The 60,948-nt window shown below is 37.7% G+C and overlaps 1 protein-coding gene and 1 pseudogene across 1 annotated transcript; both read left to right on the plus strand.

The window, feature by feature from the left end:
- Window positions 1–3,895: 3,895 nt before the first annotated feature.
- Window positions 3,896–4,831, plus strand: LOC114082143 (olfactory receptor 2B11-like). The gene has a single exon (XM_027923528.3). The coding sequence runs from the start codon at window positions 3,896–3,898 to the stop codon at window positions 4,829–4,831; it is 936 nt and encodes a 311-aa protein (XP_027779329.3).
- A 32,230-nt stretch (window positions 4,832–37,061) lies between these two features.
- LOC139706169 (olfactory receptor 2B11-like) lies at window positions 37,062–59,718 on the plus strand (annotated as a pseudogene).
- Window positions 59,719–60,948: the final 1,230 nt, after the last annotated feature.

A 60,948-nucleotide genomic window follows, 5' to 3' on the forward strand; every position in this document is an offset into this window, starting at 1 on the left:
ATAGTTTGCACATCAAATGATTGCCATTTCACCTACTTGTAAAACCTTTAATGTTTTGAAGTTTTTTTCGTATTATTTGTTTCCTACTCATTAAAAAACCTTTTTATTGATGCAACACATTGTTGAATGCCTTTATTCTTATGACTAGAAATAATTGAATCTAATGTGACATATTCTGAGATTTAATGGAGTAAAATATTCAAAGATGCCTGGTATCAATTCTCCATAATCATTTAGTCCGATTGGCTCTGGTCTTGTAGTATACTATTTGTTTTATTTGTTATTATCTATATTATTTAAAATCAAAGTCTAGTGTGATGGGAAATTGAATGAGTTTATTGCAAATACATCTAACAAGAGATTTGCTCCTCACCTCAGTTCAGTAGATAACTAATTGTTCATAAGAAACAGTCCCACAGGGATCTCTGTCCCCAGGAACTCTTTCTACTAACTCATATGAGATAAGGAAACATGAATATAGTGTCCCAGGGACCTCAGAAACAGCATATAAATAGAACTCCCACAAAACATTCTGGGTATTTTCTAATATTTTTTTCCTAACAGATTCTTTTCCTTTTTGGACCTGTATCAGCTAAAAACAAACAGTTCTGAAACTCATATGTAAAGATGCAACCATGGACTGTAGTTTTAAAAATTCAAGTGTGTTCCTTTACAAATTTGTTTTTATTAAAAAATATTTTTGAACATAAGGTGAGAAAAAAGACATTTGCTTTTAAAGGTTCATGAATTCTTTGGAAAGTTTGGGCTGTGGGTAGATTTTCGGGCCTCATGGTGCCTATGCATGTATGAAGCAGAGAGAACTTAATTTCAGGAAGCTTTTTGTAAACCTTGGAAATATCTTGTTCAGTAGCTCTAGGAACAAAAAGATTGCTCTTTTTAATTAATTTTTTCTCAATGTGTCATTTAAAGCATTAAAATAATTTAAAATTTCATAGAGTATTTCTGACAGATATTGCTTGAATGATATATGAAGCTTTCATTCACTCATGAAACTATAAAAATGTATCATTTAAAAATGTTTGGTCAATAGTCATATTAACTTCTTGTGTTTCAGGGATATTGGTTTCAGATGAAAATGACATTGATTTCTTTGTGTCATCCTTTTTTCACTGTAAAGCTAAAAAGTCTTATAAGAACAGATAAAATACTATGTGTTATGAAAATGAAGAATGTGAATAAGCAACACTAGAAAAAATGTGAGGAAAGATACAAAGAAGAGGTCAACAGGAACAGACTGGCAATTTATTAACATGATTTTTAACATTTTTATATAAACGGATTCCTATGTAATGAGATAGGAATGGAAAATCACTAGAAGCAGAAGAACAAAACAGCAGATGGGATTCCAAGAGATAAAATAATGAAATATGAGCATGAATATGAAAAGATGAGATCCAAGAGTATAATTACAGAGCTTTTAGTACATGTCAGAGTAAATCAAATAGACTAATCACATCTTCACTGATATATTGAGGGAAATAGCCAGAGAAATGAAGGGCTCAGGGGTAATCTCCATTCACAGATAAAGCTACATTTAAGGTGAATTATAAGAACAAAATTCTAAATAATACAGATATCTTAAAAATTGAAATTAAACTGGAGGGATTATTTGTCTTAATTGTTATAAGTAATTAATTGTGGAAGGAATCCTGGAGGATAAAACCTAAAATAAATTAAAGGTTGGTAAGAATATGAAACTATAAAATGTAGGGTTAGAGAGGTAGCTCAGTGGTAGAATGCTTGTCTAAGATCCACAAGGCCCTGGGTTTGATCCTAAACACAACAAAAACAAAGAGCTATTGCTTGAAAGATGTAAAATGTGAAAATAAGTATTCCCAACAAATAGGCAATATGGTATTCAATGAATTCTGACCATGCTTATTTCATTTTATGCCTACAACATAGGATTTTCACCTGAAAAAGAACTTGGACCAAGATTGTTTCAAAATTAGTTGTGTTCATATAACATCTACCATAAGTCAAGCTCAAATAAAATATAGAGGCCACAAAACGTTCAATAAATATTTCTAGAATACACGTTTTCTTTGAAATCTTAAAAGTTCATATTTAGAGTCTCTATATTTCACTACCTCATTTAAGGTATTAATTGCTTTTTGAACTTTAGAAGCTTCTAGTTATTAGCACACAATAGAAATCAATAACTAACAACATCCTGAAATATGGGCACCATAATATTTTTGTTATGTGGTTTGGAGGTATGTACTAGATGATTTAAGAAGTGTGTTTATTGGAGTGTTTGGCACACAGGGTGCATTAAAGTTTAGTTGCGATTATTGCTTTAATATTTTTGTTACACACTTCAGAATCAGGATACTCTATAATCAAAAGTCAATGTTTACACAATAGCTCTGAGTAGTTATGTGTGAATCCACTCAGGATAGCTTTGAGGATTTAATAAAATAGAGAATATAAAAATTGTGCCTTCTAATCTTAAGCATGTAATCTGATAAACTTTAATCACTACTTGACTGGCAGAATAACTGAAATTTTGTCATATCAACGCTGTCTCAACTCTCCATATGAGCAGTCTCCATTTTACAAAGATTAGGGATTTTATGGACTATATTTCACCACTGACGAAAAAGAAAAATATAAATTTTAAAACCTACTTTACTTCATTTTCCTTTCTCAAAATACTCCTTTACTCAGCTAACGAATTTTGTTGTTTTTATTGTGTCTTTTAGCTGAGAAACAGACATATGTATGTACTTGAAATGTGAAATGATTGGTGAATTTGAATAAGTCTCTGGGGCCTGAACTGGGATATTGAGGTTTCTCCTGACAGCAGTTATGTGTAGTTCAAAAAATATGGTTGTAGCCATGTATAATCAGTCAATTACTTATCATTTTTCAAATGCTCATACTTAAATAGGATAATATTATGTTTATTTTATAATGGAAAGTCCCTTATAAGGATAAATTAACTAAAATTTAATATAAAACTTAAATGCTCAAAGTTTGAACTTATCAGTTATGTGAGAAAAAGCACATTGAAAATCTATTCTGTTTGTTTGTTTGTTTGTTTTGCAGTAGTGGAATTAAAACTAGGGGTCCTCTACCACTGCATTACATCCCAGTTCTTTATATTTTTAAATTTTGACACAGGCTCTCCATAGGTTACCCTTGTTGACCACAAGCCTGCACTCCTGCTATCTGAGCCTCTCGAGCACATGGTGTTATAGGCCTGCACCAATACACTGGACTGCAAAACCAAACTTTTAAGCAGTGGAAAATCTTAACTGTCTCAATTTATACTTAAAAAAACTGATGTTAAAAATATTTGAAACTTTCACTCAATTCTAAAAGGCTAAGAAATAGTTGATTCAACACAGTCTTCTTACTATGCATGGAGGTAATATAATTATTCAATTAATTATTTGAATTAAATAAGGATTATCTTGTTTTTCATAGGGCCAGGTATTTTCCACCTACTTCTTTTGCTATTGCTTGAATATGAGGTACCTCATATCCACTGGCAGTCGTATGTCTAAGTAAAAATATTCAGATTCTATTGTCCCATGACACATTGTTAGAAGTCTCTAAAACATAGTCACATCCACTTCTCCTTGCATCTTTATCAGTACTCCAGGACATATTTATTGTCAGACTGATTAAATATAGGAGGAATTTCAGTTTTAGAAAGGTAATTTTACATGTTGAAAGTAACTTCCTTTAATTTGTACTGATGTGAAAGGTAATTTGGTCACCTGGCATAACATCATTTATATTATTTGCCCCATATGTAACTGCATGCCATCATATGTGAATGGATTGCCAATATTGAACTATGTTTCAACATTTCATAACTCTCTTTTTGACACTTTCTTAATACAGGGGAAGCAAACTGAAGAGAATGGCACTCATTAATGAAAGCCACCCAGAAGAGTTCATCCTACTAGGCTTTGATGACCGCCCTTGGCTAGAGCTTCCTCTGTTTGTTATTCTTCTCATAACATACCCAATGGCCATGATGGGAAACATTGCCATCATTCTGGTGTCCAAGTTAGATCCCAGTCTCCACAGTCCCATGTATTTCTTCCTCACCAACCTCTCTTTCTTGGACATGTGTTACACCACAAGCATTGTGCCTCAGATGCTATTTAACCTGGGTAGCTCTAAGAAGACCATCAGCTATGTGGGGTGTGCAGTTCAGTTGTTTCTTTTCAGTACAATGGGAAGCACAGAATGTCTTCTCCTGGCTCTCATGGCTGTTGATCGCTATGTGGCCATCTGCAGGCCTCTGCACTACACCCTTATCATGAATCAGCACATCTGTATCCTGTTAGTGTCCATTATGTGGATAAGTGGAATTACTTATGGTGTCTTTGAGGTCACTCTAACATTACAGTTGCCACTATGCGGCATCAATAAACTGGATCACTTGTTTTGTGAGATTCCAGTTCTGATAAAGACTGCCTGTGGGGAAAAGGAGGCTAATGAGTTTACACTCTCTCTGGTATGCTCTTTTTTAATAGCTGTTCCTCTATGCTTAATTCTTGTCTCCTATGTGAGTATTGGACATGCCATATCTAAGATTAAATCTTCTGAAGGAAGGAAAAAGGCTTTTGGGACATGCTCCTCTCATCTCATTGTAGTTTTCTTATTTTATGGCCCAGGCATTAGCACATACATTCAATCCCCCTCTTCCATCTCGAGGGATCAACCCAAGTTCATGGCTCTGTTCTATGGAGTGATGATTCCTACAATCAACCCATTCATCTACACACTAAGGAATAAGGATGTGAAGGGAGCATTAAACAAACTTATGATGGGCATTTTCAGATGCTAGTGATACTTGGTAGACATCAAATTAAATTATTTAACAATTAGAGTAGGGGCATATGGATCTCTGACACCTACGTCTAATTCTCATAATCCTATCTCATATTACAGGTTCTTCTTGAAAAGCATGTGATATTTTTTATATTCTTTATAATCTATGGTAAATGGGATGATATTTAGCCAATGTTCACCAACATCACCTATTTGTTGTGAGATTATATTAAAATAATTCTATTCTGGTTGCTATGCTCTGAGACAATTTTGTTAAGTAATTTAAAAACTAACAACATAAGTTATATCACATATTGAATAGTTGTTTTAGTCAGATTTTTCATTGCTGTGACCAATATAATTGACATGTACAATTTAGAGGAAGGAAAGCTTATTTGGTGCTCATAGTTTCAGAGATCTCAATCCATAAACCATCAAAAATAGGTCCATGGTGAGGCAGGGAATCATGGGGGAAGGATATAGCAGAGGGAGACTGCTTCCCTTGTTGCATAAACAAAACAGAGGGAGAAGAGGGAAAAGGAAGATGAATCCTTTCAGGGATGGCCCCCAATGACACACCTCCTCCAGCCATTCCTCTCCTACCTATTGTTATCACCCAGTCAGTCCATTCAAACTATGATAATTAGGTTACATCTTTCACAATTCAATCATTCTACCTTTCAAAATGCCTGCATTAATACAGGAGCTCAGGGAGACACCTCATATCCAAACTATAACAATAGATTAAGCAAGTAATCATAACAATAGCACAGGAATGCAGTTAATGAGCTCAGTTTAAATGAAAACATTTTATCAGTCTCCTCAAATATGGCCCAGGATTATGTACAGACTGGCTACACTCTGCAGTCTCTGTGAAGCAGTCTATGCTTTCACAGAATCCTGAATCTCATGATTGATTAACCTCAATTTATGCAGATGCCATTGCTTAATGAATATGTTATATATTATTTATTATTTTATATTGTATATAATATTTTAAAATATTAAATATTTTAATATACAGCTTAATCCATTTTAGTGGGTAAAATAGAGAGATATTTCATTAAAAAAATGAGTCCTCTGAATTAGTGAGAGTAAAAAGAAGTTATATTTATTGGCAATCTGGCAACATTTCTGTGCATAAATTGGAATAGTCAGGAATGCCTTTTGAATAGGAAAGAATTGCTTGCTATCACTGCAGAGTATGCTTTACAGCCAATTGTAGGACTTTTTTTCTATTTCTATGAAGAAAGTCATTGGTATTTTGATGGGAATTGCAATGAATCTATAGATCATTTTGGGTAGTATAGTCATTTTAACAATATTAATTCTCTAATTCATAAACATGGAAATTTTTTTCCTTTTTATGTACTTTATAATTTTTACCAATGTTTTATAATTTTTATTATAGAGATCTGTTGCTTCATAATTAAACTAATTCCTAAATACCTTTATTTTTTTACAGCTATTACAAATTAAATTGCTTTTTTTTGCAACTTAATTTGTAACTCTGCTTTTGCTATATGTGAATGCTGCTTTTTTTTTCCTGTATGTCGACTTTGTATCTGCAACTTTACTGTGTTTATCAGTTCTAATATCTTTTGATGATTATATAGCTTTCTCTATGTAAAAAATCATATCATATGCAAACATTGATAATTTAACTTCTTTCCAATTTGGATACACTGCATTTATTTTCTTGCATAATTGCTCTTATCAAGACTTCCAATACTATATTAAATAAGATTGGTAAAAGTGAGTATCCTTATCTCACTTCAGATCTTTGAGGAAATGTTTTTAGCTTTTCCCCATTTGATAGGATATTAGTAGTAGATTTGTTATTTACAACCTTTAATACATTAAGGTATGTTACTTCTGTACCTAACTTGTTGAGGATTTTTTATGTTAAATCTTATGAATACTTTTCTACATTCATTGAGATGATCATTTACTTTTGCTCTTTATTCTGTTGATGTGTAGTATCATGTTTGTTGTTTTTTATATGTTTAACCATCATTGCAGCCATTTGATCATGGTGTATAACAGTTTTGAAGTACTGTTGAATTCAGTTTGCTAGTATTTTGTTGAGAATGTTTTGCATCTATTTTCATCACGAATTTAAATTTGTAGCATTTTTATTGTTGTATCTTTGTCTGATTCTTGTATCAGGATAATGATTACTTCATAAAAGAGTTTCTCAGAGGTCTTTTCATTTCACTTTCTTAGAATAGTTTCAGAAAAATTTAAATTAATTATTCTTTAAAAGTTTTGTAGAATTAGCAGGAGAAACATCATGTCCTGACTTTTTTAGATGGGAAATTGCTTCAGTCTCATTATTGCCTGTTTTGATTTCATTTTTGATTCAATTCTAGTAAGTTGTATGTGTTTGGGAATTTATCCATTTATTCTAAGTTTTACAGTTTTTTTATTGTTGTTTTTGTTTTTTGTTTGTTTTGGGCAATGCTGAGGATTGAACCTAAAGTTCATTTTAGGCAAGTATTCTATCACTGAGCTATATCCCCAGCCCTAGGTTTTACAGGTTTGTTTGTTTTTAAGAGAGAGAGAATTTTTAAATATTTATTTTTTAGTTAAGAGAGAATTTTTTAATATATATATATATATATATATATATATATATATATATATATATATATATATATATATATAGGTTATCGGCGGACACAACATCTTTGTTTGTATGTGGTGCTGAGGATCGAACCCTGGTGGCATGCATGCCAGGCGAGTGCACTACTGCTTGAGCCACATCCCCAGCCTTGTTTTACAGGTTTTAACATATAACTCTTCATAGTGTATCTTATGGTCCTTTGCATTTCTGTGGTATATGTGGTCTCTATTTCTCTCTCTGATTTGTTTTCTCTCTCTTTTTTCTTAGTTAGTCCACTAAATTCATACCAGCTTCATTAATCTTTTTAAAAAACCAACTCTGCTTCATTGATCTGTATTGTTTTTTTTCTTTTTTTATTATTATTAGTTGTTCAAAACATTACATAGCTCTTGACATATCATATTTCATACATTTGATTCAAGTGGGTTATGAACTCCCATTTTTACCCCGTATACAGATTGCAGAATCACATCGGTTACACATCCACGTTTTTACATACTGCAATACTAGTGTCTGTTATATTCTATTGCCTTTCCTATCCTCTACTATCTCCCATCCCCTCCCCTCCCATCTTCTCTCTATACCCCATCTACTGTAATTCATTTCTCTCCCTTGTTTTTTTCCCCTTTCCCCTCACTTCCTCTTATATGTAATTTTGTATAACAATGAGGGTCTTCTTCCATTTCCATGCAATTTCCCTTCTCTCTCCCTTTCCCTCCCACCTCTCGTCCCTGTTTAATGTTAATATTTTTCTCATGCTCTTCCTCCCTTCTCTGTTCTTAGTTGCTCTCCTTATTATGTTCTGATTTTTATTATTCCTTTTTTCTGCAACTTTATATTTGGTTTGTTCTTGCTTTTCTAAGTACTTCAGATATATCATTAAGTTTATTTGAAATCTTTCTATTTTTCCAATGTATACATTTATTGCTATGAACTTTCCTGTCACTACTGTGCTATAGTTCACAGATTTTGATATATTGTTGTTTTATTTTCATTTGGATTCAAGAAATTTTATTTCTTTTTACTTTCTTCAATGTCCCATTGGTAATTTAGGAGCATATTATTCAAATTCCATATATTTGCTTATTTTCTATTATTCTTATTTTTTATTTATTTTTTATTTCAACATGGTCTGAGAAGATATGCTATTTCAACTCTTTTAAATTAACTAAGACTTGATGTGTTGACTAATATATGATTTATCCTGGAGAATATGACACGTGCTGATGAGAAATATGTTTTCTGATAATGTTGGATGAAATGTTCTAAATGTCTGTTAGATCCATTTGCTCTGTAGTATGATTCAACATAGATGTTTCTTTGTTGACTGTCTGTATTGTCTCTTCACTGAGTAAAGTGAGATGTTGAAGCCTCCAACTATTATTATATTGAAGTCTCTCTCTCCTTTCAGATCTAATAATATTTGCTTTATATATTTGGGTGGTTTCATGTTGGGTGCATATGTATTTTCAATTATTGTATCTTCTTGATCAATTAATCCTTTTATCAATATCTGTATGTTCTCTTTTTTACTTTTTTATTTAAAGTCTGCTCTATCTTTTGTGAGTATAGATATTTCTGCTCATTTTATTTATTTCTATTTGCATGGTATATGTTTTTCAAGCCTTTCATTTATAGTGTACCTGTTTTTACCAGTGAAGTAAATTTCTTATAGGCAACATGTAGAGACTGATTTTAGAATATCCTAGAAACACACCAGTATCAAACATCATGGGATTTCAGGATGTCAGCCAGGACAGTCCTGGACTTATGGGATTCCTCTGTTGCAGTGGCTATAGTGACTTTGTGCATAGATACAATTTCAGAATATCTGTTGGAAATTTATGGAGAAATACAGTTTAAAGACATTCCCAAAGTCAGTCTGTGAAAACTCAAATAAGTACCTACTTTTTCAAAGCATAGGCATCAACATATAACCACAGGATCATGAACAAGCAGGACAATAAGACATCTCCAAAAACACAAAATAATGTGCCACAAACTGACCCTAAAAAGATGGAGATATATAATATGCATGACAAAGAATTAAAATATTTGTTTTAAGAATGCTAAGTGAAGTTTGAGAAAATAAAGAGAAAGAATTTAAAGAAAAAAATAAGTAACTAGACCAAAACTGTAATATAAAGGATATAATAATTAAAGTCAAAAAAGTATCCTGGAAGTGAAAAATACAATAAAGAAAATGGAGAATGTAATAGAAAGAATCAACACAAGAAATAGTCAAACAGAACAAATCTGTGAATTCAAAGTCAAGGTAATAGAAAACATGGAGACATATATTTAGGTCAAAATGGGTTCTACTGACATGTATAACTAAAAAGAACTAATAAAAAAGAAAATATGTAGACATAGGAGAAAAAAGAAATAGGATAAAATGGAAATAAAAGGCTTATAATATTGATAGGACAAAAACTGAAAAGCAAATTTGGGATGAGCATGGGCTAAAAAAGAAGACCAAAATAAGTGAATGAAAATGTTACTTACACAAACAATAACACAAAACTATCAAACCTGGAGAGAGAGATTAATATCCAGGTAGAGGAATATCAATGATCATCAATCATATTCAATACAAATAAGATATCTCCAAGTAATATTATAATAATCTGCCAAAAATTAAAAACAAAGATCCATTTCCCTGCAAATTCTATGATATTGTCATTTTTAATGCAGAGTAATACTCCATTGTGTATAACTGCCACATTTGTTTTATCCATTCGTCTATTGAAGGGCATCTAGGTTGGTTCCACAGTCTTGCTATTGTGAATTGTGCTGCTATGAACATCGATGTAGCAGTGTCCCTGTAGCATGCTCTTTTTAGGTCTTTAGGAATGGATGGCATTAGAACAGATTATGCTAAGTGAAGCTAGCCAATCCCTAAAAAACAAATGCCAAATGTTTTCTTTGATATAAGGAGAGTAACTAAGAACAGAGTTGGGAGGAAGAGCATGAGAAGAAGATTAACATTAAACAGGGGTGAGAGGTGGGAGGGAAAATGAAAGAGAAGGGACATTGCATGGAAATGGAAGGAGACCCTGATGGTTATACAAAATTACATACAATAGGAAGTGAGGGGAAAGGGGAAAAAAAAAACAAGGGGGAGAAACAGTAGATGGGGTAGAGAGAGAAGATGGGAGGGGAGGGGATGGGGGATAGTAGAGGATAGGAAAGGCAGCAGAATACAACAGACACTAGTATAGCATAGCAATATGTAAAACAATGGATGTGTAACCGATGTGATGCTGCAATCTGTATCCGGGGTAAAAATGGGAGTTCATAACCCACTTGAATCAAAGTGTGAAATATAATTTGTCAAGAACTATGTAATGTTTTGAACAACCAACAATAAAAATTAAAGAAAAAACAAAATAAAATAAAAACAAAGATCCAGAAAACAAGAGATAAGAAGGGTATTTGTTAGGTCAGTGGTGGCAACTCAGAACAAAGCAGCCTGCTCAGGAAAGGAACATCAATCACATGCCAGCTGAAATGCCTGTCAATCAGTGAGATCTCCTGACTAACGCCTATCAACCAGCAGGACCCCCTAGCCAATCCTGGAGTTCAGCCAACTCCCCTGACCAACTCCAAGGGGACAAGGGACCCTAGAAACACATTTTCCTGTCTCAAGCCCTTCCCTACCTGCTGTAAGCCCCACAAAAGTCCAGTCCAGTCAAGCTTCCACACGGTTTCTCCTCAGACCCTTCTCCTCTCCACTCTGTTGGTCTGATGGAGTTCTGCAAGGGAGTGATATCTCAATAAAGCCTGGTTCAGCGGCCCTTTTAAATCTGCTTCCTTTGGTTGCTGCCTGCCTCGCCTGATCTGACATCTTGGTGCTGAAACCCAGGAGGGATCCTTGGGCTTCTCCAGCAGGGGATTGAAGCCCATCCCTTCCCCCTTAAAACAAACCTAGAAATTTCTAAGCATCTCTTTCCCTCTCCCTTCATCTGGCCGACAGGTGTGGGGTAAGTTCTCATTTCCCCTGACCTTCCAAACCTTTTCTGTCTGTCCACGGGGTCCTATCCATAAGTCATGCACATGCCATAGGCCCCACCCATTCTGTTCAGGGCTCAGGGAACTGTGGAGATGTCCCAGTCCTCCGGAGAGCCCCAGCCAACCAGTTTGGCCAATCATTGGGCCCACAGAGGCTGCAGGGGCGCCTCAACCTCTGCCCTGGCCCTTATCTGTTCCGTAGGTGAGTACAGACAGAATTTAGGATGCCTTCTTCTGCTCCCACTCACCCCCGAGGGTGTTGGAAGGTCATGAGAAACACGGAGTCTTCTCCTTAGACCCCAAAGTCCTTTGGGTGTCTATATTCAAATTCTGCCAAGTTAGGGCTCATTCAAGAACTGCCTGGTCTTTTACTACACTGAGACAATGGGTCACAATGGCCCCCAGAAGGAACTTTTGATTTTAAACCCTCACTGAATTGGACAATTTCTGTTGCCAGACAGGGAAATGGGAAACAATGTTCAGGCTTTTTGAGATTTGCTCCTATCCTGCCCTCTACTCCTGACCTTCTCTCTGTGACCTTCCCTCTGCTCTTAGAATCTGCTCTCCCTCCCAGGGGTACCGCGTCCCCTCCCCCTCCCTGCCACCACCACTGCAGCCGCTCCCTTTACCCTCTCTGCTGCCACAGCTGCAGCCACTCCCTGCGGCCCTGTCTGCTCGCTTCCAATCTGCCTGGCCACCAGACACGCACACCCTTCCTCCCTCCCTCAATGGCTCCTCATGCACACCTCCCTTTGCCACTTGGTTCCGACTGGCAGGCAGAATGGGCCCCACCTGGCTGCAGTGGGTGGGATCTCCAGATCCCTCCGAGCCTCCTCCCCCACTCTGCTCACCTCTTCTACTGATAAGCCCCTTCCCCTCCCTTCACTCACACCTCTCTTCTCCTGTCACTTCCACACCCAGTCCCCCAGGCCCTCCCACCAGCTAACTCAAAGCTCCTTTGTCTTCTCAAGGAAATGGCTGCTGCTGAAGGGAACATTCGAATACACATCCCATTCTTCAAGATCTTTCCCAGAATCCAGATGAAAACCCAGCCTTATTTCTCAATTACCTTACAGAGGCCCTAACCAAATACACTAGGCTGGATCTTGAGTGTCCCACCTGGGCTACAGTGTTAACAACCCATTTAATTACTCAACTGGCTCATGATATTAGAAAAAGCTCAAATGAGCTGAGGAGGATCCTCAGATCCCTATCTGAGATCTGGTGGAAATGGCCTTTAAAGCAAGCTCCATTGCAGAAAAAGGTAACACCCCAAACTCAGGCCTTGCCAGTGGCCCTGAGGCCTAAGTCTCCAGCAAGAGCTTCACAGGGAACCAGCATTCCTCTCCACCAGGAGCTTGACTCAAATGTGGATGCGAAGGTCACTGGGCTTGCCAATGCCCAAACCCAAGGCCTCCTTCCAGGCCATGCCCCACCTCTAAGCAGACAGGACTTGGAAGAGTGATTGTCCCATGGCTGGCCCTTCCTTGAAGCCTCTATGAAGGGGTATGACCAGTCATGTGGTCCCTTCTCTTGAACTATTGGGGTTCTCAGAAGACTGAAGAAGCCCAGACTCGAGAACCCCCATCACCTTCGCCGAGCCCAGGGTAACACTCCAGGCAGCAGGTAAGTCCATAACCTTACTTGTGGACACGAGGGCTGCCTATTCTGTCTTGCCTGCCCGCTCTAGGCCTCTGTTTCATTCCCAGGTCTCAGTTATGGGGATTGATGACAAACCCTCCTCCCCAAACCGAACTGCTAAGCTGGACTGTGCCCTGGAAGGACACCCATTCATTCACTCTTTTCTGGTCATTCCATCTTGTCTGGTTCCTCTCCTAGGCAGAGATGTTCTCCAATTACTAGGAGCCACCCTCCAACTATACCTCAAGAATACTACCACCCATCTCCTTCTTCCTCTAGTCCTTACCCTCTGTAATAACCTGACAGTACCTACTGTGCCATTGCCCCCTGATATAGTTGATCCCCAGGTCTGGGACATCTCCACGCCAGTCATAGCCACCTACCACAAGCCAGTCCGAACCCAGCTGAAAGCACAAACTAAATTTCCTTCGAGTCCCCAAGACTCCCCCTGTAACACTCCCATATTGCCAGTGTGCATACCCTCAGAAGCCTATCGCTTACTACAGGACCCCGGCTTAATTAATAAGGCCGTTATTCTCATCCGCCCGGTGGTTCCCAACCCTTACACTTTTCTTACTCATATCCTCCCTTCGACCACTCACTTTACTGTCCTGGATCTTAAAGATGCCTTCTTTACAGTGCCCCTCCATCCTGACTCTTATTACCTCTTTGCCTTCACATGGGAAGACCCTACCTCCTTTAGGTCTCAATAGCTGACATGGACAGTCCCTACCTCTTTGGTCAGGCCTTGACACAGGATTTAACTGCTTGTGACTTGGGGATAGCACTCTCTTACAGTTGGATAGAAGCCTTCCCTACCTCCAGGGAAACTTCTGACACTGTCCCCTCCATCCTCATTGAGCAGATCATTCCCAGGTTCGGACTTCCCACCTCCATCCAGTCAGACAATTGTCCGGCCTTCACTTCTCAGGTAATTCAACTAGTCTCCAAATGCCTCAACATCACTTGGAGGCTCCACATCCCCCACCAACCCCAATCCTTGGGTAAGGTTGAGAGGGCTAACAGCATTCTCAAGGATCATCTCACTAAACTTGCTATTGAACTCAGACTGTCCTGGACCAATCTTTTGCCATTGGCCCTCACCCAAATTCGGGCAACCCCCAGAGCTCTCTCAGGCCTTATCCCCTTTGAGCTGCTCTATGGGCACCCTTTCTTAATCAACCAAAATTTTCCTGTCACTCCTCCTCCCCTTCTGTCTTACCTGCCCTATCTCACACTTCTATACAAACTCCTAAGGGAACACCCAGACTGGTGCCTTTCTGCACCAACCATTACTTCTGTCCCAGCACAACCAGGAATTGAATAGGACCCTCTTCAACCAGGTGATGCAGTCTTACTTTGAGAGCTCACCCTCAATCGTTGGAACCTTGCTGGACAGGGACCCCATACAGTCATACTTCTACCATGCTGGGGCCCACCAAACTCAAGGTTTCTTGCCAACTCTCTCCTTTGTTACTAATCATTAATCTCTCTCAAGCTTCTACCCCAACCCACAGATGGCGCTTCTACATCCAAATGACAGGGCAACAGGATGGCACCACCCGCTCTCAGTTTATGGTTCAAAGCTATTGCCCTTTCACTGACTGTAATCAGGCCATCACCCTTAATGTTACTGGATTCAACTGGGCCACCTCATCTCACTTATGTTCAGCAATGCTGTGCTTCATAGCAGACCAAACTGAAGAATCCTGTAAGTGCTGGCCTGACACCTATGGCGGGTGCCCTTATAATTCATGCAAAAAAATGCTCTCTAGATAAGCCTTGCTATGAGAATCTTGCATACAGCAAATTGACTATTTGGGACCCACGGAACCAAAAATGGGCTTCTGGTGTTGATGGTAAATTTTATTCATGGGGTTTTGCCAAACACCCCTCAGCCTCTATCAGAATATGGAGAACTTACATACAAGTGTTCCCTCAAGTTCACATAACCATCCAGGAGCAAGAGAAGGAACTCCAACACCAGCTGGATGCAGTTGCCCATCCTAAAGCTGACCCTTTCTCATGGATGGCCCTAATACATCAGGGCCTTCAGCTTCTCAATTTGTCCAAAGTGAATAACATTTCAGACTGTTTCCTCTGCACAGGTTTGGATCGTACTCCATTAACTACAATTCCATTGATTTTCCACTCAATACCTCAACTAGACCCCAAGGACCTCCCTCTCCAACCTTTGAGGAAGTACCTCTTTTCATAACTAATCAGGGAATTTCTCTTGCTGTTATACTTCCTCAGATTCAGCACCCTGTGACCAGATTGTTCAAATTTCTTCCTTAACCTTTGCTCTGCCTGGGTTCTTTTTCTGGTGCAATGGTACCCTAACAAAAAAATCTAAGCCTCAACATGCCATTTGCTTTTTGTGATCCTTCCACCTTGATCCCTCAATTAATTCTGTACAGTGACACTGAATTAACATGGCTTGTTACTACCTCCCTTTCCAGGACAAGAAGGGCCATTTTTCTACCAATAGTAGATGGACTCTCCCTGGCCTCCCCCCTCGCTGCCTCTGGACTCAGGGCAGGAGGACTTGGTTATGCCATAACCGCTACCCAGAAGCTTGAACAGGAAGCAGTAGAGGCATCAGCCGCCTCTCTCTCTTCCCTACAAAGGCAAATGACATCTCTTACCCAAGTCTCATTGCAGAATGGTTGAGCTCTAGATCTTATAACAGCAGATAAAGGAGGAACCTGTCTGTTCCTGAAAGAAGAATGCTGCTATTATATCAATGAAACTGGACTGGTCGAAGAGAATGTTGACACCCTCCATCCTTTGGGTGAAAGGCTTAAATAGCAACCCTTAAACAGCAACCATCAAACAATCCTTGGCCAGGCTGGCTAAATTCAACCCTCATTGCATGGCTGACTCCCATTCTCACTCCTATATTAGTAATAGGACTTCTGTTAATGATTGCTCCCTGCCTCCTCAGGTTTGCTTGAAATCACATAAGTAAAATTGCCAGAGTGACCTACAACCAGATACTCCTACACCCCTACAGTAGCCTCCCCACTGAACCTACATCCGAGCCACTAGCCCCCATGACTCCCCTAAACAAGCAGGAAGTAGCTAGATGAAATTCACTGCCCTGTATCACCAAAAAGGCTGGAATGTTAGGTCAGTGGTGGCGACTTAGTGGCAACTTAGAACAAAGCAGCCCTCGAAGGAAAGGAACATCAATCAGGTGCCAGCTGAAATGCCTGTCAATCAGTGAGATCTCCTGACTAACGCCTGTCAACCAGCAGGACCCCCTAGCCAATCCTGGAGTTCAGCCAACTCCCTTGATCAACTCCAAGGGGACAAGGGACCCTAAAAACACATTTTCCTGTCTCAAGCCCTTCCCTTCCTGCTTAAGCCGCATAAAAATCCAGTCCAGTCGAGCTTCCTTGCGGTTTCTCCTCAGACCCTTCTCCTCTCCACTCTGTGGGTCTGATTGAGTTCCACAAGGGAGTGATAGCTCAAAGCCTGGTTCAGCAGTCCCTTTAAATCTGCTTCCTTTGGTCACTGCCTGATCTGACATCATCTTTTAATTTAATTACAGTATGACTAACAGTAGACTTCTCAGCATAAGCCTTACTATCCAGGAGAGAAGATTAAAGTTCTAGGGGGAGAAATGTGAATCAAGATACTAAACACACTCTCTCAAGATGATACAGCAGATCTAGCAACAACCTGATTACCCCAGTCCAGAAACAAAACAGTGAAGGAACAGCTGAACAAGTAGTGGATGCAGAGTAAAGACTCAAAAATTCAATTATGGACACCTTGGAATCTTAAGTGACTTGGAGTTTGGTTACTGGAATGGAAAATAAGGAAATAATTTCTTGATCTTGAACACTGATCAGAGAGGGGTCAGGGGAGAGGGAAAACAGTGAGAAAAGGGGGGAGAAAAAACCATCAAGTTTCTTTGCTTAACACAGTTGGAAAGAAAAGCAGACCAAGTTAAGACAGAACAGAAACAGCAAAGACAGTAAAGAAAATTGTACAACTCATCCCAAACTCTTGGCAGGAGAGAAGTACCACTGTACCAGGCAAGACAGTTATTTTGTAGAGTCCACAACTAGTCAGTCTTCCTAGAAGAAATTAAATCAACACAGTTTCTTCACACATCCAGATAGCAATAAATAAAACCATAGGGAATGCCTCTGAAATGGGTTTTCTTACTAATCCATAAAAAAAGAAACTTGTAGAGAGATCTCTGACAGCTGCAGTTTATGGAAACCCCCTCCCCCTAACCTTGGACAGGGAAGTAAGGTGGACATGAACTAAAAGCAAATCACTCCCAGGGAGTACTAACTTCAACCCAATGCTCCTCACAGCTTCCTTGGGAGTTAGATGAAGAAGGGGCAACTGACACCCTACCCACATTACCATAATAGGTCAAGTCCTGGTAATCTGCAGCAGCCAGGGTGGATGCTTCTGTGTCACAGACTGCCCAGAGAGCCTGCATGCACAGGCTCCAGAGTTGCAGAGAGCCACCAAGCTCTTAGTTAGGGCCCCAACAAACAAGTACTAGAAGATAAAAGAGACCACTAAGCATTTCTCAGCCACCAGCTAAAGGAGATCATATTAAGGTGGACCAAGTAACACTCTGCCACCTTTAAGAGAATGGGTAAAATCCTAGTGAGATCTGTGAAGCTAGAATTAAAGAGGCAGTCAGCATAGATAGGTAAATCTAGTCAAGTCAGATCAAGGATCAAGGAGACCAATTTTGAGGGAGTCCTGGAAATTGGAGACTGTCCCCTGAGGGATTGAAATGTTAATTCCTTCAGAGCCCTTCCTCCACCCTTATCAAGAATCTGCCCCTGCTCCAAACTGTTGCTAAAAGAACTTGTCCCAGGAATTGTACCTCCCTACAGGGAGATAAAAGTTTGTTAATTAATGTGTCCAGGGCTGCTCCATCTTACCCTTCCCCCTTCAGCCCACCTGTTTCCCACCTTTTGGCCATCCAACCAAGCATTCCTGGGCATAGTCACTAGCATGAAGGAGAAAGATAAGAGGAAGAGAGCAGGAGAAAAAAAGGAAGCCTAAGACATATAAATAGGGTAGAATCCCTCGCTTCTTGGGTTACCAGGATACTAGCTATGGCCCCCTTCTCCCTCACAGGAGAAGTCGATATTACTCCTTTTTAAATAAGCCCTGCTTTATATGCTTGCCTTTGTATGCTTCTCTAATATTCAAATTTCAATATGAAAAGGATAAGAAGATAATCAGTGGTATCATTTGCAGCAGCCTATTGGAGGATTTTGTGCCCCAAATCATGTACAGAGAATCTGCACTCAAAGGACCGAAAGTTACAGCACTTATATAGGGCCACCAAGCACTTATATAGGGCCACTATAAAGAAGCCCCAGCAGAGGGGAGCAGGTACTCAGGGATTCATAGCCTCTAACTGTAGGGTCTTATGCAAAATAGTACAACTAATGCTTTACAGCACCAGCTGGAATAGATAAACTCTTAGTGATCTGCAGCAGCCAGAGCTGAAGCTTCTATGCTACAAACTACCCACAGGGAGCAGACCCACGCAGTTACAAACAGCCACCAGGTGCTTAAAGAGGGTTGCTACAAAGAAGCCCTGATGGAGGGGAACGGGCACTCAGCCATTTGCAGCCAGGACAGCCTTTAACCTTAGCAACTCAGGCACAGACCAGCCAACTGACAACCTAAAGACAGCCACCAAGCCATAAAACCACAGTGATCTGAAGCAGAAAGGATGAAGGCTTCAAAGCCACCAACAACCCACAGAAAGCAGGTACTCACAGACATTTGCAGATAGCTACCAAGTATCTAGATAAACAAGCACCAGCAGAGAGAAATGGGTGCTCAGTGATCCACAGGAGTCAGTGACAATCCTGATCTCTGTGCTCAATGCCCACACATCCAACAGAAACAACCAGCAGACCCACCATCCTTAAAACATACATGTAAGGTCATGCAACAGTGGCAACCAAAAGGAGGCAGATTTAAAAAGGCCACTGAATGAGGCTTTATTGAGATCTCACTCCCAGGCAGAATTCTATCAGATTGGGAGAGCAAGAAGAGGGTCTGAGGAGAAACCGTGTGGGGGCTCTACCAGACTAGAATTTTATGGTCTTAGGGAAAGAAGGGAGGACTTGAGACAGGAAAGGGGGTTTTAGAGTCCCTTGTCCCTCTGGAGTTTGTCAGGGGAGCTGGCTAAGGTCCAGATTGGCCAGGAGATCCCATTGATTGACAGGCAGTTCCATCAGCACCTGATTGGTGTTTCTTTCATGCATGGGCTGCTTGGTGCTTTGTTCCTAAGTCACCTTCATTGACCTAACAATACAGACTTGGGCCTCTAGGCTGAATAACAAGCACCAATTGGCAAGAGAACTGTAGCAACCAGAGAAGTGACTTCTCTATACTAACATCTCTTGGAAGGTCCACAGCTATAGGTTCCAGAGTAGCAAATTAACTCAATTCTCATTCAGATGCAGGAACTCATAGAAGGCATTTCCCAGGGATAATACCAAACAAAGAGCCAGTGGAGAACTTTGGGCATATGGTATTCAGTACATTTCACAGAGGGGCTTATGGAAGATCATCCCTCAAACACCAGCCACCACTGAGTTTTTCTAGATACAAACCCACAGACCAGTGACCCTACAGGGAACAGCAGTCCTACACCTCCCACAGGCCACCACAGTGCCACTTTAATCAGACCACTATACTCTACCTTATACAGTCACAACCCCCACACTCTGAAATATACATAGAGGAGCCGGCACTAGACTTGAAAGCACTGGATACATGACCTTTTTTCAGGAAGGCACAGAAGACTACAACTAACAAGGAGTAATAGCTTGGCTGCTACACCTCTGACTATTAGGCACCATCTACTCTGAACCACCAGAAAGCTAGTAGGTACCTGGATACACTGAAGAAAGATTGGAGGAGGGCCTCTTAGAATTGTATCAGAAGTGAGTTGGTGTGATCATTATCTCATAACGAGGGAAACATGGATGTAAAGCAGAGAAGAAGTGAATGTCTTCCAAAAGTCCCAAATTCCAATGAAATCTAAATCAAGAAGACTCAATAAAAAATCCCCCCACTACAAATGGCTCAGCGTGAAATATGAACAGCTCTAATGTCAGTTACAACCTTACTGATACTACTTTTCATATTGAATCTATCAATGATTATTTAATAATGTAGCTCTCAACCCAATTGATTGTGTTTCTTCTAAGGGTTTAAAGCATAACTGAACTCATACTTTCTATCTTTGCTTCCTAAGCTCAGATTACTCCTCTTCTCTCTCCTGTCTCAAATTCCCCAGATTTTTTTTATCTTAGTTTCTATTACTTTTCTTTTCTATTCTGTTTTTTGTCCATTTTTTTCTCTTTATCCTCTTTCAAACCTTATACAGTTTATCAGTAATTTTATACATTTTTTCTTATTAAAAAACTTTTAATTAGTACATTATAGTCATACATAATATTGGGGTTCATTTTGACATAATTATATAAGCATGGAATTTAATTTGCTCCAATTTAGTTCCCATACTTTCCACATATTATATATGTACTAGCATGTATTCATGTATTCTGGATATCTGTAAGGAAAGCAAAAGGAGACAGAAGCAAGGTGCAGAGGCAAAGCAAAGCTCTTCACCCCAGCTGCTAGCTTTATTTTTATCAATAGGTTATTTTAGGTCATTGGCATCATTAGCACCTATTGTTTATTGTATCACTAGGCAGATTACAGAGTTAGCAACATTATGCAGCTTATTCCTCAGTTACATAGTAAGTTCCAATGTGCAATATTAGGAGCTTTGTGTAGCTCTCAAGAAAGTCCATTGTATAAAGTTACTGTTATGTGGGCAAGTTTAGGCTCAGTGAAACATTGTTGTTGTCTAATAAGAGAGTGCTTTTATTCCCAGGAGCTGAGTATCTGGATCAAGGTCAAGCCTGATAAGATTCTAGCACAGAGCCTCCTCATGGGACATTATTGTAGCAGCTAAATATTGAGCATGTATTAGCCATCTTACTAGTTCCTGGGATAAACTTCAGAATATTCTAACTGTAGGAAACAGGGCACCTGTTATCCCCAGGAGTTTGCTCACCAAAAGAAATTCACTGTCTGCTCAGCAGAAGAAATTCACTGTCTTGTACATTTCCACAGCCAGAATCCTTACAGATATCAAACCAACAAAACAGATTAAACACCTGATCTCTTTCACTGACTCTACTGCCTCTGTCACATTTTAATTTGGTCTGCTTTTCTTTTTGAATTCTTGTTAAGGAAGCAAACTAATGTGCTTTTCTTCTTCACCTTTTTCTTTTCTCCTCCCTCCTCACACTGTCCTCATTTGGGTTCAGGATTAAGAAACTGTCCTTATTTCCTGCTTTAGTAAACAAACTGGAACAGATTCTCCAGGTCTCAGAGTATAAAATGTCGAATACTTTGTCACCCATCTCTCTAGTAAGTTGTTCTTTCTCTACCTCAGTTTTTGGGTATGGAGGGATCAGGAGTCACAACTAGCTTTACTCTACTATCATCCCAAATTGTGGACTGAAAGCTATGCTGGGCATGGCAGATATTTTGTAGCATCCACATCTGGTCAGCTTTCCTAGAAAAAAAATTAAATCAACACAGCTTCTCCCCACCTTCAGATAGCAACAAATAAAACCAGAGGGAGTTCCTCTGTAAAATGTCTCAATAATCATCTAGAAGGAATCTGTGAAGAGTTTACTACTAGCTGAAAATTGCTGAACCCCCACCCTCCATGGACAAGGAGAGTGTAGTATAACAAACATGAAAGTGGGTTACTCTCATAAAGGGTTGGCTTAACCCACAGCTCTGCACAGTCTTCATAGGAGCTTGGTCAAAGATGAGAATAAAAAATCATGATTCATGGCTGTGGGCCACTACTGGGTAGGCACAGGTGAGACATCATCTGTCTCTGTCCCAGCCCATAGAGGTGAGTATCACAAGGTGGTCAGCACCTCTCCAGGGAATTCTTGCCTTCTCGGAGGGATAGACCTCCTAAGAAATTAAAGTCTAGAATAATTAATGAAGAACAAAAGACCAAAATCCAGAAAGGATAGTTTTAAAGATGGAGCCTGGATAGATCCAGTCTACACAGGAGCTGGAGCTATATGATAGAATATGCTCCTGTGGTTTATTTAAGGAGGTACATCAAAGGCAGAGCTAAGGTTACAGGGGTGGAGTTTTGCTTTGCGATGTCTTGCAGTCAGCAGTTTGATTGGCATCTTGGCAGGTCACACCCATCTCAGAGGGGCTGTGCACCTAACAGAAAGTCACCCCATCTCTGATGCTGTGTGGAACTTTTGGCAGAGCTTGAGTAGGGCTCACTATGTGTCTGGGCAGTCTTACACAGAGGAAATGTCCACTGGAAGTTTCCAGACCCCAGATTATCCTATTCACTAGGTTGCAATATACATTATAGTCCACACATAGCCCATGGACAGCCCTTAACAGGGGACTGGTGACTGTGGTTCACAACTGAAAGCAGAGGTACTTTGGACACAGGAGGATCATTTGTGTCTTCTTCCTGGTCACCTGGATGGTGTGCTGATGATCTGCTTCACTCAGGGAGATGCTTCTTTGCCCGTAACCACACATTCTATACTTGCAGACAGCCAGCAGACTCTGCCACTTTGAAGAGGCTCTTGTGAAGGGAAACAAGTGTTTAGTGGCTCCCTTCAATTGAAGTTACAGCTATAAACCTTGTCTGTTGTGCTCCAGCACATAATAGAAATAGCCAGCAGAGAGAGCCTAGCACCCTCCAAGAATTAAGACTCAGGCCCCTTGGGCTGATAATTGAAAAACAGCTGGAGGGATATCCATAGTGACCAGGGCTGTGGCTTTGGTGCCCCAGCACCACTGGGGGGATAAAAAGCTGAAAAATGATGAAAATCTTATAAAGGTCCCAAAACCTAATAAAATTCCAATCAAGAAGAATCAGAATTTCTTCCTCCTAGGCATGGTTTAGTATAAGTAGCTTTAACATCAACTTTGGTCATACATGTATTACTCTTTATTTTGATTTTATAGTTGTATTTAATCTTGTAAACTCAACCTATTTTTATTTCTTCTAAGTATTTTAAAGCACTAAATTTAATTTGTTTTTCTTTATTTTCCTAGCTGATGTTTATGTGTGTGTGTGTGTGTGTGTGTGTGTGTGTGTATATATATATATATATATATATATATATATATATATATATATACACACACACACACACAAAATATGTGTATATACAAATATACACATATGGACATATATGTTTGTATATATGTAGCAGTATGTGTGTATCTATATACATACATATGCATGTATGTATGATATATCACATTTTCTTGATCCATTATTCTGTTGGTGGGCACCTGGACTGGTTTAATAACTTGACTACTGTGATTTAATCTGCTAGAAACATTGTTGTGCCCAAATCACTATAGAATTTTACATGCACACACACACACACACACACACACACACGTGTGTGTGTGTGTGTGTTTGTATATATATATATATATATATATATATATATATATATATATATATATATATATATAGAGAGAGAGAGAGAGAGAGAGAGAGAGAGAGAGAGAGATGCACAAAAAATGTAGCTTTACTCAAACATAAAAGAGAATGAAATTATGATGGCAATAGAGAACATCATTCTAAATAAAATAAGCTAGACTCAGAGAGTCAATAGTTGAATGTTTTCTGTCACATGTGGAAGCTATAGTGAAATTCCTAAAAAAGTGAGGGAATCCCATAAAAATTGTGGGAATCCAGTGCAACAGAAAAAAGGGATTTAGTGTGAGAGAGGAGGCAAGGAAATAGGAAAAATTGCAAAATGAAATTGACCAATTATGCTATGTACATATATAAATATTGCACAATGTATTCTGTCTTTATGTGTATCTACAAAGCATCAATTAAAAAATAAATAGAAGGAAGACCAGTAGATTAGAGGATGAGAAACAGGAGAATGGATGTGGGGAGGGATAGTGGAAAGTATTGGAGACTGAAAAGAAGCACATTATATTCTTGCATGCATGAATAGGTCAAAATGAACCTCACTATTATGTATAACTGTAATGCACTAAAAATAATAAACAGAATAGTATACACATAAAATCTCTTCTTTAGAAATGAAGGAGAGACAAAATCTCTCCCAGAGAGATAAAAACTGAACTGATTGAATTAATATCCCCTAGATCTCACAAGAAATGTGAGAGGAAGTTCATCATGTTGATTCCTTTTTGTGATCTTTTCCTCTCTATTAAACTAAAAAGTGCTGTGTGTATAGATAAAATATTATGCATGATGAAAATGAAGTATGAACAAGATACAGTAGATTGAAAATGCCAGTGGAAATACAAGAAAGGCATCAGCACTAATAGAGTCTTGCAATGTATTAACCTGAAATTAAGCATTTGGGGATAAACTGACAGTGTATATATAAGTTACAGCAAGAAGAAGTTCCAAGGTCCAAATTGCATAGGGAATGCAAAATATAACACAATGTGAGAATGACATGGAAAGCATGCTGTATAAGGACAGACTGAAAGTGCTGAGACATAACTCAGAGTAAAGAAAATTGAATAGTCACACTTTCTCTGGTACGATTACGGAAATATTCAGAGAAATGAAGGGACCATTCACAGCCTGAGCTACATTTAAAGTGAATAACAGAAAACAAACTGGATTATTAAGCTAGAGTTACATGTAATTAATTATGATAGAAAATATATAGGGTCAAATTTAACATTTTTTTGTTAAAATCTTAATGGCAAGGCTGGGATTGTGGCTCAGTGGCAGAGCTTACCTCACATATATGAGGCACTGGGTCTGATCTTCAGCACTGTATAAAAATAAATAAATAAATAAAGGTATTGTGTCCATCTACAACTAAAAATATATATATTTAAAAAATCTAAATGGCAGTTGAGGGTTGAAAAGTACAAAAATGTGAATGTAAGTAATGTTATAAAAACAGGCAAGTGTCTTATACAGCAATTATTTTGTAATGTGGTTAGATTATAATTTTTGTTCTATGCCATTTCAAATCCAATCAATTCTGATCATGCTTAATTCATATTGAATCTATGACAGATTTTTATCATAAATAAGAATATAAGCAAAGATATAATTTTAAATTCTTTATGCACATATAACATCCTGCAAAATGTCCACTTTAAATGAAGTATAGGGTTAACATATCCAAGATATGTATCTAGAGCACCCATGCTTTGTTTGAAATCTTGAAACTGAACCTATCACCTCCCTATCTCACTGTCTCATTTAAGGTATTGAATGCCTTTTTACTTAAGAATATTCCCAGTTAATAGCATATGATAACAATGAAAGGCTACCAATTTCCTAAAATATGGACACTAATATTTCCTTACTCATAGGATTTAAGGGTGGATACAAAATAATTTGATAGGTATAGAAATCTCATTGGAGAGTCTGAAGAGTGAAACACACACCAAATTAAGGATATACTATTACATTTTTATGGACTATTTACTCAAAGGACATTTACATCATAGATTAATTGTCATTTTAATTACATTTAAAATTTAATGTGTAATTTTGTGATACTCCAAAGGGTTGGGGATTGAAAAGTACGACCTTTTTATTTTTTATTGATTTTTTTAAATAAATGACAGTGGAATGCATAACAATACTTATTACACAAATACAGCAAAATTTTTCATATTTCTGGTTATATATCAAGTATGTTCATACCAATTTGTGTTTTCATACATGTACTTTGGATAATGATGTCTATCACATTCCACCATTCTTGCTAATCCCTGCCTCCTCCCTTCCCCTCCCATCCCTCTGCCCTATTTAGAGTTCTTCTATTCCTCTAATGCTCCCCCTCCCTACCCAACTATGAATCAGTCTCCATATGTCAGAAAAAACATTCAGCATTTGTTTTTTTTGGAATTGGCTAACTTCACTTAGCATTATCTTCTCCAACGCCATCCATTTACCTGAAAATGTCAGGATTTTATTCTCTTTTATTGCTGAGTAATATTCCATTGTGTATATATGCCACATTTTTTATCCATTCATCCACTGAAGGGCATCTAGGTTGGCTCCACAGTTTAGCTATTGTGAATTGTGCTACTATAAACATTGATGTGGCTGTGTCCCTGTAGTATGCTGTTTTTAAGTCCTTTAGGTAGAGACTGAGGAGAGGGATAGCTGAGTCAAATGGTGGTGCCATTCCCAGATTTCCAAGGAATCTCCATACTGCTTTCCATATTGACTGCACTAATTTGCAGTCCTACCAGCAATGTGTGAGTGTACCTTTTTCCCCACATACTCGCCAACACTTATTGTTGTTTGTCTTCATAATAGCTGCCATTCTGACATGAGTGAGATGAAATCTTAGAGTAGTTTTGATTTGCATTTTTCTAATTGCTAGAAATGATGAATATCTTTTCACATATTTGTTTATTGATTGTATATCCTCTTCTGAGAAGTGTCTGTTCAGGTCCTTGGCCCATTTATTGATTGGGTTATTTGATTTTTGGTGCTTAGCTTTTTGAGTTCTTTGTATACCCTAGAGATTAGTGCTCTATCTGATGTGTGAGGGGTAAAAATTTGCCCCCAGGATGTAGGCTCTCTATTCACTTAACAGATTGTTTCTTTTGCTGAAAAGAAACGTTTTGTTTGATTCCATCCCATTTATTGATTCTTAGTTTTAATTCTTGCACTATTGGAGTCATGTTAAGGAAGTTGGGGCCTAATCTCACATTTGAAGATTAGGGCCTACTTTTTCTTCTTTTAGACACAGAGTGTCTGGATTAAATCCTAGGTTTTTGATCCATTTTGAGTTGAGTTTGTGCATGGTGAGAAATAGGGATTTACTTTCATTTTGTTGCATATGGATTTCCAATTTTCCCAGCACCATTTTTTGAAGAGGCTGTCTTTCCTCCATTGTATGTTTTTGGTGCCTTTGTCTAATATAAGATAATTGTAATTTTGTGGGTTAGTCTCTATGTCCTCTATTCTGTACCATTGGTCTGCCCATCTGTTTTGGTGCCAATACCATGCTGTTTTTGTTACTATTGCTCTGTAGTATAGTTTAAGGTCTGGTATAGTGATGCCACCTGCTTCACTCTTCTTCCTAAGGATTGATTTAGCTATTCTGGGTCTCTTATTTTTCCAGAAGATTTTCATATTGCTTTTTCTATTTCTATGAGGAATGCCATTGGGATTTTGATCATAATTGCATTAAATCAGTATAGTGCTTTTGGTAGTATGGTCATTTTTATAATACTAATTTTGCCTGTCCAAGAACAAGGTAGATCTTTTCATCTTCTAAGGTCTTCTTTGATTTCTTTCTTTAGGGTTCTGTAGTTTTAATTGTATAGATCTTTCACCTCTTTCATTAAGTTGATTCCCAAGTTTTTTTTTGAGGTTATTGTAAATGGGGTAGTTTTCCTCATTTCCCTCTCAGAGGATTTGTCATTGATGTACAGAATTAAATTTTATTTTTGAAATTTTACTTTTACTTTTATGCCAGTAGCTTTAATAAATAGTAGAGTTAATTGCACCATGGGGAATTCCTATCCTTCTACTCTCAGTAGATTCATTTATTTTTTCAAATTGCAAATTCCTAGAAGAAATGATTTGAGCAATGACTTTTGGATATGAAGCCAAAACCACACACAACAAGTGCAAATAATTTATAAATGGAATTGCATTGAATGAAAAGGTTTTTGCACAGAAAATGAATCAAACAAAATGGGAAAAAAAACATTTGCAACTATCCATCTGATAAAGAGTTAATATCCAGAAATGTAAGAAAATCAAACAACCTTATAAAAAAAGGTAATACCTCTATTAAAATTAGCAAAGAATCCTAAGAGACATTTCTCAAGGCAACACTTACAAAGGCCAATGGACATATGAAAAAAAATGCATGAATCACTAACAATCAAGGAAATGGAAATTAAAACTTACATCAGATATCCCCTCACACTTGTTATAATGGCTATTATCAAAAAGACAAAATATAAGAAATGTTGGTGAAGATTTGAGAAAAGGAATCTTGCAAATTTTCTTTTTTTTATTTTTCTTTCCCCCTCCAAATTTTACTATTTTAACATCCTGTATTTTTCTAAATACATAATTGTGTTTGTTTTATGTACTCTACTGTCTTCCCACATACTTGTCTACCCTAAATTACTTTCTGTCTCTGATTCCAAAACCAAGCAAAAACACATCAAAGAAAGAAACCCTCAGACCAATATCTCTAATGAATATAGATGCAAAAATTCTCAATAAAATTCTGGCAAGTTGAATATGAAAACACATCACAAAGATCATGCACCATGATCAAGTGGGATTCATACCAGGGATGCAAGTTTGGTTCATCATACAGAAGTCAATAAATTTAATTCATCACATCAATAGACTCAAAGATAAGAATCATATGATCATCTCAATAGGTACAGAAAAAGCATTTGACAAAATACAGCCATGCTTCATGTTCAAAACTCTAGAAAAACTAGGGATAACAGGAATATATCTCAACATTCTGAAGGCTAGATATACTCCAAGCCTCGGGTCAACATCATTCTAAACAGAAAAATTGAAGGGATTCCCTCTAAAAACTGGAAAAATACAGGCTGCCCTCTTTCACCACTTCTTTTTAGTATAGTTCTTGAAACATTGGCCAGAGCAATTAGAGGAGAGAAATTAAAGGGATACATATAGGAAAAGAAGAACTTAAATTAGCACTGTTTGCTGATGATATGATTCTATACATAGAAGACCCAAAAAGCTCCACCAAAATTCTAGAACTAGTAAATAAGTTCAGCAAAGTAGCAAGATATAAAATCAACACCCATAAATCAAAGGCATTTCTATATATCAGTGACAAATCCTCTGAGAGGGAAATGAGGAAAACTATCCCATTTATAATAGCCTCAAAAAAAAAAAAAAAACACCTGGGAATCAACTTAATGAAAGAGGTGAAAGATCTATACAATTAAAACTACAGAACCCTAAAGAAAGAAATCAAAGAAGACCTTAGAAGATGGAAAGATCTACCTTGATCTTGGATAGGCAAAATTAGTATTATAAAAATGACCATACTACCGAAAGCACTATACTGATTTAATGCAATTATGATCAAAATTCCAATGGCATTCCTCATAGAAATAGAAAAAGCAATCATGAAATTTTTCTGGAAAAATACTCTTATTTTTCCAGAATAGCTGAAGAATTCTTAACAGGAAGAGTGAAGCAGGTGACATCACTATACCAGACCTTAAGCTATACTACAGAGCAATAGTAACAAAAACAGCATGGTATTGGCACCAAAACAGATGGGCAGACCAATGGTACAGAATAGAGGACATAGAGACTAATCCACAAAATTATAATTATATTAGACAAAGGCGTCAAAAACATGCATTGGAGAAAGGATAGCCTCTTCAAAAAATGGTTCTAGGAAAACTGAAAATCCATATGTGACAAAATGAAATTAATTAAGGCAGTAGCTAAGCAGATGACAGGCAGCCACCAATGCAATTTCTGCTAACTTTCCTTGCAGCGACCAGTCACAGAGGCAGCTGTGGAGCAAGCACAAGACTGCAACACGCAGCCTCACCCAGGGCGAGGGTTGTGCCTTTGGCTTAAGTGGTTTACCACTCACATGCCTAGCACAGGGGAGTGGTTTGCCACTCAGACACACTTAACATATGCTATGTATGCAATACTCCATGCACTTGTCCCCACATCTTCCCCCTCTGACTGTGCTGCAAGGACTTCAGCCAGCATTGCTGTTTTCTGTTTGGTGGCCTTCACATGGCTACACAAGCATCTCACAACACAAGAAAATATTATCCTATTATAAACAGTAGGGCCAGGGTTTAGCATTATAAGGATTAGTTAATTTGGCTATCAGGTTTTTCCAATGTTCACTCAATCCCTAGAAGGATAGACACCTTAGTCTTATTGATTTTGACAATTGCCTTCGTAAAGTTATGAATAGTCATAACATAGTTAGCATCCCAAATGCCCTTAATATACTGAGAAAAACTGGAGAAGAACAACATATTGGGTAACACAAATACTATAAAATTCAGGGTCACAAGTGAGCCCTGATAACATAAACAGTTTATCTAGTTGTTCCTGGTGGAGGCCTAGTTCTTGTTTAATGACTAAAATAGTGGCTTTGGACAGTTTATTTAAGTCATTTTGAACAGCAAAGGCTTCTGCCATGGCAGTAGACAAATTGTTTACAGTCTGAGCAGTCTGGATACTCTGAGTGAGTGAAGCAGCCACAGTGACTGTGGCAGCAATGGTGGCTACGAGGGCAATAATCCCAGTGATGATGAGGCTAATTGCATGACTTGTCCAGTGGAGGATCTCATTCAGAAGATTCTTCATCTCCACGTCCCATGGACTCCTCCACTCTCTGGACAGGTTCACTGGAAGTCAGATTGCTGGGGGCACTCTGAGGATAAATATATATTTATCTTTCATAGCAGGGGTTAGACAATTTGTGAGCCAGCAGGATGTATTGACTGTACAGGGGATCTCTGTATGAGTGACACTTATACTATCAGTATCATTGATTATTAGCATGGCAAAGGGTGGTGTAACGCAAGCTTGTCCATGGTGGGTATGGGTATAATTTGGCACAAAGGCAAATCCATGGTCAAGATCTAGACTTAATATTGACCCATTCATCTAGCCTGCTCCTGCCCATTTGATGGGTCTAACAGGTAGCAATATTGGCATGATACCCATCATGCCATACTGATTTCTTGCATAAGCGGCTTGTTCTGTGTAGCAGTTACTGCAGTAGCCCATGTGGTTTGGGGGCACATTACATTCCAGGGAATTGCACCCACCCAGGCCCATAGATGTTGTTCTTCCCCAGAGAAATTCCTCTTATCAAGAAGACAAGGTATGACAGTGACACATTGATTCCATGGGATGCTATCATTATCTGGGGGGCTTTCCAAAAAGCATTGTTGGGCATGTTGGCAGCAGGGTTTCTTGCATTTGCCATGTGGGACTCTATGGCTATAGGTAGCATTAACTATAACTCAGAATAGTGAGAGATAGCCCAACATATAACTTATTATAGTTATCTACAATAGTTTTATTGACAAGAGCAAAACAGAGAGGACTGTCCTGATTGTAGGTCTCATCATCAACTATGGCGAAACAAATGGGCAAAGTAGGTATGAAAATGCTGGTATTCCCGAGTACCATTGCCTCCTGGATAGATAACTCAGGATCAATAAGGTTGCAATTATTGGAAAAGAGCTTAGGTAAAGCCTCTTCTCAACTAGCAATAGCCAGAAAGTATGGTATAGTGGCCAAAACCCAATATACCTGAAGAGAGGCTTCACTGTTAGCAGTGAGCACTGCACACACTAGGACCATCATCATAGGCCCAGGGATAGGGTTGCCACCAGGCAAAGGAGCCAATATGGTGGCTTGGTCAACAAGATTTTTAAGATGACCCCAGGTTACTTTACATGAGGTCAATTTGCACTGTTGAGTCCTTTGCTCATAAGGTTTCTCCTCCACAGTTAGTTCCTTCATCTTCTTGGTTAGTGGTCCTGGGTGTCCAGGACTTGACTTTCTGGCAGTAACCCTGATGGGGTGAGGCTCCTGTTAACATATGTAAACCCTCCTCCCAAGGTTAGGAGGGGCCCCTGACCATCTCATGCATTTGTTTTGGGATCCTTCCATGAGACCATAGGTTGGTGGGAGGGCTCTGTTGAGGGGCCCAATGCTTATGGACTGCTATTTTTATAGAAAACTTTGAAATTGAAAGAAAATTTAAAGCAAATAAGGTTTTGTTCAAGGCATAGTTAGGGGACTTGGCATAGTTTCCCCCCTCTATTTTGTAGCATGGTCTTTAATTCCTTGTGTGTTCTTTCTATGATGCTTTGAGTCCAAGGGTTGTAGGGGATCCCAGTTAAGTGCTATATATCCCAATCATTGCAAACTACTTGAAATGTCTTGCTATTATAGGCTGACCCATTGTCAGTTTAAATAGACATGGGAACATCCATATTTCCAAAACATTTAAGTAGATGGGAGATGACCTTTTTTGTGGTTTTTTCCTGTGGAGGCTGTGGTCATTACATAGCCTGAACAGATATCAGTGACTACATGAATATATTTTAAATTTCCAAAAGTTGCCTAGTGAGTGACATCCATTTGCCATACAGCATTAGATTTTAACTCTCGGGGACTCACTCCAGCACGTTGTAAAGGGCCAATGGGGAGAAAAGTTACACATTTTTTTCAGTCCCTGACTAGCTATCTGCAAGCCTCCTTAGTCTTGCTTTTATGCAACTTCCATGCTTGAGGCCAGCAGAGAGGCTTGAGCTGCTTTTGTCCCTATATCCTGGGTGGCCAAACTCCAGTCATCTGGTGTGCCATTGCATACTGGTGCCACTGCTGCTCTGTGTTCCATATTTAGTCTGCACCAGATCAATTCCTTGGCTAGGGCCATCCTGGTTCCTTCATGAGACACCTTCCCTTCTACCACCTTGTTTACTCTGTCAATAATCTGTGGCAAGTCCTCAGTGGCTTTCTGCCTTAAGCTCTGTATAGAAACTATACCTCCCCCAGCTGGTAATTTCCTCCAGGCTCTCAGAGCACAGAGCCACATTTGATCAAAATGATTTGGTGAGCCTGTATCCTGTACCACTGGGGAACTGTATATTCCTTTTCCCTGTAAGCATTCAGCTGGGAGGTTAACATTTGTGGTGTGGTTACATCCCCCTGCTATTCATATTCATTATATAAAAATGCCTTTCACTTCAAAACTGTTGCGGGATAAAGAGCAACTTTGGCTAGGTCTTTCCAGTCTTGAGGGCAATTAAGCTCACGACTGAGTGCTCTGCAAATGGCATCCTCTTTTACTGCCTTCTTTAACTCCCTCAGGGTACCCAATGCATATATATACCAAGTGTCAGGGCACTGTGGTGTTGGGGCCATGTTGACTGGGAAAGCTTGTATTCCCTTACCCCAATTTTCACCTAATATCTTACATAGATCTTCAAAAGGATCTCTGGCCTCCTGGAATGGGTTTCTGGGAGACCATGGCTTGGGCCTGTCTGGTGGCCTGGTCATCTCTAAGCTATCATAGTCCATAACTGGCTTTGGCATTGCCTCATAAGGAAGCAGTTGCCAATGACTCAGGGAAAGACATCTTTGCCTGTCAGTAGAAGGCACACCTGCACTATTTGTGGTCACCTCTTCCTGTACCATGAAGGTTAGCAGTATTATTTCCTGCTCTCTCTCTCCTGCACCTGTTGTGGTTGCTTGCTTTGAAGTAGATTCTCAACCCCACTTTCCTGTGCCTGCTGCAGTTGCTTGATTTGGGGTAGATTGTCATCCCTGCTTTTTTTCTTTGCCTGTCTTTCACAGCCTCATCCTCACTCAGGACCATCATTATATGACAATGGTCTGTTGCAGGGCCCCCTAAACGTTGCTGAATGGCCATCACAATAGGAAAAAAAAGTAGTGGTAAAATATACCCCTGTCTCACTTCAGCTTGCTATGCATTTGCCATTATCTTGTCCCATATCCTGAGATCAAAAACATCAGCAGCACTTATCCATGGATTGGTATCAATCACAACATCCCAGAACTTCTGGGTTTCTCTCTTATTCAGGATTAAACCTCTAGTATCTAAGAGAGTATACAGTACTTGCAACTGTGAGTCTTTGGTGGAACTCGGTAGGTTCCCCATCCCCATTTCCCCTTCCTCAATGCTCTGTGAGGGGCCACACATTGTCTTATAGGCTTAGGTCAGGTCTCTGCTCAGGTGCCAGCTGCATGAACTTTCTCTCATCCAGTGAGGAGGTCCACAGAACAGGGTAGAGGAGAGTGTGGCTGTGGAGTCGCTAATCAAGACCTCCAGAGACCAAGCAGGAAGCAGGTCTGATTTTATTGTGCAATTACCATGGATCCTCGGGCAGTAGCTAAGCAGATTACAGGCAGCCACCAATGCAATGTCTGCTAACTGTCTTTGCAGTGACCAATTGAGGAGTGGGCCATGGAGCAAGCATAGGGACTGCAAAATATGGCCTCATGCCCAGGGCTATGCCTACAGGGTAAGCAGTCTTTGCTCATGCTCCTAGCACAAGGGGAATGGCCTGCCACTCAGACATTCTTAACATATGTCATGTATGCAGTACTCCATGCACTTGTCCCCACATCCTTTGACCAACATGCCCACAACCCTGTCTGTCAAACCACCACACTGCAATTTTACCATCTAACTAGTAGATGGTAACTGCAATTTTACCATCTACTTTTATGAGACCAACCTTTTTAGGCTTCACACATCTCAGAGATCTCCTGCAGTACTTGTCTTTCTATGGATGGCTTATTTTACCTAATATGATGTCTCACTGTTTATGGGAACCAACCATACTGCAAAACCAGTGCAGGCACACTGATACATGGCACAGACCACAGTAACTATACCAAATACTTTAAGTATTTGGCTTGAGGACAGAGGTAGGCAGACCAAATATAAACCTATAACATTGAAAACCCAAAGCCATGTTCTCTCTGGGAAGTGGTTCACTCTATGTGGATCATACTTCCATTTTAATTTAAAAACTCATTTTGCTTATTTGATTGGATCTCTATATCAAAATATTTCTCATGAAAATGAGAATTGAGGGGTGATATGACCTGGTAACAATTGGAATATTTGCTTTTTATTTACCCAAAGTTTTTTTTTTTTTTTTTTTTGAGCCTCTTTACTGTTTAAATTAAAAAATAATTAAATAATGTGTGACATATCTGAGAATTAATGAAGTAGAATATTCAATAGTTTCTTGTTAAATTTCCCAGAATATTTTTTAAAAAAAGTTCTACTCTAACAATATACTGTTATATCATTTATTAATTCATTTGTTATTAATTGCATCTTATTCAAAATTTATGTTTCATATATTGGGAAATCATATGTTTTTATTTCAGAGCACATATTACAAAGACACTTTTGCTCTGACTTCAGTTCAATAGTAACTAACTGTATTTAATAAGCATTTTCATAGAGAGCTCTGTCCCCAGAAATTTGCTCTGCTAATTCCTCTGGGATAGACTGCTCTGGAGTCTTCTTACGGGATCCCCAGGTGACCCTGCATAGCCGGAGTCCTCACCAGCTCGGGTACCGGTAGATCCTCAGGAGGTCAGCGAGTCATGCCAAGCGTGTGGCCAGGACTGGAGGGACCCGGTCACCATCTGCCTTGGGGACCCGAGTGCATAAAGTAAACAGTACGATCAGAACATTGAAGATCAGAGCAAAAACTCCATGGAGGAATCTAAGGTAATTTTAATTAAAAGAGTAAGGAAGCAGGGTCCCTTGGGGGAATTCTAGCACATCCTATAAGTTTACATGCAAGGAAACAAAAGAAATAGGCACAATATAGAATTCTTAGCAATTTTTCACCAGAAATATAAGCTTAATGAAGATACATATTTGGGGGATCCAACATGGCGGCGAGTGGGGAGGCAGCGCTTTCAGTACCTCCTCAATAACGGGGTCAGAGAGACACACTGATATGCTTAGATTCGACCTGCTGAGAAACTCCTAGCAAAATTCCACTAAAGAGAGACCGGGCGGGAATTGATAGGATTTTTGGAGGTGACAGTTTGCCCCAGACGAGTGAATCTCCGCCACGCAGCGCAGAGGTCCAGACCCGCCAGCCGCTGCCCGCGTGACTCGGCGACTGTCGGCTGCCTGCACGCGGCCCCCGCGTCTGGGCGGATAGCCTCCGAGGCGCAGCGCAGCAGGAGCGGTGCAGGGACTCTAGGAAGAGGTCTCTCGCCAAGCCTTCATGAAATAGCGAACCGGGAGCTAAAACCAACCAGAGACAGACCAGTCCCACCCCTCCCTTCGGACACTCCAGCAAGGAGCCTGGGGCCCACCATAGCAGAGAGGTGACATCACCGGAGTTCCGCCGACGGAATTCCTTCCCAGCAGAATCCACGTTAGCAGGTGTGTGACTCCCACCCCCTCCAGATACAAGCAGCCAGGAAACCTCGGGAATCTCTCCGGAGGTGTGTCTGTAGGGAAGCAGAGGGGATTCCCGATCCCCACCTCCCCTTAACACCAGCGGCGACACCCAAGATCTTAGCCGCCAGTTTCTGGGGGCGTGCCCACCAAAGGGATCCGGAAAAATTAAACTGTTGGTTCACAGATCACCCCACCACAGCACTGGGGCTTAAATGAATGACAGAGAGGGTGTTCATCGTTCGGGATATAGGACACGCGGTGGGGCTGCAAGTGAAATCAGATCCTTGGGGAACCGCCTCCGGTGAACAGGACCTGGCTGGCTGGCTGGCAGGAGGAACAGGGGGAGGGGCCAGATAAGTGAAAGGGCTCTGGACTAACAGGATTGAGAGACTCCTAGGAGCCGCCTTACAGGGATTTCTGTCAGCACATAGAGGGCAGAAGCTCGGCTCGGAGGGCACAGCTCCGCCTACTGGAAGAGAAGAAAATGGAATTCAGCCATAGAACAGGTAATTTCAGGCTGCTATTCACCTGCGGCTAGCAGACAAATTACTCAGGCTCATTGCTAAATAATCCGTGGAAACTTCTTCTTGGAGCCTGCTCTTATCAGAGCATACACCAAGCATGGAGAGGCCAAGCTCCGGCTCCTGGAACTGCGCTGGCCCAGGGCTGAGGAGCCCGCGGAGACTGCTTCTCGGTCCGGGTCCTGCTGAGTACTGTGGAGGTGGATGCCAACCGAGCCTTCGTGGGCAGTGGCAACAGGACTGAGACGGGGCCTGTGGGGGCCGGTCGGGACTCACCCGTTGCTTTGATCGCCCGGCGGAGGGAACGAGATGCCGCTGTTCGCAGGGGATGCCAGCATGGCAGAGATCTGATGTCATCGGAGAGCGGCCGAGGAGAGAACTTCATCGGTGCCAGCGGCGATGGAAACAGTTGGTCTCCTGGTAGGGAGGGTGAGTCACAGATACCCGAGTCTCTCTCGCTTTGTTGTCGAGCCAGAGGGGAGGAGCGGGGACGCCGCCTGCGCCCGCAAGGTAGGCAGACCTGCAACCAACATGCAGATCAGGCCCAGCGGTCTGCGGGTGTGGTAGGAGGGGCAGGGCAGAGCCACCGCCTGCGCCTGCAAGATAAGCAGACCTGCAACAGACCGGCGGATCAGGCCCAGTGGCCTGCCAGCGTGGTACACACTTCACCCCAACTGGAGAAGGGGCAGAGCAGAGCCTTCGCCGGAGCCTAGATCAGGCCCAGCGGCCCGCCTGTGTGGTGGTCACGTGACCCCAATTGGAGTGGGGGCAGAGTGGAACTGCCACCCGTGCCCGCAGGGTGGTCAGACCGGCGACCAACTTGCAGATCAGGCCCAGCGGTCCGCGGGCGTGGTAAGAGGGGCAGGGCAGAGCCTTCGCATGCACCTGCAAGGTAGGCAGACCTGGGACAGACCAGCGGATAAGGCCCAGGGGTCCGCGGGCGTGGTAGACACCTCACAACAATTGGAGGAGGGGCAGAGCAGAGCCCCCGCCCACGCCTGCAAGGGAGACGTTTTCAAATATACAAGAGCAATATAAATATAAGGGGGGGGATTTCAAAAACACAACAGTTTCACCAAGCAGAAAGAAACGCAAGCAGTATGGAAAGAAAGGACCACAAGCAATGCAGGTCAACTCAACTTTAGAAGAGGTAACAGCTGCAGGAGATGGAATTTCAGATAAAGAATTCAGGATATACATGCTTCAGATGATCTGGAGTATCAAGGAAGACATTAGACAGCAAAATCAGACAATGAAAGATCACTTCGACAATGAATTACACAAACAAATCCAGGAAGCAAAGGATCAAATATACAGGGAGATAGAGGTTATAAAAAACAAACAAACAGAAATCCTAGAAATGCAGGAAGCAATAAACCCACTTAAAAACTCAATTGAGAATACTACCAGCAGAGTAGAACACTTAGAAGATAGAACATCAGACAATGAAGACAAAGTATTTCAACTGGAAAAGAACATAGGCAGCTCAGCAAGACTGTTAAGAAACCATGAGCAGAACATCCAAGAAATAAGGGATAACATTAAGAGACCAAACTTAAGAGTCATTGGGATACAGGAAGGTATAGAACTCCATACCAAAGGAATGAGCAATTTATTCAATGAAATAATACAAGAAAACTTCCCAGACTTGAAGAATGAGAGAGAATCCCAAATCCTAGAAGCCTACAGGACTCCCAATGTGCAAAATCATAAGAGATCCACACCTAGACACATTATAATGAAGATGCCCAACATACAGAATAAGGAGAGAATTTTAAAAGCTACAAGAGAAAGGAAGCAGATTACATTTAGGGGTAAGCCAATCAGGATAACAGCTGATCTTTCAACACAGACTCTGAAAGCTAGAAGATCCTGGAATAACATATTTCAAACACTGAAAGAAAATGGGTTCCAACCCAGAATTGTGTATCCAGCTAAATTAAGCTTCAGGATGGAAGATGAAAATAAAACCTTCCACGACAAACAAAAGTTAAAAGAATATGCAGCTAGAAAACCATCTCTTCAAAACATCCTCAGCAAAACATTACAGGAAGAGGAAATGGAAAATAACAATGAAAACCAACAGTGGGAGGTAGGACAGTAAAGGGGGGAGGAATAATCAAAGAGGAAAACAAACCATGTTTAGTAACAGAAATAAACAAATATGGCTGGAAGAACAACCCATATCTCAATAATAACTCTAAATGGTAATGGCTTAAACTCACCAATTAAGAGACACAGGCTAGTAGAATGGATCACAAAACAAGACCCAACAATATGCTGCCTACAGGAGACGCATTTGATAGGAAAAGACATACATAGGCTGAAGGTGAAAGGTTGGGAAAAATTATATCACTCATATGGACTTCGGAAACAAGCAGGAGTGTCCATACTCATATCAAATAAAATAGATTTCAAGCCAAAGTTAATCAAAAGGGATAAAGAGGGACACTACATACTGCTTAAGGGAACCATACACCAACAAGACATAACAATCATAAATATATATGCCCCAAACAATGGTGCAGCTATGTTCATCAAACAAACTCTTCTCAAGTTCAAGAGTCTAATAGACCACCATACAATAATCATGGGAGACTTCAACACACCTCTCTCGCCACTGGACAGATCTTCCAAACAAAAGTTGAATAAGGAAACTATAGAACTCAATAACACAATTAATAACCTAGACTTAATTGACATATATAGAATATACCACCCAACATCAAGCAGTTACACTTTTTTCTCAGCAGCACATGGATCCTTCTCAAAAATAGATCATATGTTATGTCACAGGGCAACTCTTAGACAATATAAAGGAGTAGAGATAATGCCATGCATCTTATCTGATCATAATGGAATGAAACTGAAAATCAACGATAAAAGAAGGAAGGAAAAAGCATACATCAGTTGGAGAATGAACAATAGGTTACTGAATGATCAATGGGTTATAGAAGACATCAAGGAGGAAATTAAAAAATTCTTAGAGATTAATGAAAACACAGACACAACATATCGGAATCTATGGGACACATTGAAAGCAGTTGTAAGAGGAAAATTCATTGCTTGGAGTTCATTCCTTAAAAAAAGAAAAAACGAACAAATAAATGATCTCATACTTCATCTCAAATTCCTAGAAAAAGAAGAGCAAAACAACAGCAAAAGAAGTAGAAGGCAAGAAATCATTAAAATCAGAGAGGAAATTAATGAAATCAAAACAAAAGAAACAATTGAAAAAATTGACAAAACTAAAACTTGGTTCTTTGAAAAAATAAACAAAATCGACAGACCCTTAGCCATGCTAGCGAAGAGAAGAAGAGAGAGAACTCAAATTACTAGCATACGGGATGAAAAAGGCAATATCACAACAGACACTTCAGAAATACAGAAGATAATCAAAAATTATTTTGAATCCTTATACTCCAATAAATTAGAAGATAGTGAAGGCATAGATAAATTTCTTAAGTCATATGATCTGCCCAGATTGAGTCAGGAGGATATAGACAACCTAAACAGACCAATATCAATTGAGGAAATAGAAGAAACCATCAAAAGATTACCAACTAAGAAAAGCCCAGGACCGGATGGGTATATAGCAGAGTTTTACAAAACCTTTAAAGAGGAACTAATACCAATACTTTTCAAGCTACTTCAGGAAATAGAAAAAGAGGGAGAACTTCCAAATTCATTCTACGAGGCCAACATCACCCTGATACCTAAACCAGACAAAGACACTTCAAAGAAAGAAAACTACAGACCAATATCTCTAATGAACCTAGATGCAAAAATCCTCAATAAAATTCTGGCGAATCGGATACAAAAACATATCAAAAAAATTGTGCACCATGATCAAGTAGGATTCATCCCTGGGATGCAAGGCTGGTTCAATATACGGAAATCAATAAATGTTATTCACCACATCAATAGACTTAAAAATAAGAACCATATGATCATCTCGATAGATGCGGAAAAAGCATTCGACAAAGTACAGCATCCCTTTATGTTCAAAACTCTAGAAAAACTAGGGATAACAGGAACATACCTCAATATTGTAAAAGCAATCTATGCTAAGCCTCAGGCTAGCATCATTCTGAATGGAGAAAAATTGAAGGCATTCCCTCTAAAATCTGGAACAAGACAGGGATGCCCTCTCTCACCACTTCTGTTCAACATAGTTCTCGAAACGCTGGCCAGAGCAATTAGACAGACGAAAGAAATTAAAGGCATAAAAATAGGAAAAGAAGAACTTAAATTATCACTATTTGCTGATGACATGATTCTATACCTAGCAGACCCAAAAGGGTCTACAAAGAAACTATTAGAGCTAATAAATGAATTCAGCAAAGTGGCAGGATATAAAATCAACACGCATAAATCAAAGGCATTCCTGTATATCAGCGACAAATCCTCTGAAATGGAAATGAGGACAACCACTCCATTCACAATATCTTCAAAAAAAATAAAATACTTGGGAATCAACCTAACAAAAGAGGTGAAAGACTTATACAATGAAATCTACAGAACCCTAAAGAGAGAAATAGAAGAAGATCTTAGAAGATGGAAAAATATACCCTGTTCATGGATAGGCAGAACTAACATCATCAAAATGGCGATATTACCAAAAGTTCTCTATAGGTTTAAAGCAATCCCAATCAAAATCCCAACGGCATTTCTTGTAGAAATAGAGAAAGCAATCATGAAATTCAGATGGAAAAATAAAAGACCCAGAATAGCAAAAACAATGCTAAGCAGGACGTGTGAATCAGGCGGTACAGCGATACCAGACTTCAAACTAAACTACAGAGCAATAGTAACAAAAACAGCATGGTACTGGTACCCAAACAGGCGGGTGGACCAATGGTACAGAATAGAGGACACAGAAACCAATCCACAAAACTACAACTATCTTATATTTGATAAAGGGGCTAAAAGCATGCAATGGAGGAAGGATAGCATCTTCAACAAATGGTGCTGGGAAAACTGGAAATCCATATGCAACAAAATGAAACTGAATCCCTTTCTCTCGCCATGCACAAAAGTTAATTCAAAATGGATCAAGGAGCTTGATATCAAATCAGAGACATGCCATCTGATAAAAGAAAAAGTTGGCTACGATCTACATACTGTGGGGTCGGGCTCCAAATTCCTCAATAGGACACCCATAGCACAAGAGTTAATAACTAGAATCAACAAATGGGACTTACTCAAACTAAAAAGTTTTTTCTCAGCTAAAGAAACAATAAGAGAGGTAAATAGGGAGCCTACATCCTTGGAACAAATCTTTACTCCTCACACTTCAGATAGAGCCCTAATATCCACAGTATACAAAGAACTCAAAAAATTAGACAATAAGAGAACAAACAACCCAATCAACAAATGGGCCAAGGACCTGAACAGACACTTCTCAGAGGAGGACATACAATCAATCAACAAGTACATGAAAAAATGCTCACCATCTCTAGCAGTCAGAGAAATGCAAATCAAAACCACCCTAAGATACCATCTCACTCCAGTAAGATTGGCAGCCATTATGAAGTCAAACAACAACAAGTGCTGGCGAGGATGTGGGGAAAAGGGTACACTTGTACATTGCTGGTGGGACTGCAAATTGGTGCAGCCAATTTGGAAAGCAGTATGGAGATTCCTGGAAAAGCTGGGAATGGAACCACCATTTGACCCAGCTATTCCCCTTCTCAGTCTATTCCCTAAAGACCTAAAAAGAGCATTCTACAGGGACACTGCTACATCGATGTTCATAGCAGCTCAATTCACAATAGCAAGACTGTGGAACCAACCCAGATGCCCTTCAATAGACGAATGGATTAAAAAAATGTGGCATTTATACACAATGGAGTACTACTCTGCATTAAAAAATGACAAAATCATAGAATTTGCAGGGAAATGGATGGCATTAGAGCAGATTATGATAAGTGAAGCTAGCCAATCCCTAAAAAACAAATGCCAAATGTCTTCTTTGATATAAGGAGAGTAACTAAGAACAGAGTAGGGACGAAGAGCATGAGAAGAAGATTAACATTAAACAGAGATGAGAGGTGGGAGGGAAAGGGAGAGAAAAGGGAAATTGCATGGAAATGGAAGGAGACCCTCAGGGTTATACAAAAGAACATACAAGATGAAATGTGGGGAATGGGAAAAATAATACAAGGGGGAGAAATGAAGGACAGTAGAGGGGGTAGAGAGAGAAGAGGGGAGGGGAGGGGAGGGGATATAGTAGAGGATAGGAAAGGTAGCAGAACACAACAGACACTAGTATGGCAATATGTAAATCAATGGATGTGTATTTGATGTGATTCTTCAATCTGTATATGGGATAATAATGGGAGTTCATAACCCACTTGAAGCAAAGTGTGAAATGTGATATATCAAGTACTATGTAATGTTTTGAACAACCAACAATAAAAAAATAATAATAATAATTCCTCTGGGATAAACCTAAAATGAATGACTTCTTTGCAAACTGTCCAAAGGTCTCAAGGAAAGCATACAAATAGCATGTACAAAGCATTACATGAATTAACTTTCTAATCTAGTTATTTTTCTCTCTTGTACCCTATTTCAACTGAAACACTAACAGTTTTGAAGCTAGCTCTAAATGTACATGTGAGGGCTATAGTTTTTTGGTCTGCATCTAAATGTTGGAAAACTTAAAATGTTTCACTATTCTTTTTATGGAAGGGTATCTATAAAACAAAGTGAGTAAAAACACTTGTTTTATTGCCCATGTATTTTCAAGAGAAGGTTGGAATGTGTGTAGATCTTAGTGCTAATATGCGTATGAAAGACAGTGCATTTCATATCTGGTAGTCTTTTCTAAACTTTGGAAATACCTAGGTCAGTGGCCCTAGGAACAACTAGATTTCACTTTATAATTAATCTCTCTCAGTCTCACTTTAAACAACATTAAAATAGCATTTATGTTTCATAATGAGTATTCTTGACAGATATTCTCAAATGGAGTATAAAGTTTTTATTAAATCATGTGCACATAAAACATGAAACATATTTTCCTATTATATGATCAAAATTTCATGAATTCACTTCACACTTTTCAATGAGATATTTTGGCATCAGATGAAAGTGACTAATTTCTGCTTGTATTCTTTTCTTCCTTGTAAAACTAAAAAGTGGTGTTAAGTGTAGATAAGATAACATATGTGATAAAAATAAAGTATAAATAAGATACAGTAGCCTGAAAATGTAAGGGAAATGAAAAGAAAATTTTAACACACATAGAGTCTGGCAATTTACCAGCCTGACTTCCAACATTCATGAGTAAATAGATTACCATGTAATGAAATAGGAAAGGAAAATCACTTGAAGTAAAAGATCCAAATGGCAGATGGAATCCAAAAGATAATGGAATAAGAGCAGAACATGCACAGCATGATATCTAAGGATAAATTTTAAAAGCTTAAATATATTTCTGAGTAAATAAAATTGACTAGTCACAATTTTTCTGGTACCTTTAGGGAAATATCCAGAGAAATTCAGGAACTATGGGTAATCATCATTCACCTTGAAGGTGATTTAATAAATTTCCTCAAAGTATACTAGAGGTATTACTTCACTTAGAGTTAGATTAATTAATTATAAAAGATATTCTGGAAGATCAAATCTAGAATCATTGTTTATAAAATACAAATATAATTCAGGGCAAAAAAATATAAAAATGTAAATCTTGCAATCTTTCCTGAGGTGAATGATATGCCAATTACTCCAATGTGATCACAACACCCTGTATGCAGGTATTGAAATGTCACACTGTATACTATGTATATGTACAATAACTATGCCTATTAACAATAAAAATGTTAATTATTTTCAACATTTATGAAAAATATGAATGTACGTATATTCACTATATAAGTAAAAAGAGTCTTATAGTACAATTATTTAATAATACAGTTAGTTTAGAAATTTTTAACAGTCTAAATAATTCTGACCATGCTCATATATGACATAGAGTTTTATCTGACCAACAATTTGGGCCAAGATAATTTCTAAATTCTCCATGCATATATAACACTTGCATAATATCAAACTCAAAAGTGTAGGGAAACATATTCCAAAATATACATGTTCTAAATGTAATCATGCTTTCTTTGAAGTGTTGAAACTCTTGAGTTTATGGTCTCAGTATATCACGACCTCATTTAAGGCATTCAATGCCCTTTAGTATTCAGAACTCCCAGTTATTGTGTACTTTAAGAATGACTAACAGGCCCAGCAAGGTGGCCCACACCTGTAATCCCATCAGACCTGGAGGCTGAGACAGGAGGGTTCAAAAGCTAGCCTCAGCAATGGCAAGACACTAAGCAACTCAGTGAGACTTTGTCTCTAAATAAAATACAAAATAGAGCTGAGGATGTGGCTCAGTGGTCAAGTGCCCCCGAGTTCAATTTCTGATACCAAAAAAAAAAAAAAGAATGAATACCATATAACAGTGTCCTGAAATGAGGATGCTAACATTTCCTTTGTTATAAACCCTAAAGTGGATACTAAATGATTTAATGTGTGTAATAAATACATTGAAATTTTGAGCATAGAGACAATGTTTAGGATTAGATGGAATTATTATGGTTTTATTATTGCTAGAAACTCATCTAATCAAAGGGCAACATTCACATGTTGATTCCGAGTAGTTTTGTATAATAGTACAAAGGATGGCTTTGAGGACTTAATAAAACTGAGAAGGTAAAATTGTGACTTATAACCCTCAGAATTTAAACTGATACCCTTACAACAAAGGGATGGAAAGAGTACCTCAAAACATTATCACAGAGATGCTGCCTTCATTGCCTTCTGAACATTCCTCATTTTAGAGAAGAGTGTGGATTTTATGAAATATGTCCTCATGGCTAAATAAAAGAATAATATGAATTTAAAAATTCATTATCCCATTTACCTTACACAAAATGCTGAATTACTCAGCAAAAGAACTTTGTTATTGGCCATGTGACTTTTAAACATGTATGTACTTAAAATGGGAAATAACTAGCAAGTTTGAATTAACTTCTTAGGCCAAAACAGAAATGTCAACATATTACCTTATAGAAGTTATGTGTAGATCATAAATGTATTTGTAGTTGTACACAATCAATTTCTAATAATTGTTCAAACTCATACTGAATTTATAATGGGAATCCCTACATATGGATATACTAACTGACCTTTAAATTAAAAGAGCAAATGCCCCAAATTTGAACAATGTAGCTATGAAGAAAAAAGTACAAATGAATAAAGATTCTTAAACTTTGTAAATCTGAAATAGCTTTCAATTTGTAGTTAAAGAAAAAAAAAGAATAGTGTTATTTTAGATTAGGTAGAGAGAAGTGATGGGAGGGGAGGAAAGAGGATGGGGGGATAGGAAAGATAGTAGAATGAAACAGACATTATTATTACTGTCTGTATATATGTGACTGCATGACCAATATGATTCTGCAACCTGTACACTCAATAATAAGAGAAATTATATCCCATCTGATTCAAATGTAAAAAAAACCCAAAAAAACTAATGCTAAAGTGTTTGAACTTCTTGCTCAATTCTAAAGAGTAAATAGACCATTGTTTCAATCCAAATTGTACTTAATATCTACAAAAGTAATATGATTTTTGGACCAGCTACTCACAATGGACAAGAATATATTAATTTCCATAGCTCTAGATCTCCTTCTTCCCCAACAACTATAACCTAATTACATGATTCTTTTTTGACATTCCTGTAATGTCTAAGAGCAGTGTGTCTGACAATAAACCATCTAATTTCATCACCTGATGCCATATCAACTCTATCAGACACCTGGAGAGAGAAACCTATAATCCTCAAGTAAACAAACTACCTGGTTTACCAGTACAAGTCTGAAAACTATTGTCTTGGATATTATAAAACACAGTCACTCCTATTTTTTATTTATTCCTTATCAGAATTCAAGTAAATAGCTATTGTCTGGCTTATTAAGAAGAAGATACTCATTTCCAGAATAATTATCATACATGTTGAAAGTAAATACTTTTACTTTCTACTGTCATAAAAGAAAATTTGGTCACCTGCTGCCAGAATATTTATATCATTTGCCACATAGCTTTTGCTTCCAATCTACAGTTTGTAGAAGTCAATGCACAAGTATTTTTTTTTTTCATTTTTTTATAACTCTATACTTTTTTTAGCCACTTACTTACTATAGGGGAAACACATTGAAGATAATGGCACTAATTAATGAAAGCCACCCTGAAGATTTTATCCTACTAGGCTTTGCTGACCATCCTTGGCTAGATCTTCCACTATTTGTTATTCTTCTCTTAGCATACCCCATGGCCTTGGTGGGAAACTGCCATCATTCTGGTGTCCAAGTTAGACTCTCATTTTCATAGCCCCATGTATTTCTTCCTCACCAACCTCTCCTTTCTGAACATCTGTTTAACCACAAGCATTGTGCCTCAGTTGCTGTTTAACCTGGGAAGTTCTAAGAAGACCATCAGCTATGTGGAGTGTGCAATTCAGGTTTAATTTTTTTAGCACAGTGGGAGCCACAGAATGTCTTCTTGGGGCTCTTATGTCTTTTGACTGCTATATGGCCATCTGTAGGCCTCTGCACTACATCATATCATTAATCAGTATATTCATATCCTATCCATGTCCATTGTATGGCTGAGTGGAATTACATATTCTGTTGTAGAGGTCACTCTCACATTGCAGTTGCCACTGTGTGGCATCAATAAACTGGATCACTTGTTTTGAGAGATGCCAGTTCTGATGAAGACTGCCTGTGGTAAAAAGGAGGCTATTGAACTCTCACTATCTTTAGTTTGCATATTTTTACTAACTGTTCCTCTGTGTTTAATTCTTTCTTTCTATGCTAGTATTGAATATGCCGTACTTAAGGTTAAATCTTATGAAGGAAAAAGGCCTTGGGGACATATTCCTAAGCAAGAATGATATTCATCTAATAGACACCATAGTGTCTCTCTACCTGTAGTACATTTTTAAATGGTTCTATTCTAGTCATACAAGGTGAAATAAGAACATTTTTAGTAGTTTAAAATTAACAAGATAAACTGTAGTATAAACTGATTAGACATGATAACAACATTATGCCAACCATTCATTAATGGACTTCCTATCATTTCACCTGAGAAATATTTTGTCATTCTCTGTAAGATTCAGCCATGTCTGTGTGCACACTGTGAGTTCTCTGTGAAAGACTCTATTTCTTCAAACAATGATGAGTCTCATTAATTTATCAAGCTCAATTTATGTTGATACTATTATTTCTGTGAAACTGAAATTCTCTGAAGAAGACTCATATAATAAAGATTCTGGACACTGATTAGGGTTGAGTGAAGTGTTGTGCAGCAGGAGAATATTGTAGGACAAGAATGAACATTTTTAGGAAGTGTCTTATTACTTTTATCAGCAAATTTCTTTCAAATCTGTATCTGATTATATATATATATATATATATATATATATATATATATATATATATATATGACTACTAGATAAATCTTTTTGGAATGTATTGCTAAAATTAGCAGAGCTCTGGCCTTCACTAGCCCTAAAACTAAGATTGCTATAACATCTGAAACCTAATGAAAAGATTTCCCTAGTTTGTTATAACTGCTTATCTAGTGCCTCCAACAATATATTTTGTAAATAATTTTTATAAATGATTTTTGTTCTATGGCCAAAAAAGTTTCTTTTTCTTTTTATTTTTTAGTTATACATGACAGTGGAAACCATTGTGGTATATTTATAAAGTATGGTTTAGCCTGCAGCCAGCACAGGCTTCCTAGGTGAAGGTTCGTCTATGTGAGAAATCCAAAGGGAGTTTGAATTAAAGAGACAGACTCTAATTACCTTTAAACCAGCTCCAGGACAGCTTCTCGTATCCCCAGCCTCAAGCTGCATATTAGAGTAACGAGGTTTACTGAAGAGGCTAGCGAGAGAGAGAACACGCCAGGGAGTGGACTTTTATTAGGGAACAAAAAATTCTGGGGAAAATCCTATCCAATGAAAATTAAGGGGGGCTGTGTCCCAAGGTCAGGTGAGACAATTGGGTCTTCAGAGATTGTGGCCAGGCACATCTCCACATGGACAAGCCCTCAGACCCGAGAAGGGTGGGGAAAGCTCTAGACACAAAGTTGTGTCTAAGCGCCTCTCGCCCAGCCAGGGAGGTAACTCGAATCAAGTGTGAGGATGGCCTCCCACAGTATGGAATATATTTTATTCTAATTATATTCCCAGTCTTGTGGATGTACACTATGGGTAGATTCATTGTGGTGTATTCATATATGTACATAAGAAAGTTATGTCAGAGTCATTCCACTGTCTTTCCCATTCCCATCCCACCTCCCTTTCTTTCATTCTCCTTTCTCTAATCCAATGAAATTCTATTTTCCACCCTTCCTTGTTGTGGGTTAGCATTCACATATCAGAAAGTACATTCAAGTTCTGGATTTTAGGAACTGGCTTATTTCACTTAGCATGGTCTCCAGCTCTCTCACCATTTATCAACAAATATCATAAAGGCATTATTCTTTATGGTTAAGGAATATTCCATTGTGTATATATACCACAATTTCTTTATCCCTTTGTCTCTTGGTGTGCATCTAAGTTGGCTCCATAGCTTATCTATTGTGAATTATGCTGCTATATAAACATTGATTTGTCTGTTTTACTGTAGTATGCTGATTTTAACTCCTTTGGGAATATACCAAGGAATGGAATAACTGGATCAAAGGATGGTTCCATTTCTAGGTTTCTGAGGAATCTCTGTACTGCTTTCCAGAATGATTGCACTAATTTTCAGTCCCACCAATAATATATGAGTATACCCTTTTTCCCACATCCTCGCCAACATTTATTTTAAATTCTAGTCTTGATCATTGTCACTCTGGTTGGAATGAGGTAGAGTCTCAGTGTAGTTTTACCTTGCGCTTCTTTAATTGCTTCAGATATTAAATATTTTTCATATATTTGTTGACTGTTCATATTTCTTCTTTTGCAAAGTGTCTGTTTATTTCCTTTGCTTGCTTATTTGGTGTTTTTTTTTTTTGTTTTGTTTTGGTATTAATTTTTTTGTGTTCTTTATATATCCTGGAGATTGATGCTATATCTGAGGTGCCAATGACAAAGATTTTCCCCCATTATGTAGGTTCTCTCTTCATGCTATTGATTGTCTCCTTTGCTGTGAAGAAGGCTTTTAGTTTGATACCATCCCATTTATTCTTTTTTGGTGTGCATGGGGAGGCATAACAGGGATTGAACTCAGGGACACTCAACCACTGAGCCACATCCCCAGCCCTTTTTTATATTTTATCTTTTAGAGAAAGGGTCTCACTGACTTGCTTAGCACCACACTGTTGCTGAAACTGGCTTTGAACTCACTATCCTCCTGCTGTAACCTCTGAAGCAACTGGGATTATAGGTGTACACCACCACACTCAACCCATTTACTTATTCTAGATTTTATTCCTTGCACTGGAGCAGTCATGTTGAGGAAGTCATTTCCTAAGCTGACATGTTGGAGAGTTAGGACTACATTTCCTTCTAGTAGATGCAGAGTTTCTGATCAAATACCTAGGTCTTTGATCCACTTTGAGTTGAATTTTGTGCACGGTGAGAGATAGGGGTTAAATTTTATTTTACTGCATATGGATTTTCAGCTTTCCCAGCACCATTTGCTGAAGAGGCTATATTTTCTCCAATGTATGTTTTGGTGCCTTTCGGCATTTGTGGGGGCTTGCTTTGTGTTTTCTATTATATTCCACTGGTATGGCTATACGTTTATGCAAACTCTTTCTCACCAGAATTTGTCATTTAGGGTAATTTGACCATAATTAGACTAGCATTCACATATTTAAATTAGAATAAACAAGCTTTTTTTTCCTTTAAATCAAAGTCGTTATTTACATAAGGCTTTTCAAATGCATTATAGTTCTTCCTTAATGAATAAGTACACTGTATTTTCTATGTGGAAATTAAGAATTCATATTTTAATATTAAAATGAATAGAATAAAGAGATAAATTTCTTAAAATTATTTTAAAATATTATAAGCATGAGTCTTCTTAATGAATGAGAGATAATGTTAATAATGAACTACAACTTGACAATATTTCTATATAGCAATTGCAAAAGGAATCTATGGAGGAAAGAAAGTGGAATGAATCGGACTTAACTCTCTTTGTTATATTGTGTGCACTGCAGGGAAATTAAGGGATCATTTGGAATTTTCTGGCCTGTCTTCTGGTCTGATCAAAATGAAACAAATCACTAGAGAAAAGTCACATCTTATCATGAGCAAGAATCAATTGTAACTCAGGCATAGTCTTTAAAAATAACAGAACAACCATTGCTCGTTCAGTGTTGAACATTGATAGATTAAATAGGGAAAAAATGTAATAATTTTAAATATTGCCCCATTTCTGGCTAGGGGCTGAATCATTGTCAGAAAAAGGTCTTCAATTTTGTGCATGCACACAAAGCACTCAGAGAAATAAGTATCCTTTGATGTTAAATAATATCTTTTAACAATTTAATTAGTTAAGGTATCATTTGTCTGACTTAGTCATACATACAGTAAAATACAATATTTTTACTTTAAGGAAAATAATACAGAAAGATTTTTGTCAAAAGCACAGCTAGAAAGACTGGTAACAGGGGCTAGGATTGTGGCTTAGCAGTAGAGCACTCGCTTAGCACGGGCATGACCTGGGTTCGATTCTCAGTACCACATTAAAAAAATAAAAATAAATGCATTGTGTTGTGTACATCTACAAAAAAAGATATTCTCTCTCTCTCTCTCTCTCTCTCTCTCTCTCTCTCTCTCTCTCTCTCTCTTTAAAAAAAAAAAAGACTGGTAACGGTTGTTCTGTCTACTTTCTTAAGTTATCCTCTGTCCTGGGTGAATGCAATTTAGTAATCATGGCCTGTGGAGATTATTCATGACAAAATTGTGAATATTATTTCTACTCTGAGAAATCAGGACCTCTTAAAAGAAATAACCATCTGAGAATGAATAATACCTAGAGAAGTGGTGACAACGACATACAGAAATACTTTATTTGGACTTCATGTCTTCACATCTCCAGAGTTAATTACATTCAGTTTATTCCAGAATGAAGGATACCTTAGTTAACTTCATTTCTTTCAACAGAAAAGCATATATGTTATCTGAAGTTGAAAATGTGCTCCACCCTTGGTATAAAGCATGAGCACTCTTGAGATTGCTTTTACAAGGAGGATCATCCAATATTTTTCTCATTGTCCCAAGCAATCAGGACTTTCCTAAAAAACAGGAAATAATGTTAACAGGTAAAAATGTGAACATTAAAAAATAAAATAAGAATTAATAAAAATTTTAAAATGCACATACCCATTTAGAGGCTTCATATAAGTAAAAGTCAAAGATGTTTTAGAAATACATTTTTCATCACTACAGATATCACAGCTGCATAGGATAAAACTGCCAGTTATTAGCAGTCCATCTTATTCTAAGAGGGATGATTAAAATAAATGTGCACTAAGATTCTGATACAAAATATGTCCTTGACTAATATAAATCCAAACTGTTTCTTTCCAAACTGTTACATTCAGAATTCCAAGGCCTTAGAGGAGTGCCAGAGAAGACTCAATTGGGTTGGCAGGAGAAATGTTAGAAATGGTAAGAAAATGTCAAATTTTGTTGGAAGAAAAGACACTAGATAGAAACATAGATAACTGTTGCCCTGATCTAATCTGAGAGGTAAATATTTTATTTTCATTGGGTATATAATACACATGAACTCAAAAACACACTTCATTGGGTAGAGGATGTTTAAATAGCCATTTAAGAATTCACTCCACAAACTAAAATCTAAACTTCTCTATTTTCATTTAGATCAACATTATAATTTTTTTAAAACTTTTTTCATTATATCAATATTTAACTATTGAACTTGAGGTCTCAATTTCTTGTACATACTGAGATTTATTTATTTTGCACACAGGGAACTCAAATAACTGCTGAGGTTTTGTTTGATTTCACGTACTACTTGCCATACACTTCCTTTTCAAACAACACACTATATACCTCCCTTAAAACCATCATCAAATCTCATACCAACCACAATATCTTATCACTTCCATTTTTCTTAACTTTTTGTGTATTTGTTTTTGTTGTCCATCATGCCTCTTCTAAGTTATTATCTTTCTAAATTTCTCCTGAAAGTGAGTTATATACAATATACAATGCAAAAAGCACTATAATTCACCTTCAAGAATATGTTTCTGGAACAAGAACTATGTTTTCCTAAAGAAATAAAGTTATCTTCCAAGAACATTTGTCAGAAACTGGAACATGTGGTAGAATTATACTGAAATATATCACTTTCTGGGAGAATACAAAACTAAAGGAGATATACTAGAAAGACAATTATAATATTTGAAAAAGTTGCCACAAATTTGTGAATATTTTACACACTTTATATTTGAAATATTATCTCATTTTTCAAAAACCCATCTAAGTAAGTATAAACCAACATTGGCAGTAATAAAATGTGGCACATTGATTCTTGAGTATGTATATTTTATGTCAGAAGTGGAATTTGAGAGCCTTTCTCTTTATCATTCTTTTGTGGGATTTTGTTGTTGTTGTTGTTGTTATTTCTTTAACTTTTTTGAATTTAAAATTATTTCATGTGTCAATTGTGGTAAAGTATACAAAACAAAACATTTAGCATTTTACATTTTGTAGGATGCACACCTCTGCAGCACTAAGTAGATTCTCATTATACAAGCATTACCACTATACTCTCCAGAAATCTTTTGATCTGCGCAAACTGAAACTTTGTACCATTAAAAAATAAATTCAGCTAGGCATGATGAGGATGGTTTGAGGAGCTTTGGAAGAGGCTGGCAGCTTAATTCCCTGAGTATTGTCTTGGGGATCTTCATGTTTAGTTGCTGCAATGATACAGAGATTTCCTGTGTTATTTCCCCCAGGGGTTTTTCATGAGGCAGATTTGGGGATGTTAATTAGCCAATGTGCTTCTATGACTGTATCCCACTGCTCTCCACAGGGCACCTCCATGGGAAGAGGGAGTTCTTCTCAGGTTCTGTTTTTCAGGATACTGATATGGGAGTGGTTGTTTTGTTTTGTTTTGTTTCTGCTTCTCAAGGGGGATTTTGATGTCACTCTGCCACTTTCGGTTTCCCCTGCCACTGGTTCTATGCCACTGGTTGGCTACAGGTTCAATGAAGGAGGGGAAGGGGGTTCTGGCTTTCTCTGGCCTCTCTGATCTGTATTGCCCCCAGCCAAATGGTCTCTGTGCAGGAAATTCTCCATGCCACAGATTGTCCTGAATTGCTAGACTTACTTTAAATCTCACAGTTGGCATCTGCCAGATGCATATGTTGGTTTCAGCCTGGAATTCATAGATCTAAGCTCCAAGTCTGAGTTTATGCCACTTTTTCATGGAGGTATTTAAGTCTATGCTCCCTATGCACAGCTCAACTGTGACTTTTTTGTGTACCTGATTATTGGGCTGAATAGCTTCTGGGTCTGCCCATATTCCAGCATTTATAAACCAGACCAGATTTTCCTGAAAGAAGTGATTCCAGTCTACCTGTGTCAGTATAATAAATATGATTCCTCCTCTTTAACACTGAAAAGGCTACTTGAAGTGTTAGGGTATACACAATCAACTTTTTCTATTGTCTATTTCCTTGTCTTCAATTTACAAAGTCCTGTATTCTGCCATTGCCCAGTAGGAGCTCCTTTTCTCTTTTTTTTTTCCTTTAATTCTTTCTTTTTGTAATTAAAGTTGTAGTGATTAATGAATCAGGAAATAGAACAATTAGATGTACAACTAAACATGTTGTTATTTTCTTTTCTAATAAAGGATATATATTGGGATACATATTGGATTTAAAACAGAGGAGACAGTAAAAAATATCAAACAAATGCATAACATGGAAAAATACACATATAGTAGTAGTGGTTACCTGCAATTTTATATAGTTAAATTTTTCACAAAACAGTCTACTCATGCATTATGTATCTAATTTTTGCATCTTAATGTTACTTGCATATTTAACTAATAGTGTGTGTATGTTTTTGTGTTTGTGTATGCAGAGGCAAAGAAATGAAGAGACAAAAATAAAAAGACAGATTGTCATTTAATCTTTTCATTGTAAAAACATTAAATATTTTAAAGTTTTTAAGCATCACTTGACTTCTATTCCTGGAACCGTTCCTCTGTATTGACTAAACCCAATTTGGAGTGCCTTTATTGTTATGACTAGAAATAACATATTCTGATAATTAAATAATATGTTCAAAGAACTCTTGTTTAAATTTCCCAGAAGCATTCTTTCAAACAAGCTCTGGTCTTATTATATACTATTTATTTATCAACTTATCTATTTATTGCATCTTATTTAAAATTAAAATTAAGTGTGTTGAGAAATTGAATGAGTTTTTTGTAAAACACATCTAAAAAGAGACTTGTTCCCAATCCCAGTGCATTAGGTAGCTAATTTTACATAACAAGCTTTTCTATAGAGAATTCTATCCCCAGAAACTTTCTCTTCAAATTCATCTGGGATAAGTGTACATGAATGGCTTATTTGAAAACAATGCCCAAGAGTCTCAAGAAAAGCATACAAATAACATGATTGCAACCATTCTATGAGTTTTACACTGTTACCTCCCTAACCTCTGCTTTTTGTATCACCTGAAACACTGACAGTTCTGAAGCTAATTCTAAATGAACATGTGTGGATATATTCCTTGCTTTTTCTGAAAGAGCAAAAAACTCAAGTGCATTTTTTCATTACTCTTTTACTGTAGGAAATTTATCAAAATAAGTTGAGTAAAAATACTTGTTCTTATGGACTACTCATTCTCAAAGAAGGTAGGAATGAGTGTAGACAATAAAGCCTACTATACATATGAAGGGCAGAGTATATTTCAGTTCCAGAGAGACTTTCCTAAATTAAAAAAAAAAAAAAAAAAAAACTAGGTCAGTGGCTGAGGAACAACTAGATATCACTTTGTAATGTATATCTTAGTCTCTCACTTTAAACAATACTGAAAGCATTTAAGTTTTATAAAGAGCTTTTCTGACAGAAATACTTGAATGAAATATGAAGTCTTCATTCAATCAAGTGAGTATAAAATGTGAATTCTTTTTTTTATTATATGATCAAATTTCATGGATTGACTTTTCCACACCTTTCAATAAGATGTTTTGGTATGAGGTGAAGATGACTGATTCTTTCTTCTGATCTTTTCTTCCCAATGATGTCAAAAAGTGCTAAAAGTATAGATAAGATACTATGTGTATGAAAATGAATTATGAATAATATACTAGCCTGAAAATGTGTGGGAAGTTGCAAAGAAGATGTCAACATGAATGGTCTGGCAATTTGCCAATCTTACTTTAAGCATTCAAGTGTAATGAGATAGGAATGGAAAAATCTTCTAATGTAGATAGAATCCAAGTGATAATAAAATGTGAGCATAACATAGAAAAGATATGATCTAAGGTGAAATTTAAAGAGCTCAAATATACTTCATAGTAAATGAAATTGACTTACACTATGTTCAAGGAAACAGATAAATGAAGGCACTATGGGGTAATGCTCATTCATTATGAACTACATTTAAGGTGAATAACAGGAACAAGATTTTAAATAATAAAAATTTAATAAACTCACTCAAAGCATAATTAATGGATTGTTTTCTTTAGAAATAGATGTACTAAGTTATATAAAAATTTTGGAGAATAAAATCTAAAATTGTTTGTTAAAAGATTAAAGTGTGGTTCAGGGTAGAAAATTATGAAATTAAGCCCAATAAATAGACAAGAAGACTCTAACAGTATAATTACTTAATAATGTGGTTAGATAGTAATTTTCATAAAAATATATTTCATAACTCAATAAAATTTAACCAAGTTTACTTCATATTTAATATAACACAAAATTTTAACTGAATAAAAATTTGGGATGAAGTATATTTCTAAATTCTCTGTAGACAATAACATCTTGAATGTCAATTCAAATAAAGTAAAAAGAAAGCTGGGCGTGGTGGCAGCACCGGCCATAATCCCAGCTACTCTGATGCCATGGCAGGAAAATTGCAAATTCAAGGCCAGCATGAGCAATCTAGTAAGATCCTATTACATGTAAATAATAATAATAATAATAATAATAATAATAATAAAAGCTCAGAATAAAACACAGTGGTAGAGTGGCCCAGGGTTCAATCTCCAATATAAAAAAAAAAAAACCAAAAGGGTATTTAAAAAAACACATTCAAGAAACATACTTTTGGACATATGCTTTCTTTAAAATCTTTTAGTTATTAGTAGTACACTGTAAGAATAAAGCTTTAACAATGCCCAGAAATATGGTTACTGAGATTTCCTTTAAAAAACTTATTGGAGGATTTGGTCCACCAGTCTCATTAAGGAGCACCTGGAATTATTATTATTTTATTATTGCTCCTGCACATTTCTGAACTATGATAGCATTTAATCCAAGGGTCACATTGATGTCTTGGCTCTGAATAGTTTTGTGTCATACTACAAAGCATGGTAAAGGGAAAATACCTCAGATTTTTGTCACTAGGACAGTGTCTTAAATTCCCATCTGAAAGCTCTCCATCTTATAGAATAGAGTGGATTTAATAGTATACACTATATAGATAAATGTATATGTATGTCTGTTTTTATATATAACTTTAAAGTATATACAAATTAAAATATATAAAAATTAATATTAAAACAAAACCTTCATTACCTCATTTACATTTCTCAAAATATTGCTTTACTCATCTAATCAACTCAATTATTTTCTATGTGCCATATAGCTGAGAAACAAATATATGTATATATGTAGATATGTAGATATATATATGCATATATATACATATATATATATATATATATATATATATATATATATATATATCCTGAAAATGTAAAATAACTGGAGAATCTGAAAATGTATCTGAGCTTAAAGTGGGATATTGATATTTTCTCCTGACAGCAGTTGTGTTTAGCTCAAAAACATATTTTTAGCTGTATATACATTCAATTGACCACTGATAATTATTCAATGTATCAATTGTATGCTGATATATTACAACAGGATGCCAAGCTCAGTTTATAATGAAAAAACACACAAAGGATATATTAAATAAAATTTAACACAAGAGATCAAATGCCTATGTTTGACACAAAGAGTTATGGAAGAAAACTTTACAGACAAATTAAATTTTTAAACAACAGGACGCTTATGTTGTAATTTTACTATCTCAGTTTATAGGTACAGAAACTACTGCCAAAAGTGTTTGGACTTCTTGCTCAATTCTGAAAACCTAACAATTACGTTCAACAGAAGGTCTACTAACAATTCCAAGGAAATTACACTACTTTGTATTATCCAATGTAGTCACATTACTTTGTAGCAACTATTATACTACCTAGTTTGATTGGGAAAATACTATATTGACAATTTCCATTGCTCCAGATTTTTTCCTTGTTCTTCCTCAACTACTGAAACCTCAGTACCTTTATTTTTCTTAACATTTCTGTAATGCTTTGCAGCAGTGTATCTGAAAAGAAACCATCTTTTACAAGCATCCCATGACAGAGCTCTTTCATCAGTTTATAAGAACCTACAAACTTTTATACAACCAGAAATATGAAAAAATGTGCTCTATATGTGTAGTAAGAATTGTAATTCATTGAGCTGTCATATATAAGTAAACAATTAATAAAAATAAATAGAAAAAAGAACCTACAAACTTAATGTAAACAAACTATTCTGATGATATTTGTGCCAGTAGAAGATTGAAAACTATTGCTTTGGACTTGCCATTGAATCCTCATCAGAACTAAGGGAAATAACTATTGTAAACTTTATTAAATATGAGAAGAAATTCAGTTACAGAATGATAAGTATGTTTGCTAAAGGTAGCTGCTTTTAATTTACACTTATACTTATTATACTTATACTATTTGCCTAACAAGATTTTGCATGCCATCTCAGATTTGTGTATAGTCAATGCCTAATTGTGCTTTATCATTCTTTACTATATTTATATATCACCTTACTATAGGTGAAACATTTTTAAGAGAATGGCACTAATTAATGAAAACCACCCTAAAGGTTTGGCTGACCATCTGTAGCTAGTGCTTCCATTATTTGTTATTCTTTTCTTAGCATACCCCATTGGTGGGAAACTGCCATCATTCTGGTGTCCAAGTTAGACTCTCAACTTCATAGCCCCATGTATTTCTTCCTCACCAACCTCTGCTTTCTGGACATCTGTTTAACCACAAGCATTGTGCCTCAGCTGCTGTTTAATTGGGAAGCTCTAAGACGACCATCAGCTATGTGGAGTGTGCAGTTCAGGTTTATTTTTTCAGCACAGTGGGAGACACAGAATTTCTTCTTCTGGCTCTTATGTCTTTTGACCACGATGTGTCCTTCTGCAGACCTCTGCATTGCATCCTCATCATGAATTAGCACATCTGTGTCCTATTAGGGTTAATTTTGTGAATGAGTGGAATTATTTATGGAGTTTTTGAGGTCACTCTTATATTACAGTTGCCACTGTGTGGCATCAATAATCTGGATCACTTGTTTTGTGAGATTCCAGTTCTGATAAAGACTGCCTCTGGGGAAAAGGAAAATAATGAGCTTGCACTCTCTGTGGCATGCATTTTTGTAATAGCTGTTCCTCTGTGCCTAATTCTTGCCTCCTATGCTAATATTGGGCATATTATATTTAAGATCAAATCTTCTGAAGGAAGTAAAAAGGCATTTGGGACATCTTATTGTAGTTCTTTTATGTTATGATCCAGCAATTATCATGTACCTTCAGCCCGCTTCTTCCATCTCAAGGGAACAACCCAAGTTCATGGCTCTGTTCTATGGATTGTTGACTCCTACACTCAACTCCTTCATCTGTACCCTGAGAAATAAGGATGTGAAGCCGGCATTAGGCAAGCTGTTGAGAAGCATTTTTAGTTCCAGGTAATACTTGGTAAATCAAATGAAACGTTTTCAAAATTAGAGTTGATTTACTTGGTTCTCTTTAATAGTTCATTTTATCTTATAATTCCGGCTCATGTTACATATTCTTCTTCCAAAGAATATTTGTCACATTCTTCACAATCATGTCAAAAAATAAATAAAGTTAGCTAATATGTAACTGTGTAATATGCATCTGTGGCACTCTGTGGAAACATTATAATGGTTCTATTATGGAACATACATGGTGAAATAGTAATTTCATTTAGTAGTTTTAAATTTAGGAATATAAACTGATTAGTTCACACTAGTCATCATAGCAATTCCATGGTAACCATTCATCAGTGGGCTTCCCATCCATTCAATTGAGAAACATTTTCCTCACTCTGTAAGATTAGCCAAGGTCTGTGTGCACAGCCTGTCTGCACTCTGTATTCTGTGTGAAACACTGTATGCTTTCCAACAATCAAAAATTTTTCAACCTCAGTTCATGTTGATGTGACATACACTCAACAAATGAAAAATCGCTGTTATTTTTCAAGGTCAGATGGCAAAAAATGGAATACATACTACCTTTGCACAAGAATATATCATTATCTTAGGGAAACAACTAAAAAAGGAGACACATGAGAAAGACAACACAAAAATAGGAAAAGGTTGCTGTGAGTTAGTGCATATTTGACCATATTTTGTATTTGAAACCTTATCTAATGTTTCAAAAAATCTTCAAGGAAGTATAAACCACAGTTGATATATAACGAAGTACCTCATTGATTCTTGAGCTCTTACAGTTTATATTAGAACTGAAAATTGAAAGCATTTCTTTTATTATTTGGGGGTACAGGTTTACTCACTTTACCTTTTACTTTGTCCCCTTTAAATATTATTTCATTTTTTAATGTGGTAAAGTACACATAACATTTATCATTTTGCTTTTTTTGACGTATACTTCAGAAGTAGATTCCCCTTGTGCAATCATCACCACCATGCATCTCCAGAAATCTTTTGATCTTCACAACCTGCATCTCTGTACCAATTAAACAATAAATCCAATTCCCACCTCCAAACTCTGACAACCACTATTTTGCTTTTTATCTCTGTGAATGGTTGCCTTAGTTAACTCATACAGGTGGAATCATACCGTATTTAGTATAGTGTCTTCTGGATTCATTCAGGTCATAGTAGGTGTCAGAATTTCCAAATCTTTCCTCATGCATAAATTTTGTTTCTATTTAGA

The sequence above is a fragment of the Marmota flaviventris genome, chromosome 6 (genome assembly GCF_047511675.1).
Source record: "Marmota flaviventris isolate mMarFla1 chromosome 6, mMarFla1.hap1, whole genome shotgun sequence".
Lineage (NCBI taxonomy): Eukaryota > Metazoa > Chordata > Mammalia > Rodentia > Sciuridae > Marmota > Marmota flaviventris.

Coding starts and splice junctions, on each gene's coding strand:
- LOC114082143 (XM_027923528.3), top strand. CDS start 3,896: ATGGCACTCATTAATGAAAGCCACCCAGAAGAGTTCATCCTACTAGGC.